The following is a 72,089-nucleotide window of genomic DNA, read 5'->3' as shown; positions in this document are numbered from 1 at the left end:
AAGTCTTCTTCAGTTCCTTTAACTGTTTCTCCTGTCTCATTGTTATCTGTGTCCCCCCTCCCCCTCCCTTTTCCTTGGCCGTACTTTCAGGGCCTCTGGTGGGGGGTGGGCCTGTGCTAGCGGGTGATGGTTGGGGTTCAATAGTGGGGGGGATGTCCCAAGCATGGGATCAGTGTTGCTTCAGCAGCTGTTGTCTGTTGCAGAGCTGCAGGGACATGAGGAGTGGGGGGGGGCAGTTTCCTCCAGTCCCTCATTACCACCGGCGGTGGCAGCCTGGCTAGGCGCTGCGCTTCCACAGGCCGATTTGCAGGTTTGGCTTCAGCAGCCTACGGTGCCCTCAACTGCGATGAGTGGGTCGAGTGCTGTAGCTCCGGGAGTGGCAGGTGATTCCCAGGTGAGTACAGGTGGCCCTGGCGTGTCTTCCCCTCCGTTGGCAGTGGCTACCCCAGTGAGTAAGGGTATGGCTGTTGTTCCCCGGTGGTGACAGGAGTGTCTCAGATGATTACGGGTGGGGGTTCCACGTCGGGGGTGACGGCTGACTATGTGCAATTGGCGGAGGCAGCTCGGTGCGAGGTCTACCTTTGCTATGAAGGACCCCTGGGTTCCCTCTTAAAGTCGAAAGTGAGGGAGAGGATTTGGAAGGGAGAGTACGTGGAGATATTCTTGTTCCCACTCGAGAAGTTTAATTTGGACAAGGTAAAACCAGAGGAGAGCAAAAAAAGGAGGAGGAGCAGCGGTACCGGCTTATTCCGTGAACGTTTACCAATTGGTCGCAGGCGTTTTAGCGAGTGTCATTGGGGAGAAGACGCCGGACATTTGTTGGGGGCTGTTTTGTTATATTGACACTATTAGTGAGGCGCAGAGAGTATACGGGGGGAGTGGCGTGGCTGCGCTATGATGAGCAGTTGCGATGGGATCAAAAAGACATTGGCTTGTGGATGAGGCTTATGACAGGGTGGGGCCACAGCCCTTTCGGGGGAGGCCGGGGTGCCCAAGCCTCTTCGCCAATGGCCAGAAAGCGGAAGGGGTTCTGTTGGCAGTTCAATGAGGGCACTTGCAATTTCGGTGGCTCCTGCTGTTTCCGCCACACGTGTTTTGGTTGCGGGAGGTCCCATTCCTTGTCCAAGTGTTTTAAAAAGGAAAGAAGCCGAGCAACGCTGGAAAAAGGGATGAAGCTGTGAGGGTGGAAAAAATGGCGCTGTATCCAAACAGGGGGGCGGGACGTACACTGTAGTTGGGCTTTAAGGAGGGATTCCTGATTCCCAGTGAATTGGCTACGATCCCCCCTGTCGTGGCTAACCTACGATCAGCATATGAGCATCCAGATGTAGTTTCTGAAAAACTACAGAAGGAGGTAAAATTGGGTAGAATGGCGGTCCGTTTTGAGAGATGCCGGTGGGGGACTTGGTGGTTTCGCCGCTGGGCGTGGTGCCTAAGCGGGAGCCGAATCAGTTTTGGTTTATTCATCACTTTTCCCACCCGAAGGGAGGGTCGGTGAATGACACAATCGATCCTGCCCTGGGCAAAGTGTCATATGCGTCTTGTGATGAGGCTGTGTGTTGGGTTCAGCGTTTTGGAAAGGGGGCACTTATGGCTAAGACCGAAATTGAGTCAGCATTCCCTCTGCTGCCCGTATACCTGGACAGTGTCCGGTTGTTGGTATGGGGAGTTTATTGTGGACAGATGTTTGCCCATGGGTTGCGGAATTTTGTGTTCCTATTTTGAATTGTTCAGTTATTTTCTGGAGTGGGTGGTCAAGGACTTGTCGGGCCTGGGTTCGATTTTGCACTATTTGGATGACTTCCTGGTGATAGGTCCGCCGGACTTGCCTTATTTTGTTATCCACTGTGCAACATATTTTCAAAGTTTTTGACGCTCCCCTTGCGCAGGACAAGACTGAGGGTCCTGTTACGGACTTGAAATTTTTGGGTATCGTCATTGATACTGTGGCAATGGAATGCCGGCTTCTGAGTGACAAGCTGGAGGACCTTTGTGAGGTGGTGGCAGTAGCAGCATGCTGTTCGAAAGTGAAATTGCGGGACTTGCAGTCATTGTTGGGTAAACTCAATTTTGCCTGCCGCATCATGCCTATGGGGCGAGTATTCTGTAGGCGGCGGCCACGGTGGGGGTTAAGGCGCTGAATCATTTCATTCGGTTGGGTCGGGAGCATAAGGAGGATTTGCGAGTTTGGGACACATTTCTGGAGCAGTATAATGGTAGGTCATTCTGGTTGAAACCTGTGGTGCAGGCAAGCACGTTGGAGCTCTTTACAGGTGCGGCTGGATCGGTGGGTTTTGCGGCTTATTTTCAGGGGCGTTGGTGCGCCAAAAAATGGCCTGAATTCTTGGCGGAGTCTGCGTTAATCAGGAATTTGATGCTCTTGGAATTGTTCCCCATAGTGTTGGCAGTGGAACTTTGGGGGTCAGAATTTCGGAACCGGAGGGTTCGTTTTCACTGTGATAACATGGGGGTGGTGCAGGCGATTAACTCTTTGACAGCAGCTTTGTTGCCTGTGGTTCGTTTGCTACATTATTTAGTGCCAAGTAAGGATGAGTCGAACATACCCGCGTTCGGTTCGCACCAGAACATTTAGAACCCCATTGAAGTCTAAGGGACTTGAACGTTCGAATTCAAAAGTGCTCATTTTAAAGCCCAATATTCAAGTTATTGTTGGAAAACATCTTTGAGAACCCGGGTCTTGCCCCAGGGAACATGTATCAATGGAAAAAAAAGTTTTAAAAACTGTAGTTTTTTCTGGAGCAGCGATTTTTTTTAAAATGTTTTTTCCTTTTTTTTTTTTAAAGTGTATTTTGTGCGTGTACTCGAGAGAGGAGCCGGACTGCAGGAGTTGGGAATAGACAGGCCTCCCCCAGAGGCAATCTGCCACCTTTCTCCATGCCCCGGGTGGCAATGGCAGGTGTGTGAGGGGGTCCTCCCACACAGCCCGCCCTACCTGCTCCGCTTTGAAGCCCAAGGGGGGAAAAGGGACTCCCTATAAGGGAATGAGAGGATTAGCCCGCTCAACCAGCCCCGTTAGTCCTTCGCCTCTCTTTTTAGAGACCGCGTGGTCAAAGTGCGTGATGTTAACCCAATTTCGAGTGCGTGTAAGTGTGGTGGTTTTTGTGGGAGGGGGGTGGGCGTACTAAGCGCAGGCTTACCTCGCATAGCACACCCACCGGGAGCCGGGCTGAGACCACCAAACTCAATTCACATGTAGCCGAGAGCGTGGAGCAGCGATTTTAATGATGCTTAAAGAGAAATGTCCCTGCACAACATGAGATTACTCTCAGAAAAAAGTAATTTAATACTGCTTGCGGCTAATGTAATGTTTGGTCCCTGCAATCTGGATAAAAAGCATTGAAAAAAATAGCATGAGTTTCCCCGCCACCACTCCCCCCAGGTCATTACAAGACCCAGTGCCGATCCTGACCTCCCTGGGGCCCTAAGCAAAATTACATGGCACATTAAAAATGAGAAACGGGGGGGGGGCGCTGACGACAGTGACATGTCACATTAAAGAAAGTTGAGAAGCAGGGGGAGGGGGTGTTCTGCTGTCGTAAATGACTCAGGCCAGCCAGCGAGTTTAGAAGCGGGGTGAGGGTGCGAAAATGACTTCTCACCAGGCGGGGCCTCTAGTAATTTGGGGGGCCCTTTGCAGCTTTGCGTGGCCCTAAGCGGCTTGCATATTGCGCCCATAGGGAGGATCGGCCCTGACAAGACCCTTTGGCCCTATATACTTTGAACAGGAGTATACAGGCGGTGCAAACAAGACAAGCACTGTAGGTTTGTTACGTAGAATCTGAACCATGTCATACTTTGCTGCTGCATATTGCACAATTTTCTAAAGAGACCCTCAACAAACTACATGACACTTGTGCCTGGTGATGAGGCCATTGATGTTCCAGTGGTGGCCCAGGAGCCGGTGGCCATACAGGCTTGGCCCCCCAAAGCGCACGTGCTGTGTGGCAACAATATGTCGATTATTTTAGGGGTGCTGGGGGGCCATTACAATGTCAGATCTTGGCTCAATAAATTATTTTTTTGGGAAAGAAAAATTCTAGAAAAAAGGGGGATTGCCATCCGGGGCCCCCTTTGAACAAATTCTGTGAAGAACTCCTGTTCTCTGAAGGCCTCCATTATTTCTGCAAATCAAAATTTAGCAAAACAAAACTAATGTCAGTCAAGCCTTAGCTTTCTCCCCATATCTAACCCACAAACTCATCCACTGATCATAAAGTCCAAAAATCAAGTTTCGTATTGCACGATCGTTTTTCAGACGTTTTCTACCGACTGTGAATGACGTTCTCATTCATGCAATATCCCTTTATACACTGCGTATGTGAGAAGCTCCGCACATTTCCCTGCCCATGACGATCGTTCTAGTGATTGCCACGCCCCTTTTTAGTCGGTCAATGCAAGACGGTGAAGAGTCTGAAGACATGATGGAGGAGAGACAGCAAGCTGCAACCAGGCAGGAGAGAGGCCAGGCACACACCAGGAGGAGCAGGAGGTACAAAGCCACCAACATGAGCTTCGACGAGATGGTTGAGATGGTGGCTATTCTAAAAAAGGAGGACTACGACGGCAAAAAAGGGCCTTAAAAGAACCCCAATAAACTCAAGGCCCAGATCATGGATAAGGTACGGAGGACGATCCATGCAAAATTCGGGGTACAGAGGTCCAGGGAGCAGTTGCGCAAGAGATGGTCTGATTTGAAAATCCGAGAGCCAGAGCAGCTGGAGAGAATTTGAAGAGTCCTCAGAAGATGTAAGTAATTTTCATGTGTACTCTGAATATTTGTTTTTATTATTTTGCGACATGTGCTTTTTATTGTAGGTTGTGTATATATACAGTTCAAGAATAGATGTCTCAAGGTTCATGTTTGTGGGCATAATAATTGGTTGGTCATTCTATTTAAGATCTTTTTATGTGAGACCAATTTTTTATTTAATGTAGATGTGTTATTAACTAGATTTAAATAATCCAACTTAAGTCAATATACAGTAAAAGGAGAGTATGCTCAGCACAGCAGTTGATTACACATATGGACTCAGTAGCACAATGGTTGGCAAGGCCGATCCGCCCTATAGGCTCACTATGCAAGCCGCAAAGGGCCCCCCAAATAACTAGAGGCCCCACCTGGTAAGAAGTCATTTCACCCCCTCACCCCGCTCTCAACTCGCTGGCTACATAGGAGAAGAGGCAAGAAGTCAGCACCCCTTGCTTCTCAATTTAATGTAAGATGTAATTTCCGACAGCAGAACACCCCCTCCCCCCACTTCTCAACTTTCATGAATGTGACATGTCACTGTCGTCAGCGCCCCCCGCTTCTCATTTTTAATGTGCCATGTCATTTTGCTTCGGGCCCCAGGGAGGTCAGGATCGGCACCGAGTGTTGGTCACAAGAACAACCTAGTTAGGGTGTCACACAGAGGTAATCCAGTGTATACTTGTTGTTTTTCCATGTAGAATGTGGAAACTTGGCCAAAGATAGAGAGATGCAGCAGCTTTGGTAATGCATAACATCCTGTGTTAAGCTTAGAAGGATTGTAAAAGCAGACAATTGTACCACACTTTTTAAAAAGAATGATTGATATTCCTCTTTAAGGCCTCTAATCTTTTTGATTCATCTATCCCTTTTTTTACAATCTCATAGGCCGCAATCAAGCTGCAGAAGTGGAGCCGACCAACCCCACACAGAGCCAAGCCCCACCCTCGCTGGATGTACAGGAAGTGCAAAATGCCACCACATCAGGTCAGTGTCATACAGCACAGCTTCATGTAATACATGTAGGCCTGCATAATTTTAATACATGTTTTTTTCCAAATTTCAGGAGGTGTTCGAGCTGTTGGGGGAGGATTAGACACCTACAGTGCCCATGTCCTAATTGGGGAGATCATGTCCTGCAGGGCAGAAATAGAGGACACAAACCTCGCCCTTGAGAAGATCATAAAGAACAACCGAAAGGTGGACCAAAACCTCAAGAATCTGATTGATGTGCTGGGGAGGGTTTAAAAAAAATAATAGATGAAGAAAGAAAGTATTTAAAAGCAAAAATATATTTCTTGACAAAAAAAAATTAAACAAATTCTATTAAGATATTTTTTGAAAAAATGAAAATGACACATTTTAAGTGTGATACAATAAATATTTTTGGATACTCAACAATGTGTGGCTTCTCATTATATCAATGCTGCCTAAAAGAACAAATCTAAATTTGTAGTGTTTACATTGACAATGATGAGTATTTAGTACAGGAAAATAAACATGACACTATGATAACTTAGAAGAAAGCTAGAATGAACTCAAATTAGAAAAGAATCAAGCCAAGAAAATTACTAGAACAGGGGCAGAAAACTTGGGCCTTAGGCACAACACAACACTGTAACCCTTCACAGATACTGTAATTTGAGCGCAGCAAAGAGCCACATGCAAAGTATTGCATTCAAAATTGTTATTAGACGCCCCTGTTAAACAGGGGGCAGAAAAATTGTGCCTTAGGCACTGGTGGCGGAGCCCAGAAACAAAAATGTTCTTACTAACAATCAGCAAGATCAGTGAGGAGGAAAAGGATATTCAGTCAGCAGCATACCAGGTTAGTCACTCAGCATCAGCATAGGCAGTCTCCAAGGGATCTGTCATTTAAAAAAAAATATTCAGTTACATCAGCATCAGGTGCTTGGTAGCTGCAGTTGATCCAAGCCTGATTCATTTTTATGAAGGTCAGTCGATCGACGGAGAGTCGGTGGAGAGGCGCACCCTGTGATCGGTCACAAAGCCTCCAGCAGCACTGAATGTGCGTTCTGAAAGAACGCTGGATGCAGGGCAAGCCAGTATCTCAAATTGCATACTGTGCAAGCTCTGGCCAGTGATCCATCCTCAAGACCCAGTAAGCCAGAGGATTTTCTGTGGGGAAGGTGTCCAAGTCTGATCTTGCCCCTAGGTATTCACGCACCATGTAAACCAAACGCTGGCTATGGTTGCTGGAACCGGTCATACCTTGGGGCTGCGGACTAAAAAATTGTCTGAACGCATTGGTCAGACGGCCACCTTCTCCACCGCTCCTTCTGTGATTCACCGAAGCCTCAGCAACACGTTGTCCAGGAACAGGATTTGGTAATCCCCCAGGTTCTGGGAACACGTTGCACAGACCCTTCTGCAAGGCCTCCCAAAGATGTTTCATCTTCTGCTCCCTCTGCGATGGCAAGATAAGCACCGCAACCTTACTCTTGTTACGTGGATCAAGGAGAGTTGCCAGCCAGTAATGATCCCTCTCTTTGATACCACGAACACGAGGATCCTTACGCAGGCTTTGCAGGATCAGGGAGGCCATGCAGCGTAGGTTTGCTGAGGCATTCGGGGCACAGTCCTCTGGGTCACTGAGGACATCAGGATCCGCAGCCATCTCATCCCAGCCACGTAAAAGTCCACGGGTTCCTTGGGACTGTAAGTGATCCCTTGAAGGCTGCTGATGCTGAGTGCTAGGCTCCACCTCCATGCTGCTGATACAATCATCCTCCTCAACCTCGTCGTCCTCTTCCTGTGTGCTATGCGGGCATGCAGGACCACTGTCTGGATAAAGGGGGCCTTGAGAGGTAAGGAAGTCCTCCTCTTCCTCCCTCTGTTCTGCCTCAAGGGCCCTGTCCATTATTCCACGTAGAGTGTGCTCCAACAGGTGAATAAGAGGGACAGTCTCACTGATGCATGCACTGTCACTGCTCACCATCCTCGTGGCCTCCTCAAATGGTGACAGGACAGTGCATGCATCCCTGATCAAGGCCCACTGGCGTGGGGCAAGAAACCCAAGCTCCCCTGACCCAGTTCTGCTGCCATATTGGCACAGGTACTAATTGATGGCCCTCTGCTGCATGTGCAGCCGCTGCAGCATGGCCAATGTAGAGTTTCATCTGGTGGGCATGTCACAGATTAGGCGGTTCTTGGGCAGGTTGTATTCCCTTTGGAGGTCTGTCAGCCGAGCAGTGGCATTGTATGACCTTCGGAAATGCACACAGACATTCCTGGCCTGCTTCAGGACATCCTGTAAGCCCGGGTACCTGCCCAAGAACCGCTGCACCACCAAATTGAGAACATGAGCAAAACAGGGCACATGGGTCAGTTTTCCCTGTCGCAGGGCAGAGAGGAGGTTGGTGCCATTGTCGCTAACCACCATTACTGGCTTAAGCTGGCGTGGCGTCAACCACCTCTGAGCCTGCCCCTGTAGAGCTGACAGAACCTCTGCCCCAGTGTGACTCCTGTCTCCCAAGCACACCAGCTCTAGCACCGCATGGCATCTCTTGGCCTGCATTCCTGCGTAGCCCCTCGTACGCCTACGGAGTGGGCTGGTTCAGAGGAAACATCAGCACAGGAAGAGGCTACAGAGGAAGAAGAGGAGGGGGTGGAGGAGAGAGGTGTGTCACAACCAGTAGTAGTGTTTTGGAGGCGTGGTGGCGGAACAACCTCCAACACTACTGTACCTTGCCCTGCATCCTTCCCAGCTGCCAGCAGAGTCACCCAATGCGCCGTGAAAGAGAGGTAACGTCCATGTCCATGCCTGCTGGACCATGAGTCAGCGGTAAGATGCACCTTACCACTGACCGCCCTGTCCAGCGAGGCATGGACATTGCCTTCCACATGCCGGTAGAGAGCGGGAATCTCCTTCCGTGAGAAAAAGTGGCGTTTGGGTACTTGCCACTGAGGTACCGCACATTCCACAAACTCACGAAAGGGGGCAGAATCTACCAACTGAAAAGGTAGCAGTTGAAGTGCTAGCAATTTCGCTAAGCTAGCATTCAACCGATGGGCATGTGGATGGCTGGGAGAGTACTTCTTTTGGCGCTGCAGCAGCTGGGGCAGGGAAATTTGTCTGCTACCATCAGTAGATTTCCTGCATGTACTACTAGGTTGTGACACACCTATTTCTACACCTTCAGTCCTATCAGTGCAGGCTTCAGAGAGGACTGAGGGTCTTGTGGGGTTGGAGCTCCCAGCTGATGAGGGGCAAGGGGAGGTCCGCTTTGTTCTTTGGTGTGGGTCTTTCAGGTATGCTTGCCAACGAACTGCATGGCAGGTCGACATATGTCTGGTCAAGCATGTGGTGCCCAAGCGGGTGATGTTTTGGCCACGAGAGATACGCCTGAGACATATGTTGCAAATAGCAATGGTGCGATCTGATGCACATGTCTCAAAAAAGGCCCACACCAAAGAACTTTTGCAGTATCGTTGAGACACAGCAGCGCCCTGCACAGGCGTAGCTCTGCAATGTAATGCAGTTGGTGTGCTGCCCTTAAGCTGTCCCCTGGAGGGCATCCTGCCTCTTTGGAGATGTGCCTGTGCCTCTTCCTCCTACTTTTCCTCCTCCTCTCTCCTATCAGGCACCCAGGTAGAGTCAGGATGAGGACGGCTTGGTCATCCACTCTACTAATTTCTCTGCATGTTGAGGCTCAACACGGCCAGCTCACGAAAAGAAGGACGAGCGTGTCAGACGGCCACGTCCTGAAGAGAATGCAGCGTCTCCACCACCAGCGTTGCCTCTAGATGCAGAGCCTGCTTGCCCTCGTGACTCTCTGCCTTTCTTTGTTGTCCTTCCAGACATTTTAATAGCCTGCACAGGACAAAATCAGAAATAAAAAGCACCTGTCCAGTAAGATCGACTACGTTTATGGGCAAAAACACAGCAAACGTGCACTAACAGCAACTGCGTTTATGGGCAAAACACAGCAAACGTGCAGTAAGAGCGACTGCGTTTATGTGCAATTATATAGCACACGTCCACTAACACTGAGTACTATGTTTAGGTGTAAACTAAACACTATGGCCCAGATTCAGGTAGAATCGCGCAATATTTGCGTGGGCAAAGAGCAAAAATGTTTCTCTGCGCCCACGCAAATATTGCGCTTTGCCCGCGATTCACGGAGCAATTGCTCCGTAAATTGCGCGGGCGATATGTTAATCAGCCGTGCGTAAGGCTGCCTAATGTAAATGATCCCGCCGGGGGCGGGAATCATTTAAATTAGGCGCGCTCCCGCGCCGAGCGAACAGCGCATGCTCCGTCGGGAAACTTTCCCGACGTGCATTGCGGCAAATGACGTCGCAAGGACGTCATTTGCTTCTAAGTGAACGTGAATGGCGTCCAGCGCCATTCACGGTTCACTTACGTAAACGACGTAAAATTTGAACGTCGCGAGCGGGAAGCGCAGCTATACTTTAGCATTGGTTGCGCCTGCTATTAGCAGGAGCAGCCTTATGCTAAAGTGGCCGTACGGAAACTCCGTACCTTGCGTGCGCAGGGCCCGCGCAACTTTTGTGAATCGGTGGTAGTATGCAATTTGCATACTATACGCCGATCACAAAGGCCGCGCCCCCTAGCGGCCAACGCAAGAATGCAGCCTGGGATGTGAAGGCATAAGGAGGCTTATGTCTGTCACATCCTAGGCTGCAGTCAGTGTAACGAGGTTCCTGAATCAGGAGCACTCGTTACACCGGAGCAAGTAAGCCCTTGCGCCGCGCAACCGCTTCTTGAATCTGGGCCAATGCAGGCAATACAACACGTTAGGCAGTAGATTGTGCTAGATGCAGTGCTCTAACAATAGGAATAGCTGATCTAGCTAAGCTATACAGTGTATAAATATATGTACAACGCTAGGATGTATATATATCCTCTACACACTGCAAATTTAACTAAACTGACTAGCCTTCCTGCTCTATCTATCTATCTGGTAGAAAAGACACTGTGGGGTAGATTCAGAGACAAGATACAACGGCGTATCTCCAGATACGCCGTCGTATCTCTGAGTCCGGCCGGTCGTATCTATGCGCCTGATTCATAGAATCAGTTACGCATAGATTTCCCTAAGATCCGACCGGCGTAAGTGTTTTACACCGTCGTATCTTAGGCTGCATATTTCGCTGGCCGCTAGGTGGCGCTTCCGTATAGTTAAGCGAGGAATATGCAAATGAACTAGATACGCCGATTCAGAAACGTACGTCCGGCGCATTTTTTTACGTCATTTACGTTAGGCTTTTTTCGGCGTATAGTTACCCCTGCTATATGAGGCGTATACTATGTTAAGTATGGCCGTCGTTCCCGTGTCGAGTTTTAAAAATTTTACGTTGTTTGCGTAAGTGGTTCGCGAATAGGGCTGGACGTAATTTACGTTCACGTCGAAAGCAATGATGATTTGCGGCGGAATTTCGAGCATGCACACTGGGATATTTTTTTCACGAACGGCGCATGTTCGTAAAAAACGTCAAATACGCAGGGTCACAGTTAATATACATAAAACACGCCCACATCATCCACATTTGAATTAGGCGCGGGGGTTACGCCGACACAGATACGTTACGCCGCCGTAACTAAGGGCGCAAGTTGTTTCTGAATACAGAACTTGCGCCCTAAATTACGGCGGCGTAATGTATCTGAGATACGTTACGCCGGGCAGACAGATAGAGACACAGGGGTAGATTCAGATAGAGAGAGAGAGATAGATAGATAGACAATTCTAACTGTCTGACTGACTTCTTTTCTTTAACAAAGCCGGAACACACTACACGCGGCCGCGTTGCAGGCGGCCTTATATAGTGTGGGGCGTGTACTAAACCCCCTGAGCCATAATTGGCCAAAGCCACCCTGGCTTTGGCCAATTATGGTTCTTCGTTTTTTGAACTCTGTGATTGGCCAAGCATGCAGGGTCATGGTGCATGCTTGACCAATCATCAGCGCGCAATGCCGCAGTGAATTAATGGCCGACGCGCGTCACTCGAATTTGGCGTGAACGACCCGTTTTGTTCGAAATTCGTCGAACATACGTTCGAGTCGAACACAAAGCTCATCCCTAGTGCCAAGATGTTTAACGTTGAACATTGTGGTGTGTGCTGTGCATATCCCTGGGGTGGAGAATGAGGTGGCTGATGCGCTCTCTCGTTTACAGTGGGACAGATTCCGTCGATTGGCTCTGGAGGCAGAGCGGTTCGGGGTTCCGTGCCCCAGTAGTTTATGGGATCTAGTGTTGGAACGGTGATGTTGCTGGTTCGGTGATCGGTGGCGGAATCTACGTGGCGGTCCTATGAGCGGGTGTGGTGGGAGTGGCACAAGCTTGTGAGTTCTCTTGGGGTTGGTTCCTCGGGTGAGGATAGGCTCCATGCTTTGTTATATTTCCTAGGTCAAAATTGCGAGCAAGGGGTGTCTGTGGCATCATTGAATGTAAAGTTGGTTGGTTTACATTCATGTTTCGCTTGGGAGAAGTCGTAGATGTCACTAAGGCATTCGTCGTGCACAAGGCTTTGCGGGGGTACCATAAGGGGCGCGTTAGGCCTGATTCCAGGTGACCAGTGTCGTTGAGTATGTTGGAAGCGTTAGTGGGGATGTTGCCCCGAGTGTGTTGTTCTGCTTTTGAAGTTCAGTTATTCCGGATGGCGTTTGTGGTAGCCTTTTTCGGAGCGTTGAGAGTGGAGGAATTAGTTAGCCCCTTAAAGTCAATGGCTGGCGGCTTGGATGTTTCAGATGTAGTGGGGCAAGGTGACTCGGAAGTCAAAAAAGGACCAATTGAGAAAAGGAACTAAGGTTGTGTTGGGGAGGGTGCCGGGGTTGTGGTTGTGCCCGGTCAAGGTACTCCGGGAGTGGTCAGTGCTATGACCTCCCAGGGCGGGACCTCTTTTGGTTCATGAAAACGGGTTGCTATTGTCCAGGTATCAGTTTGGGACAGTGTTTAAAAGGTGCCTGGGGGAGGGGAGTTCAATGTTGTGGAATATTCCTTCAGAATTGGAGCAGCGACTGAAGCTGCGCGGTGGGGGCTCAGTGACGGGATTCTGCAGCGAATAGGTCGCTGGGAATCCCACCGGTTCAGGTTGTATGTCCGTCCCCATTTGCTGTAGGGGGGGGTGTTTCTTCCCCTTTTGTTCTATGGGTGTGTTTTTTCTAGGGTGTGCATTGTGGGAAGTATGTCTGGTGCCTGGTCTTTTGTTATACAGTACAGACCAAAAGCTTGGACACACTTTCTCATTCAAAGAGTTTTCTTTATTTTCATGACTATGAAAATTGTAGATTCACACTGAAGGCATCAAAACTATGAATTAACATATGTGGAATTATACATAACAAAAAAGTGTTTAACAACTGAAAATATATTTCATATTCTAGGTTCTTCAAAGTAGCCACCTTTTGCAGCAGACACATCTCTAGAACTGTTAAGAGGAGACTGTGAATCAGGCCTTCATGGTAGAATATCTGCTAGGAAACCACTGCTAAAGAAAGGCAACAAGCAGAAGAGACTTGTTTGGGCTAAAGAACACAAGGAATGGACATTAGACCAGTGGAAATCTGTGCTTTGGTCTGATGAGTCCAAACTTGAGATCTTTGGTTCCAACCCCCGTGTCTTTGTGCGACGCAGAAAAGGTGAACGGATGGACTCTACATGCCTGGTTCCCACCGTGAAGCATGGAGGAGGAAGTGTGATGGTGTGGGGGTGCTTTGCTGGTGACACTGTTGGGGATTTAGTCAAAATTGAAGGCATACTGAACCAGCATGGCTACCACAGCATCTTGCAGCGGCATGCTATTCCATCCGGTTTGCGTTTAGTTGGACCATCATTTATTTTTCAACAGGACAATGACCCCAAACACACCTCCAGGCTGTGTAAGGGCTATTAGACCAAGAAGGAGAGTGATGGGGTGCTGCGCCAGGTGACTACCTCTTGAAACTCATCAAGAGTGTGCAAAGCAGTAATCAAAGCAAAAGGTGGCTACTTTGAAGAACCTAGAATATGAAATATATTTTCAGTTGTTTCACACTTTTTTGTTATGTATAATTTCCACATGTGTTAATTCATAGTTTTGATGCCTTCAGTGTGAATCTACAATTTTCATTGTCATGAAAATAAAGAAAACTCTTTAAATGAGAAGGTGTGTCCAAACTTTTGGTCTGTACTGTATGGGCCAGATCCACAACCAGCGGGCGCAACTTTTGTGATTTAAGTTACACCGCCGCAAATTGCCCAAGTTAGTGCCCGATCCACAAAGCACTTACCTGGAAATTTGCGGCGGTGTATCCTAAATCAGTCCGGCGCAAGGCGGGCCAATTCAAATGGGGCAAGTCCCATTTAAATTAGGCGCGCTCCCGCTGTGCTTTGCGTTACGTTGCGCCGAGTTTTGTGAATCGCGACGTGTAAAAAAGAGATGCGGCGAGAAAAAAAAATTAAAAAAGAAAATTTGACAGCGACGCGGGAAAGACAGGTATACTTTTACATGGTGTACTAACTTTACACTTTGTAAAAGTAGCCCTATCTTTGCGACGGCAAACTAACACTTACGGCGACTTAACGAAGGGAAAAAGCTTTGTGGATCTCTGCAAGTGCTAATTTGCATACCCGACGCTGGATTACGATGAGAAATGCCCCCAGCGGCGGCCGCGGTACTGCATCCTAAGATCCGACAGTGTAAGTCCATTACACCTGTCGGATCTTAGGACTAGCTATGCGTAACTGATTCTATGAATCAGCCGCATAGTTAGAAACAGGGATACGACGGCATATCAGCAGATACGCCATCGTATCCCTTTTGTGGATCTGGCCCTATGTCTTTTTCTTTCAGGCCCGGTGTTTTTGATGTGGATCCTGGGCCATTCATACGTACACTGGGGGGCTCAGAGGGCTTTGGTTAGGCCAGATGGCAGGCAGATGGGGTTTTCCAGGGCGGACGCCACTGTTAGATGGATTGGTATCCCGGGCATGCTATGGTCCCGTGTCCTTCCAGAAATTCAGCGTTATGCTCGCCTAGATAGGCCCCCGGATGTTCTGCTGTTGCATGTCGGGGGCAATGACCTCTGTCTCAGGGCATCCTGGGATCTCATCCGTGATGTAAAATGGGATTTTCTATGGCTTGGGTCGGCTTTCCCTGAAACCGTTTTGGTGTGGTTGGAAATCGTGGGCAGGGAAGCTCGATCCGTGAGCAAGATCAATAAAAGGCAAGAGTTAAAAGTGAATAAGGCGGTAGCAAAATTTGTGGTCCGTAATTAGTTCATCACCCTGAACTGGAAGGGGAGTTTGGCCTTTATCTAAGGGGGGACGGAGTTCATTGTCCGCAGCGGGAATAGATATGTGGGTCCTGGTTCTCCAGGATAATCTTCCATATGCCTTATGGCTGTGGCGGGCCACCCACGCGTAAGGGGTCCCTGGTGGGCATCTGTGGCAGGGGTCTCTGGTTCCCAAGGGTCGGATGGTGTGTGTGTATATATATATATATATATATATATATATATATATATATATCTCTTTTTATATGTACATATCATATATGGTTGGTACAGGTTGGGGCCTGTATTGGTACGAGCACCTTCCCTATAGGGTATATGGGCTATTGGTCATCGGGCTGAAAGGTTAAAGAAGGAACAAGTCTCTAAAAATCGGTGGGATCACGGCTAGAGGCCAGGATACTGTGGTGATGGTGGACAGCCGATGAGCATAGCAATTTTTTGTACCTTCATTCAGGAACCTCAGACGCAGCAGTTAAAGAAAAATGTTATGTTAAATATATATATTTATTAAAATGGTTATTTTTGTAAATGATACATTATGTTTTGGATTTAATGAAGAGGCCTTTGTTGGCCATTTAATCCAGAATGTGTCATGTGGTTAATCTAGTAAGTTGGGTTATAAGGGATGTGGTTTGGTTTTGTTCAGCAAGCACATATTTTGTGGTGTCATTTTTGCTATGTACATGCTGGCGTTCGAAATATCTTATAAAATGGACAACTTTGTGAAAAAAAAAAAAAAGTGTTTTCATCTTTTTTCCCCACATTTTCCAAAAACTTTGGGGAAAAAATGAACCGTTAAAAAGACTCATTATGTTGTGGGAGAGATGGAGGAGGTTTAGGGAAGTGAGGGGGACGGAGGGGGAGCGGGAGGAGGAGGTGGAGCTGTGAGGTCTCGCCGGATCACCCCCCCCTGCCCCCTTTTTCCTCTTTTTCCTTTTTTTTTGTTTTCTTTTTTTTTGTTTTTTGACTTTTTTTGTTTTTTGACTTTTTTTGTTTTTCTCCTTTTTTCTCTCACGCTCCCCCACCTTGAGAGGCGGGGATGGCAGAAATACCTTAAAATCCTTCAGTCTTTGAATATGAAGGCTAGAGTGTAATCTTTTCACACACGAGGAATTATTTTTTTTTTATTATTTTTTTTTCCTCACATTATTTTGAATCCTTCATCTAGAAATGAAGAAAGTTAGGTTAGAATAGAAATCCTAAACTTAATAAGTATATCACATGGGTGTCCCTCAAAACGGGAATGATTTAGTTAGACTGATAATACTTGAGGTAGAAATATTAATATTTGGTATTTTTTTCCCCTCCCCTCCTTTTATTTTTATTTTTTATTTTTTTTTCCACTTCAAGAGGACGGGGATGGTAGAATCCCCTTTAAACCTTCAAATACTTTAGAATCCTTCAATTTTGAAATATGAAGGTCATAATTATAATTTTTTTAATTAAATTTTTAGCTATCACGGGGGTTCCTTTTTTTTTTTTCTTCTCTCTCTCATCTCAAAAGGATGGGGATGGTAGAATTGAAAGTTTTAAATACTTTAGAATCCTTCAACTTTGAAATATGAAGGTCATAAGATAATTCTTAAATTAAATTTTTCAGCTCACACGGGTGTCCCTCTTTTTTCTTTATTTTTTTTTATTTTTATTTTTTTTCCCTCTCCCCCCCTGTTCTCTTACATTAAGAGGACGGAGAGGGTGGTAGAATGCCCTTTTACTCACAATATTTCAGAACCTTTCAGTTTTAAAAATAGGAAGGTTATAATATAATAATTTTTTCACCCCCTTTTTTTTTTTTTTTCCTTCTCTTTCTTCTCTTTCTCTCCACACCTTCCTCCATACTCTTATCTCTATTAGTTTCTGTACCCGGAGCCTTTCTGTATCTACAGGCACTTATCCCAGAGAGTCATTAAAGTGAATATGGGGGAATACCCCAAAGAAGGGCAGAAGAGGTTAGGAGGAAGCACCATGCACTTTTGGAAAAGAGCAACCATAGATTAGCATAGATCAGTATATATAAGGGATTATAAGGAGACCATGTGTATGATGTTGTATGAGGGTTAATGTAATAATGTGTTTGAGTGAAGTAATAAACGTGTGAAAAAGGGGAAACTAAAGCGCTAGCCAATACTCTCAAAGTGAGGAATAAATAATATAAACAATCACGTGAGTGGATGAATAAATGCAGCTCAAATCTATGGTGTACTAACGACAAAAAATGTGAAATAAATAAGTTTAAATGATGAGCGCAAAAATAAGTGAATGGTGAATATCCACAAAATAATAAAATCTGAATAGGATCCCCAATAGGGAAAAAACAATAAGTGAATGAATTAAGATCTACAATAGATCAATCACACAGAACACTGTGACTGTGATGATAAACAATAAAGTAAAAAGTCCTGTGTTATAAAGAAATTAGAATGACCTGTGTTATAAAGGATAAAATGAATCTATATAAAGTCAATATAAATAAATAGAAGTCCCAAGGTGATCAATAATAATCTTGTGCATCCAAAACATAAAAGTTTACACGATCCCACCGGCAGCTGAGCTCACGGAGCGCTTACCTTCCTGGTGTATATAAACAGCATGTGGATGCTCAGATAGAGACTTCAAAACCTTCCTTCTGCTGGGACGAGCTGATCCAATCCTCGATCCTGTTGCCTGGAAAGCGTCACCCTCACTGTGTGTGGTCCGGGGCTACGACAAAATGGAGGCTTCCGTGCTCAGATCATATACAGGCCATTGATCGAGTAACAAGGAAGGAAAGAGGAAAGGAGCTCCAAATGGTGAAATATTTCACAGCAATCGATTTATTAAAGTCCAAATAGTAAAAATGCTCAACATGAGCTTGAATTAAAACGTTGAATACAGCAAGTAACTTAATGTGCGGACGGAACGTCACGTCACTTCCGGTCAGTCACAGTGTTCTGTGTGATTGATCTATTGTAGATCTTAATTCATTCACTTATTGTTTTTTCCCTATTGGGGATCCTATTCAGATTTTATTATTTTGTGGATATTCACCATTCACTTATTTTTGCGCTCATCATTTAAACTTATTTAATAATGTGTTTGTTTTTCTTTTTTTTGTTTACAAAAGTTTTATTGTATAGTTTAAGATAAATATAAACATAGACAATATGTATGAAATCGTCTCAAGAGGTACAAAGAATAAACATAACAAGTAACATGGTATGCAAATCTTACACGAGGTACAGCAATTTGGTGAGTCCGTTGATGAGGAAATAATGAATAAAAAAAAAGAGAGAAATTAATATTTTGGTCATAGAGTAACTTGTGGGTGAGATTGAGATTATTGTGTGATAGACCAGTACGACCATTTATCATCAAATATATACAGGGTATCATTTAGTGTGTGGTAGATCTTATCAGAGAGTTTTAGCAATTCCATCCTATCTAGAACCTGTGACCATTGTAGGGTATCTGTCCTCCAGTTGAGAGCCATCATCCATTGGATGGAGCTACAGAGAGAGTGAAACAATCTGCTACATGGGGGAGGAACATCAGGGATACTAAAATACAATAGGCATATTTGGGGGGTGAGATTAAGTTTATGTTTTGAGGATCTTTCAAATCTATGTAGTGCAGCTTTCCAGATTGGAGTTAGGTGGGGACAGCTCCAGAAAATATGCAATAATGTGCCCTCTACCGGGCAACCCCTAAAACAGTTAGGGGAGACTGAGGGATAATACTTATGAATTTTGGAGGGGGTTAGATACCATCTGCAAAATAGTTTTAACGGGGTCTCTCTAAAGGAGGCCGCCCTGTTACTTTTCCGGAGGTTTTCAGACATAGATTTCCAGGTATCAGGAGTGAAGTTCGACCCTATATCAGCTTCCCAATGCAACATTGGTTGTGATTTATCAGGAGTGGAAATGTCATTGAGGTATTGATAGATTCTTGAGATCATCCCTTTGTCTCTAGAAGTGGAGAGGCAAATTCTCTCAAATAGTGTGTTCGTAGGTTGGGTGGAGAGGGAGAAGTGGGAGGAAAAGAATTCTTTTATCCTAAGATACCTTTCATGTTCGGCAAGGGGGAATCCATCTACTCTTTGGAGAGCCTCGAAGGACTTGAATTGCCATTTGTGTTGAAGTGATCCTAGTGTGGTCTTATTGGTGTTCATCCAGCATGAAAATGAGGGTCTATCGTCAAATGCTGAGACTAATCTGGGGTCTCCAAGGAAGGATATGAGTGGCGAGATGGGGGAGGATAACCCGAATGTGTCCTTAATTTTAAGCCATAATTGAAGCATGTGTGCTACTATCAAATTAAATTTGCGGAGTTTACTGTATAGGACTAAGTTAGACCACAATATCCCCTGGAGATGAAAAGGGAGGATGGAGGATGTTTCAAATTTAATCCAGGGGATATCCTGAGAGGGGGAGAACCACTGTGATATTTGTGAAAGTCTGGCAGCTAAAAAATACTTCCATAGATTAGGGAGGCCTAGCCCACCATTGGAGAGGGTTCTATGTAAGAGAGCGTAGCTATATCTGGGTTTTTTGTTGAAGAATATGAATTTATTAATAAGCCTTTGGATGGATTCTAATTTGGATTTGGGGATATTGATAGGAAGGGTATGGAAATAGTATAACATTTTGGGTATAATGCTCATTTTAATAGCACAAATTCTACCGAGGAAAGAAATGTTGTAAGTGGACCAGGTGTCGAGGAGGGAACTAATATGGTTAAAGAGGGGAATGTAATTAAGTTTGAATAAATCATTATGATTAGGGGTAATATTGACCCCTAAGTATTTCACAGAGCGTGAGTTCCAAGAAAAAGGGAAGTTGGCTTGAAGTAGGGTAAGGGTGTTTTGTGGGATGTTAATGGGCAAGGCTGAACATTTATTTAAATTTATTTTGAGTCCTGAAATGTCATGAAACATGTCTAGTTCCCTCAGGAGGACCGGGATAGAGATATGGGGGTCTGTAATATATAGTAATGCATCGTCAGCATAGAGGCTAATTTTGTATTCCAAGTAGACATGTGCACAGCAAAAATTTTCGTTTATTTCTGTTTCGTTTCTGTTCGTTTATCGTGATTCGTAATGAGTCGTAATTTCGTAAGACGTTAGTTATCGTATTCGTACTCTTTAGTATTTTCGTAACACTCTTTTTTCCGTTTTCCGTTTTTTTCTGTTCGTTTATTTTTCGTTGAATCGAGATTCGTATTTTCGTTATATTTTGTATTCTGCCGCGTTCGTATTTTTAAAATGATTTTATTCGTTCCTTCGTTTTTACGTTAGTTTAATCTTCGTTGTTTTGTTATTCGTATTTATATTATATTTTCCATCATGCCGCATTCGTATTTTCGTAAAGAAATATATTTTCGTTGCTTTATGATCATTCGTATTTTCATGTCTAATTTCCTTTGATTGTAAAAACGTACTTTTGTAGATTTTATTGCATTCGTAATTCTGTTAGAATACATTTTACGTTTATTCGACACACTACTCGTCGTAATTTTGTAATTCGGATTTTACTGTGATTGACTTGACTGTCTTAGTTAGCACACACACCCTGTCTAGAATGAAGTCTGACGTAGAAGAAAACGAAAATATGTCAGATATTACAAATACAAATCTAGAAATTAGATGCACTGCAGTCTAACACAGAAAAAGACACAAGGAGCCAGGAGGTAATGAGAAAGAAGCTCATTGGGGGAAGGAACAAACCTCTTCAGAGGAAAGGGACAGCGCTCAGTGGCTATTGGTCAGAAATATTTCAGTACTAACGAAAGCTAATTTACATTATTTTGTATTTTCGTTGTTTTCATTTCAGTTTTCCGAAGATCCGTAATTTATTTTTCGTTAGTTTTGATTTTCGTTTTTTAGTCTTTGTTCGGCATTTCGTTTTCTTTTCGGTCTTCGAATATTAGTAAGTTTGCATTTTCGTTCATTTTGTTTTTCGTAATTTTTTTTTTTTTTGGGTTCGGTATTTTCGTTGTTTCTATGTTTTCGTTTCTTTCTTCTTTCGTATCTTCGTTGTTTTCCATATTCGTTATTTTGAAAATATCGTTATTCGTTATTAATTGCGCTAAACCATTCGTTCATTCGTATGTTAACGAATCAACTAAAATAACGAAAAATGACGGAAAACGTATTCGTAGCTTAAAAAATTGCACATGCCTAATTCCAAGTGATTTTTAGAGTATCCCCTAATATCGGGATTGGCTCTTATGGCTTGTGCTAGGGGTTCCATGGCCAGAGCAAAAAGGAGTGGGGATAGGGGGCAGCCCTGCCTGGTGCCTCTACCAAGAGGGAAGAAATCCGAATTATAACCCGGGATCCTAATGCGGGTTTGTGGAGCATGGTATAGAGCGTTAAAGCCTTGTAGGAATTGGCCTGAGATTCCAAATCTAGGCAGGAGACTGTTCAAGTATGTCCAACTGACACTATCAAAGGCCTTATGTATGTCTAGGCTGAGTAGGCACGTTTGGCGCGAGTGTAAGTTGGCATCCTGTATAATGTTGGTCACTAATCTAATGTTGTCGGTTATCTGTCTATGGGGGATGAAGCCTGATTGATCAATATGTATGAGTGGGGAAATCACCTTAGCGAGTCTATCCGCAAGAATCCGTCCAAATAATTTAAGGTCATTGTTTAATACTGATATTGGTCTGAAATTTTGTGGGAGAGTATGGTCTTTGTCTGGTTTGGGAATGAGAGATAAATTTGCCAAAAGCATCTCGTTATGAAAGTTGTTTCCTTCGAGAATGTAGTTAAACAACCTCACAAGATTGGGGGCTAGAAGTGGGGCAAACTTTTTGTAATATGAGGATGTAAATCCATCAGGGCCAGGGGCCGTAGAGGTCTTAAGGGTTTTGATGATATGTGTTATTTCTTCGACTGTGCAAGGGGAGTTGAGGGAGTTAGTTTGTTGTTGTGTTAAGGAGGGGATAGAGAGAGACTCCAACCACAATTTGGACGCATCTCCCGGGGCCCCACCAGGGCCTGCCATGAGCTCTCTGTAGAAGGAACTAAAAATTTCAAGAACCTTTTGTGGGTGGGTGACCAAGTCTCCCTTATTGTTCCTTAATTTATAGATATGTGTGGGTTTACAGTCCTGATTTAGTTTCCTGGCAAACATCGCCGAGGTAGTGTTGCTGTAAAGCATGAACTTGGCCCTGGAGAATCTAAGGGATTTCTCTGCATTAGTTGATAATATCAGGTCAAGGGCCTGCCTTTTTTCCTGTATCTGTTGGGTAATAAGGGGTGTGGCAGAGTGTTGTAGTTTGTTGTATAGATGGTGTAGGTCTCTAGTGAGTCTCTTAATGTCCGCTTGTCTTTCTTTGTTTTTGATGGAAGCTATATTAATTATATGGCCTCTTAGGACCGCTTTATGGGCAACCCATATTGAGGTAGGCGCAGTTTCGTCGTTTATGTTTTCAGTGAAATAATTGTCAATATGGTTGGAGATAGTCGCAATGAATGTAGGGTCAGTGAGTAAAGAGTCATTAAGACGCCAGTTAAAGGTGGAGGGGGCAAGGCCGATATAAGAGGTGTCAAAAGAGGTGATACTGTGGTCTGACCACGAGCAGGGGTGAATTTGTGCTTGTGTGGAGTTTGCCATGAGGGTTGGGGTGCAGTATATATAGTCAAGCCTAGCGTAGCAATCGTGTGGATGCGAGTAATGTGTATATGCTTTCACTCCTGTGTTGTGGGCCCTCCAAGAGTCAATTAGCTGCATCCTATTAATAAGTCGACTGATTGTCTTACTGAATGATTTGGTGTGGGGGGAGATCTTGCTCCTATCTAGAACTGGGTGAGCAGCCAGATTGAAATCCCCTCCAATCACCAGATGTGGGGAGTGATATTTGTCTATGGAGTCGAAGAATTTTGTGAAAAAGGATGTATGGGTGTCATTTGGGGCATATACAGATGCAATTGTGATATCTCTGTTATTTATTTTCCCTTTAAGGATGATGTATCTACTATCGGGATCTTTAAAAGTGTGGTGGATGTCAAAGATTATTGAGTTGCGAATAAATATCGCCACTCCTCTGGTTTTATTTGTGAAGGTGGTGAAGTAGGCCTGGTTGTAAGATCTGTGAAAATATTTAGGATGGGCTGAGGTGGCGAAATGTGTTTCTTGGAGCAGTATTATATCTGCCCCTAGTTTTTTATATTGTTGGAATGCTTTTTTGCGTTTATTAGGGGAATTAAAGCCATTTGTGTTGTGAGATATTATTTTAAGGCCCATATTGTGTCTTTCCTAGAACTATCGACTGAGTATCGTACAAAACTATTCCTATTGTGTGGTTATAATGATAGAATGGCGCCCTTCTGTGTCCAGAGACAAAACCGCATATAAGTATAATGAGGGGTGTAAGAATGATTCCCTCCATGTGTGAGGGAGGTCTGGTGATTCTACCACAAATCAAGCAATATGGACACAAAGCTGTAGGAGCATACATACCATTAGGAACCAATGAGATTGCATATTTATAATCAAAAATTGCTATGTAACTAAAGGCCCAAAAAGCCTTGGAAAGGTAAACTCTGCTGGTGCCTACTAGCATCAGTGGGACAGGGGAAAGTCTGTCAAAATTAACCTGTAAAGAACACAATAAAGTGTGGAGGACCAAAAAGGGGTCCATTTCCTGCAGTAGACTCGGGTGCTGTAGCGTCTGACGCGCAGCAGTCGAGTCTCTGAGCAGGAGTGGGGTCAATCCAGCAACGGCGGATGCCCCCGGTCATTGGAACAAAAAAATGCAGGAAAAATAAACATATATTACAATACATTTAGTTAGCTTGGTGCATGGAGTTAGTATGCATAATCATAAATATATGACCTGTTAAGAAGGAAGTATAGATATGCCTCTAAGTTATAGATTATTACATGTTCTCCTCTGAATCAGCTATATCTTGTGTGAGCAATAGGAGATTTGTCTAATCGTGTCAAGTTATAGATTGAAACAATCCAACAGGTAGGTGGTGGTTGGTGGGGTTGTCACATCTCACTCGGTGGGTGAGCATGTATGGCTATTGGATTATCAGATACTCTGCCCAATTGAGGGTATCAAGACAGGGTGGGATAGATACGTGACCCAGGGTAGGTCGTTAAAACCTAGAGAGCTGGAGAGGGGTGGGGGGGAGGTCTGTGATATAAACCTTGGACAAAAACCTTTATCACATTACTCAAAGAAAAAAATCTTTCCTTCACAGCTACTCATCATAACCATATGACCTGTGGAAGGAAGGTATATAATTAGAGCTGTCCAAGGGCTGTAAGTCACCATACATATTCTCCAAGATAGTTACAAGTCTTGTATATACCAGAAGAACAACTGGGCATATTAGACAACATTGTGGTATGTTCTGGAGGATAGTGGTTAAGATAAAAAAGACTTCAAGAGCAGGGGGGGGAGGGGGGGGGATCTGTGAGGCAAGGCAAGGACAGAGATGTCTGTCCCATTTCCCAGGGTGGATTCGCTCCTCAAGGGCTTCCAAAAAAGAAAAAAAAAGGGAAAAGAAAAAAAAAAAACATATCATATTCTTCCAAAAGAAAGATATTATATAGGATAAGGAGGGGGAGGGGAAGAAGAAAAAAAAAAACAAAAAAAAAAACAAAAAGTAAAAATTTAGGGGACACAGGAGGGAGATGAAACAGTCACATCGCAGTCAGTGCAATTCTGTACAGTTCTTATGTAGCTGGAATTATCAGTTATGTTGATTTTGAAAGGAATTGATCAGTCTCCTTTGGTCCCTCTGGTTGCGCCTGTTAGAGGGGGTGGACCAGATAGGTGAGGGTCTTGGTGTGGATGGAGGGCGGGCGTGAGGGTCTTGTGTCAGCAGGCCCAATTTTATCAGAAGCTCCTTGCCTTCAATCACATTAAAAACAGTGTATGTGGATCCATTGTGGGGTACTGTGAGCTTAAATGGGAATCCCCAGCGATACCTTATTCTGGCTGATTGTAGAACAGAGGTGACCTCCTTCATCCGACGTCTTCTATCTAGTGTGGCAGGAGAGATATCTGGGTATATCTGGATTCTTTTCCCCTCATGTGAAATATTGGGAGTGTTTCTAGATGCTCTCATGATGTCCTCTTTAACCAAGAAGTCCTTCATGCACATGATAATGTCCCTGGGGGGGTTATCAGCTGTGGGTTTTGGACGAAGGGCTCTGTGAATCCTGTCACATGCAAAAGCAGTTAAAGGCTTGTCTGGGAGGAGACCATGAAAGATCTTAGATACAGCAGGCATTAGCTCTGTGACAGTCTCAGGGACCCCACGCAGCCGGATATTTTGGCGACGATTTCTGTTGTCCAAATCTTCAACCTGTGCCTGCATAAAGGCAAAATTATCTGCCAAATTCTCATAATCTTTTCTCAGGTCGTTATGAGCCAGTGAGAGCTCGTCATGTTTAGTCTCCAAGAGATCTGTGCGTGTGCCTATGCTGGCTATCTCATGTGAGAGGGCTGTTGTAGATTTGTGCACCTCTCTCTCTATTTTCTCCACCAGTTTAATATATATGGAGGTGAGACTCTCATCCAGGTCTGCCTTTGACAGAGGGGAGTTGTACTCACGATTGTCCTGAGTGCTGGGCTGTAGTGAGGCCTGCTCTCCCCCTCCCCACGTGAGGCCGCCGGCGCCATCTTGGGATGCCTTGCTGCTCCTCTGCTCCATGTCCAGGAGAAAGTTAGTGAGGCAGTGCTGGGGTCTTTTAAACCGGTTCTTCCTCGCTGATGGCATGCACCCTTTGTTCCCACGGGGGTGCTTGGTATTTTCGCCGCGATCTGTGCTGTATAGCCCCGGGGAAATGAGCCAAGAGGACCGGGTGTGACGGAGCTGAGCTCAGGCGGGTCCTGTCAGCATCGCGCCACGCATGCGCCCCCAATGTGTTTGTTTTTCTATGTTGTAAAGTCTTTGCCTTTGTTTAAAAAATGATTAATACAAATTTTATTATAAAAAGACTCATTATGCCTCATAGATTATATGTTGGGGTGTTAGCTTTCCAAAATGGGGTAATTTTGTGGGCGTTTCCATTGTCCTGGTGCTCCAGGGTCTTCAAAAGTGTTATAGGTTGTCACCTAATGAGATGTGTAATTTCTGCTCCTAGAACGCCTGGAGGTGCTACTTACATGTTGGGCCTCTGTATGTGGCCAGACTGTGTAAAAGTCTCACATGTGGTATTGCCATACTCAGGAGTAGCAAAATGTATTTTGGGGGTGTCATTGTAAGTATGCATGTGCTGTGTGGGAGAACAAACTTGACAATTTTGTGTAAGAAAAAAATAATAATAATTTTCACAAGAATTGTGGGAAAAAATTACAACTTCAAAACCATGCCTCGTACTAAATACATTGGAGTGGTCATTTAGGGGGTATTTGTATTTTCCTGGCTTGTTAGGATCTCAAGAAATGAAATAATAGGCCTTTAGTACATCAGGTGGGATCAGATGTGATCAATTTTCAATGATTTGCACCAGCTTGTAACTCTATAATGTTCACAGAGACCAAATAATATACACTAATTTGGGTTATTTGCAGTAAAGATATTTAGCAGTATACATTTTGGCCCAAATTTATAAAGAAAAATTATTTCTTTGCAAAATGTTAAGATAGAAACTAAAAAAAACAAAAAAAAAACAAAAGGGTTTTCAAAATTCTCAATTTTTTTTTCTTATATTAAAAAAAAAAAACACAGCGGTGATTAAAGTGGAGGTTCATCCTTTAAAACATTCTTTGACATCACACGTAGTCGCGCCATCCTACCGACAGAATGCCGGTGTTTTTTTTTTTTTTCTCAGCACATACCTCCCAAGCACTGCCTGTGATTGACAGGCTTCCGAACGGCGCATACTGCGCGTCACAGGTTGCCGAATAAACCCGAACGTCGGTGCGGCTCTATAAGGCGCCTGCGCACTGATGTTCGGGTTCTGTCGGCAACCTGTGACGCGCAGTATGCGCCATTCGGAAGCCTGTCAATCACAGGCAGTGCTTGGGAACGCCCACTCCCGCGGGATTGCCGTGAGCTGAAAATCGGGATTAAGAGGTATGTGCTGAGAAAAAAAAAAACACCGGCATTCTGTCGGTAGGATGGCGCGACTACGTGTGATGTCAAAAAATGTTTTAAAGGGTGAACCTCCACTTTAAATACCCCCAACAGAAAGCTCCGTTTGCAAAAACAAAATGATAAAACTGTTGTTTGGATACAATTTAACATGACTGAGTAATTGTCATTCAAAGTGTGAGAGCGCTGAAAGCTTAAAATTGGTCTGGGCAGGAAGGGTGTATAAATGCCCTGTATTGAAGTGGTTAAACACGCATTTTGGCACAGGTTATTTTAAGATGCATTTTGGTGTGGGTTGTAACGCACACTTTGGCGCTTCTTTTAGCATTTAGTTTGGACACTTTAACGTGCATTTTGATTTGCTTTTTATGCATATTTTGGCAAACGGCACATTTGCTAGCCACTTTTGGGGTGTCATTACCAATTAATGGCACTGCAAGCATATCGTGCATTTTGCATGCGTTTCCAGAATGCACACAAAAACGCAGGTAAAACATTTGCCAAACTACATGTTAAAAAAATCACCAAAACGCACATAAAAATGTGCTAAAATGCATTTAAAAAAAAACAAGTCAAAATGCTTGTTGAAAAAAAAGAAAAAAGTGCATCAGAAGCCGTAACAAAATGCACACAAAAAAAAGGCCCAAAAAGCCAAATTGAACATTTTTGGGCATGTAACATTGTGAATTTTTTCAATGCACATTTTGGCACATTGGTAGTGTATTTGTCAAATGACAAAATGCGTGTCTGTTAACTGCATTTAGGGTGCCATTAACAATGAATGGCACTCAAAAACGCATTGCGTATTTTGACAGAATTTTACAGCAATTTGGAATTGGGGCAAAAACTGCACAATTCTGCATTGCTCAGATGTGAATAGGTCCTAAAAGAAAATGCATTATAACTATATTGTGTATGCGTGTGTATATTTTTGTTGTAATATTACTGTTATATTGGTCAGAAAACGCACTGACACCTTTGCAGCCACTGTGCGATTTGCTGGGTGTTCAGCTGGCCCCTGTACCTCAGTCCACCTGACCTCCACCTATTCATCAGAATGCATGTGCTTCCATTGTGGAGTCTCTCATAAGCTAGTGATAGGATCACAGATACCAGGGTGCCGTGGTGAGGCTCTGGGGCTTACGCATGTATTTGCAAATGTGTGCAGACTAAATAAACCCCGTTTTAACGCATACTGTTAGGCTGCATTCACATCTAGGCGGACAAAATCGCGGCGTTTTGTCCCGCGAATTGCGGCGACAAATAGCGGCGTTTTGTACCGCGATTTGCGGCGACAAAACGCCGCGATTGTCCACCTAGATGTGCCCCTAGATTGTCCCCCTATGGAGATGGTTCCCATCTCCTATGCCGAAAGCCGCCTGAAAAAAAGGTCCTGGACTTTTTTTCAGGCGGCAGGTGGCAGGCGTGGAGATGTGAACCATCTCCATAGAGGGCAATGTTAAATCATCCCTCTGGCATGTCGGGGCGGCAGCGGGCGTCACACTACAGGCGACAAAACGCCTAGGTGTGAATGGGCTCTTAGATAGGTTGATTCTGTTGTCAGCGGGCTGGCCGGTGAGTAAAACTTGGATTTATCCTTGGTCTTGTTTATAAATACATATACTCACTAAAACATATATAGTTATTAATTATATCAATCTTTAAGCTTGCTGATTCTGGCACTCCTCTCATACATGTAAAAATATTTTTTTTTGCTAGAAAATTACTCAGAACGCCCAAACATACATACACACATATATAAAATAATTTACATGTATTGGATAGTCAACCACCATTCAGTAATAAAAGTAGCTGGAATGAATGGCCATAATGATAGAAACCTTGAGACACCCACTCAGGTTCAACCACCTAAAAAGGGACAATAGACCAGCCCAAATTCCAAAAAATCAGCGAGGCAGAGGGAACAAACATTTGGTAAGAGGTACAGTAGGGGAGGTGGGGAATACATAACATGTACAACCTCCATGCCCACCTCCTTTTTTAGGGAGAGGAATGAGATGCCACTCCAGAGGGCGCAGTCGCATACTATCCTCCCAACCCACATGAGTGATGGAACCCCCCAGAATGAAATGGGAGGAACAATACAGCCCAGCCAGATTCGGAAGGCTTACACACAAAGAGGCTGTAGAGCAGGGCGTCAAATCCAGCAAAAAAAGATGCAGGGAAGTAGATTAAGTGGAATATAATCTTTCAAAAGCCACACTTTACACAAAAGGGAACAAATATCTTGAATGTTGGATTGAAATGTACATCCACTAAAACGATGAATAAATTCAATGTATACATAAATATGTTAGGAAACTAAACAAATAGTTCCTGTCCAAAAATTTCAATGTGAGGAATAATATCAAAAAAGCTAATGAACTGGTGGGAATTGATAGTGGGCTGAGGAACAGATCACTTTTTAACCCACCACAGACAGCTAGCCATCAGGTGGAGGTTTTCAAACAACTACAGTAGTATTGAAGGACTTCAAAGCGGTAACAATAAACAAAAGCCTTAATCCTAAACATATTAAGAAAGGCATTAAAGCTTTGGAGAAGAGAAAATATATATTGTTATCCGTCCGGCCGACAAAGGAGGGGGGGTGGGGATTATGTGGGGATAAATCCTATTACCACTCCCAGCTCATGACGATTTTGGAGAATGAGGCCACCTATTCTCAACTAGAAAGGAATCCTACTAAGAAATATAGAGTTGACCTATTGAATTTAGTTGATTATGGCTATTATATGAGGGCAATTACCAAAAAAAATATAATTTTTTTTTACCTTGCCCTAGTTTTAACTGAATACCTATGATTTATACAGTCCCTAAGATCCATAAGGATCCGGTCAAGCCGCCGGCAATACCTAAAATAAATGGGATAGATTTGGTTACATCGTGTATAGGCCAGTGTTTGGATTATTTTTTACAGATCAGTGTCAAAACCACGAAGGCATACCTTAAAGCTACTACCATAAATATTCCAAAGGATACTAATATCTTCCTAGTGACAGCGGATGTGTCATCGCTGTATACGATTATACAACATGATGATGCGTTACTGGCCCTCAACTGGGCATTTAGAAAAAGGGATGATATACCCAAAATCCCCAAATAGTTCCGGAGAATGGCCTTAGACTATTGCTTAATGCACAATTATTTCTGGTATGCTGGAAATTTTTATAGCCAAAAAACTTGAGTGGATATGTCTCGCAAATTTATTCATGAGCGAATGGGAGGACAAGTGGGTGTATCTAAATAGAAGAAAATAACTGGTCTTTTACCAATGCTATATTGATGACCTGTTCATTATCTGGCAGGGATCTGAAGCTTCTCTAGTGGAATATTCAAAATGGCTAAACAGCAATACCAATAATATCAAGTTGGAATTTAATTGGAGCAAGGAGCAGATCCATTATCTAGATGTTTTGATCATGAAAGGAACAAGTCAACTCATGACTAAAAGTACAGACCGTAATTGTTATATTCCAGTGCAAAGTGGGCATCACCCTCAATGGATTCGCAATATACCGAAAGGTCAATTTATGCGAATACACCACAACTGTTCTCAGGACACAGATTATGTGTTTCAAACACAGCAGATTAAACAGCGTTTTGTGGATATAATGAATTAGTTTTGGATAAATTTATTGATGAGGTAGGTTCGCAGTCACAATTAAGTCTAGTCCCAAAAGCAAGACAGCAGAACTCTAAACATACATGGGGCTTTATAAGTGGTTTCAATGAACAATATCTTGAGATTGAAACCATATTCAGGAAAAAACATGGAAAAATACTGCGCATACCATAACAAAAATGTAAGCTGCGACTCAAACATGTTATACAACATAAACAGCAAAATAAAAAGAAAAAAGGAGTCGCGCTAAAATTACAGTGCAATGTGCCTGAGGTGAACAAAACAAACAAAGCATCAGTGATAAATGCAATGACACAATGGTGAGTGTCTCAAGCACATAACAATTAGGATGAAAAGAAAAAAGTGTCCAAAACATGTGTGATGACAGTATTGACCCCAGTGTGATGTTGATCCACAAAACGGTCCAGCAACAGTGATGACAAAGCACCTCCACCACGATCAAACACTGACCCTTACCAGAAAGATAGATCTCAAAGAGATCAAAAACAGCATAGACACATGGGCCCAGATTCAAGTAGCAATTGCGCCTGTGTAACCATAGGTTACACAGCGCAATTGCTTACTTGCCCCGGCGTTACGAATGCTCCTGATTCAGGAACATCGTAACGCCGACTGCAGCCTAAAATCTGCGTGGCATAAGGATCTAGGCTGCATTCTTGCGATGACCGCTAGGGGGCGTTCCCATTGTGGTCAGCGTATAGTATGCAAATTGCATACTAACACCGATTCACAATGTTGGGCGAGCCCTGCGTACGCAATTTACGTCGTTTCCGTATGGCGTGTTTAGCGTAAGGCTGCCCCTTCTAATAGCAGGGGCAGCCAATGCTAAAGTATACCCGTCGTTCCCGCGTCGCGACGTTCGAATTTTGCGTAAGTGATTTGTGAATGGCGCTGGATGTCATTCACGTTCACTTTCAAGCAAATGACGTCCTTGCTGCAATGCACGTCAGGAAAGTTTCCCGACGGAGCATGTGCTCTACGCTCGGCGCGGGAGGGCGCCTAATTTAAATGATTCCCGCCCCCTACGGGATCATTTACATTAGGCGCCCTTACGCAGGGCAAGTTTACACAGCGCACACGCAATTTACGGAGCTACTGCTCTGTGAATCGCGGGTAGCGCAGTAAATTTGTGGGGGCGCAGGGCAAAAACGCTGCCCTGCGCCTCCGTAAATAAGGGGCAAATCTACCTGAATCCGGGCCATGGAATCCTCGGATTAGTCAGCAAACTCGAGAAGATATTCACCAGTAGGTAATTCCTCAAGCAATGCCAAATTAGGAATATGCAGAGAGAAGAGGAGGACTTGCATAGCATAAAAACCTTAAGGATGTTTATTTAGGTAAAAGAATGTACACTTACATCAATGTAGATAAAAGGGAGCGTTAAAATATCAAGCCAGACAGCTTCCAGAACGTGCAGCCCGTATCTTCCGGGTCCGATCACGTGATGCGGTGACGTCAGAACGTCACCTCCTAACGTTTCATCTCGATGGGAACGTGGTCACGGGATAGGGGCGGCGTTCTGCGTCACCGCATATATACACATTGTGGGTTGGCACAGCCTCGATGTGAGTCCCAAAAGGCCGTCCAAGCACCATCTTAGGTGTTGGAAAAAATACAAACTGGGATGTTATCCAGATGACCTAAGCACACTAAGGGCAAAAAGAAGAAGCTTTTATTCTGGGATTCTAGAGTACGAAGTTCAAGAATTGTGTTTAGTTGATGAGCCTGTTTCCTTTTTTCCCTAGCCCCAATTTGGATTAGTATACCTCTCATAAAGGCTTTGTGCGCATTCCATATAACATAAGGATCTGAAACAGATTTAGCATTCTCTGTGAAGTAGTTTGTCACGTGCTGGGTAAGAGAATTTTGGAGGTGTGGTTCCTGAAGAATTTTGGTGTTACATCGCCAGATGGGGGTAGAAGAGGAGACACCCTTTTCTGCCACATACATAGATATAACCGCATGGTCTGACCATGCGATGTCATATATACTAGATTTTAGTACATTTTGTAGTAACCATTTGTCCGTTAAGAACATGTCTATGCGAGAGTATGAGCCGTGTCTGTTCGAGAAAAAGGTATAGGCCCAGATTCACAGAGAGCGGGCGCACATTACGCCGCCGTAGCGTAAATCAATGTACGCTACGCCGATGCAGCGCAGAGAGGCAAGCATGGAATTCAGGAAGCCAGTGCTCCCAACGCTGCGTCGGCGTGGCGTAGATTTAGAAGGCGCAGGTGGAAGTGGGCTAATGAAGGGGTGAGCGCCGGACAGGTACGCCGGCGTGGCGCAGTGATTTACACCCGGCGTAACGCAAATGGCGCATGCGCCGTGAACGCATTTCCAGCACCCCTCTGCGCATGCTCACAACTACGCCGACGTAACCCCCTAAGATACCCCCGAGAACATAAGTACGCCCAGCCATACGCCCGTCCAGCACAAAAGTACACCAGCTTGTCTTCCCTAGTGCAGAGGTACTTTTGTTGTCTGAGCCATGTCAGATAGTGAGGTGGACAAGGAGAGGAGAAAAACATTTCTCGGCAGATGAGAGGGCAATCCTGACCTCAGCCATCTCAAAGTATGATGCCTACCTCCATGGCGCACAGAGCGCCAGGACCAGCAAGGCCAGGAAGCAGGAGATCCTACAGAAGGTCACCCTGGAGATCAATGCCCTTGGGCATGAAACCAGGACCTGCAGGGATATACAAAAAAAGATAAACGACATGCGTCGGCGGATCAGGGAGAAGCTGGCCAAGATCAAAAGGCACCTCGGGGGCACGGGAGGTGGACCAGCTACTTCTGTCTAGTTGACAGCTGAGGACAAGGTGATTGCCAGCTGTCTGGAGCAGGAGCAGGTGGAGGGCCTGGAGGGCTTTGACTCCAGTGAACAGGACTTGAGGAGAGGTAAGTGTGTTTTATCCCCCATCCGGTGTGGAGCATGTGAGGGGGTGGAAGGGAACATGTGACAAGTGTGTGGGTCCACCAACATGTGAATGCTTTGTGTCATCCACAGATGTGCTGGAGGGAGCTGGGCCATCCACCATCCCCGGAACACCATCCTCAGCCTGACCCCCTGGGAAGCCATGAAACATCGGTGGAGGGGAGTGCCCACACCTCTGCTCTAGAGGTAGTTGTGGAGGAGCACGTGGATATCCATCTAGAGGAATGCCTCTACCTTGAGGAGGCTTCCATCTTCCCCGGACCCTCTGAGACCTCAACGCCCATCAGGGGAACCCTTTCAAGGGCTACCCCATCCAGGGGAACCCCCTCAAGGGCTACCCCATCCAGGGGAACCCCCTCAAGGGCTACCCCGTCCAGGGGAACCCCCTCAAGGGCTACCCCGTCCAGGGGAACCCCCTCAAGGGCTACCCTGTCCAGACGGACACAAGCCTCTCCATCTCTAAGGAAGGCTCTGAGGAAGACCAGGGGTGTAGCTGGATCCCTCCAAGAAGGGCTGGAGAGGGAGCAGGCACGCCAGACACGGCACATGGCCGATATTGCTTGTGACCTCCACCGTGTTGCTGACAGCCTGGCCTCATTTGTTGGGTTCTTGGCGGAGACCCAGGCTGCGTGTACAGTGGCTGTGCAGGGCACCGCAGCCGTGCCTCAGCCAACAGGCTGAGCATACCAGCTCCATCACCGACTGCCTGCAGGAGGTGAATGCAAACTGCAGCCATGACCACATGCCTATGTGACCAATCCGAGACCCTTGATGCCATGCATCACCACATGGTAGCAGGGGGTCCCTCAATATCTGGGGACCAGGCATCTGATGTGCAGGCGAGCCTGGATCGGAACACCATGGCTATGGGGGAGCTGCAGGCCACAGCAGCAGGCATCGTGGCGGAGGTTCAGAGCCTGGGCGTGGTCGTGCAGGCCAACACTGACGTGTTGACGTCATATGACGTCCTGTCATTAGAAGCTGCTAGGGGGCGCGCGCACGCCCCCGTCGCATTACTGGGAACACAGTGCGCGTGCCCGGCGGATGCTGGGCACCCGCGATTGCCCGGTAACTGAGCAGGGACGTGGAGCTCCACATCCTGTCAGGGAGAGAGGAGACCGATCTGTGTCTCTTTGTAAATAGGGACACAGATCGGTCACCTCCCCCAGTCACCCCCCTCCCCCCCACAGTTAGAACACTGACTAGGCTACACATTTAACCCCTTCCCCGCCCCCTAGTGGTTAACCCCTTCCCTGCCAGTCACATTTATACAGTAATCAATGCATATTTATAGCACTGTTCACTTTATAAATGTGAATGGTCCCAAAAATGTGTCAAAGGGGTTCCGATGTGTCCGCAGTCCCCAAAAAAAATCGCAGACCGCCGCCATTCCTAGTAAAAAATAAAAAAAATTATAATTATGTCCCCCTATTTTGTAGGCAATATAACAAACCAGTCACTATACGGTTATTACGATTTTTTTTTTTTACCAAAAATATGTAGAAGAATACACATCGGCCTAAATGGAGATAAATAAATATTTTTTTTTAAAAATGGGATATTTATTATAGCAAAAAGTAAGAAAGTGTTTTTTTTCAAAATTGTCACTTTTTTTGTTTATAGCGCAAAAACTAAAAACCGCACAGGCGATCAAATACCACCAAAAGAAAGCTCTATTTGTTGGAAAAAAAGGACGTCAATTTTTTTTGGGAGCCACGTCGCACGATCGCGCAATTGTCAGTTAAAGTGACGCAGTGCCGGAAGCTAAAATTTAGTCTGGGCAGGAAGGGGGTGTATGTGCACTGTAGGCAAGTGGTTAAATTTTGTACCTGGGGGGGGTCAATAAGAATGTCTCATTCAATGTGTAACATAGACTGTTGAGATGCTAATTAAGTCTGCTACTGTGGTGATGTGAATTGGAGCTTGGTAGACAGTCTGGCTGCCTGTTATGGGATGTTTAAGTGTCTTGCTGTGATTACTGTCTGTTGTCCATTGTGTTAATTAGGTCTGCTTCTACAGACCTTTTTCATTGTGTGATGCTAATGACACTGTATTGTGTGAAAGTCTATTTATAATAGATGTGGAATGTGACTTGTCAGCTGTAGTAATTAACTCCTTTAGATTCGGTGCCCGAATGTCTGTCTGGGATGTGGATTGAGGGGGGAACTCGTTAAGGGCCCCATTGTGTGATGTTTTGGGTGGAGAGTTTCATTGTCCCTGTAGCATGCTTGTAACTGTATATAACAAGCTGAGTGTACCATTAAATCATTCATTCGTTTTTGAACCAGAGACAGAGCTGTGTGTGTGTCTCTCGTCCTTCTGGGGAATGGAATGGGTCCTGTCTGCTGGATTGTGGATTGTCGGATAAGCTGTTGTGGTTGGTGGAATGGAACGGTGTTAACCCCTGACCGTTACAGCAGCTATCTGCAACAGGTTTTCTACAATTTTATCTATACAAAAAGGAAGACCGTTTAAAGATTCTTGCCTTTATTTTATTATCTGTGTGCTGGTTTTATTGTATAGGTTGTAGTTATTTGTGGTTTGTCTGTTTTGTTGCAGAAACCTCAGATACAAGGGTTAATTGGCATAATCAATCACTGTTTGATTTTAGCCGAGTATATGCTACATAAGGGCTGAACTTACCAGTGTTTGTCAGATTATGACTAAGCAAATTCTAATTTGTGAAACGTTTTAATCTCTGCCAGGTCTACATTGATGTCTACGATGTTGTTTGATTTTTATCTTTAATAAAGTCTTCACACCTGTGAGTGCGGTCAAACTTTTTCCTGTTCCAGTGGCTCCTATCCAGATTGCGGACTGGACCTGCACCTTGAGGTTGAAGCATGGGTATTGCTCTCACATGGAGCAGCTTGGCTTTGCTTTCTACTGGCCATGGTTGTGGCATACCTGGTGGCCATCCTCATAAGCACAGACCCCCCCCCCCCGTCAGGAGAGCAGATGATCGGCTCTTCTCTACATGCGTCTGTCAGATGCAAGTTAGGAAAAGCAAATACACGGCTCTTCCCATTTAAACCATGATCAGCTGTAATTAGACATGGCTGATCACATGGTAAAGAGTCTCCATCAGAGAAACGAAGACTCTTTACCAAGGTCAGTGTGGCAGTGTGTCAGACTGACACACCGCAACACCAATCGCCGTGCTGCTTGCCCTCAAGGCAGCGTGCCGGCTTTTTTCCTGAAAGAAGTCATATGACTTCATCAGGATAATGGAACCACCGCCCAGCTGTCATTTTGCTATAGGCGGGGTGGGAAGTGGTTAAGCATAGGTGCAGAGGGCTTCCTTCAATAATCAGACCCATGGTCATGCATGTTCTAAATGCAGCTAGTTTACAACTGGAAAGTTAGTGAGGTGCCCAACATAGCCAAGGTTAAAAAGGCACATAGATAGGAAACATATCTATGAAAGGATTATGGCTTATTCTGAAAGCCAGAGAGGTTTCATAAGCATTTGAGACTATTGGACAGTCTGTTAATAGTCCTACGTGATAGCTTCCATCATAGAGTTTTATAACTGGGTACATAAAATGAGTCTCAAAATTCATTGATACCTCTCCACCCTACCATGTCTTTGTTAAATGTTTTCCAACCATGCTACAGCTGTGCATTTTTTCAAAACCATAAAGGTGTAATCCTTACAGGTACTACTGAGTAATTGCTATTTTTCTGAAGCTGTACAATACTGTGCTAAAGTTTTAGGCAGGTGTGAAAAATACTGTAAATTAAGAATGCTTTCAGAGATAGAAGTTTTAATTGATTATTTTCATCAGTTAACAAAATAGAAAGTAAATGAACAAACCAGAAATCCAAATCAACATTTGGTGTGACCACCTTTGCCTTCAAAACAAAACGGTTCTTCTAGGTACACTTGAACAGTTTTTTGAAGGAGCTCGGCAGGCAAGTTGTTCCAAACATCTTGGGGAACTAACCAAGATGGGGGGGGGGGGGAATGAGTCTAGGGGGATTATTTACGAAAGGCAAATCTACTTTGCACTACAAGTGCAAAGTGCACTTGAAAATAAGGTGACCAGATTTTTTAAATGAAATCTGGGGACATATTTTTTTTCTTTACTAGTACTGACGGCAATCAGTGACTCCACCACTGCCGCCGCCCGCCTCACAGCCTGTCAAGTTTTACTCTCTAGGCCCCAGCTACTACTGGGTGGGGAGTGGAGGAAGATCACTCCGCCAGGGAAGGCAAGAAGATAACCAGGCAGGCGGCTGCCCAAGGCAGAAGAACATGAGCGGAGCTGAATGGGCATGCACCCAAAACTGAAGAAATAAATAGCCACTTTGCTCCGACCAGTACATGATCATCAGAAAGGGGCACAGATAATGGAAAAAAGTACACTCCTAAGCTAGTAAGAGCGGCAAAGCTGGGGGGTGCAAAATCCCGATTTTTTTTTTTCTGCACTGACTGTCTTTGAAATTGCCCCAGCCCCTGTTCAAATCCAATCTGGGGACAAAACCAGGGGCAGTGTCCTCAATCTGGGGACTGTCCCCGCAAACCAGGGATGTCTGGTCACCCTACTTGAAAATTGCACTGGAAGTGCAGTTGCTGTAAATCTGAGGGGTAGATCTGAAATGAGGGGAAGCTCTGCTGATATTATCCAATCATGTGCAAGCTAAAATGCTATTTTACTTGCATGTCCCCCTCGGATTTACAGCAACTGCACTTGCACTTGTAGTGCAAAGTGGATTTGCCTTTTGTAAATAACCACCATGGTGTGTGATTGCTGCAGTGAACTGAAGTGTACCAACTAAAAATACTGCTACCAAGAGTTGTGCATGTGCCCACCAAAATTTAAATCAGTATAGCATGTCTTTTACCAAAGATTGATACTTTTGAACTTTTTGGAATAAACAATTTAATGATCAATATATAATCACTTCCTAGACTCCTTTTTCTTTTTGCACTTCAGAGAATTCTCACTGACTGTATGTTTGGGGCCAATCACATACCTTCCTGATGGTATGGAATGATGGATAAAGTATCTGCCCATATTTCTCAGCATTGAGGACACCATTGATCCTGACTCACTGATCTCCAACTCCATTTGAAGAAATTCAGCCCCAAACTTGCCAGGAAAGTCAACCATGCTTCACTTTTGCCTGCAGACACTTGTACCACTCTACAGCCCTTTGGTGAACAAATCCATCCCATTTTGAGCGAAAATCTGTACCATCTACAGTACTTGCAAGTGCTAGGTTGAAAACTCTTGCTAGATGCGTTTCCAATGTTGCCCCCGATTCTCTTAATAAAAAGTCCCTCCATATAAAAATAGAATTTTAGTAGAACACGTTTCTCTGGTCTGTGCATTTTCAAAAATACCTAATCCCTGGTTCACACTGAGCTGCAGGAATGAAGCCGTTCAGCTGAACTGGCACCATTTCACTACCGCTTGTCAGTCCCAATGTTTCCTGTGATTTCAGAGACACCTGTGCAGAATGTTTCTGCACAGATGTCAATGTAATCGCAGCCTGAAATCGCAAAAAGTAGTACAGAAACTACTTTTTGAAATCCGTGCGGTGCCACAAATGCAGCATCTCACCGATTGGGACGTACCATTGCCGCTGATTTGACATGTCAAATCATACCAATGTGAACCAGGGCTAAATAGCGCTGGTTAGAATGACCATCTAATGGCAATCCTACACATAATGCTGGTGTTTCAGTGATTGCAGGTGAAGTTAAGACCAATCGTAGGTTTATGTAATATGTTGAGAATCTTACCTCGTAGCATAGAGATTGGTTTTTTTATCATTAAAGTGGTTGTAAACAACTTTACATTTTTACCTACAGGTAATCCTACAATAAAGCTTACCTGTAGGTAAAATTACTGTAACCGGAGGACCGTGGGACCCAGAAGCTCTTACACAGATTGAGCCAGGAAATAAGGGACATATGTTGGATTGTTTTAACATGGGTCTGTAATCCACAATATAATCAAGAATGTCTGCAAGGACTACCGGTAATTACAGGTTGTTGATTCTGAACCCAACAGGTCAATAGAAGAGTGACTCATTCATGTGGGAACACAGAGTGTTAAGGGGGTAATTAAGTCTGCTACTGTCATGTAAACTAACCTTAGTCTGGCTTCTAAAGACCTTTTCATTGTGTGATGCTAATTGACACTGTATTGTGTGAATTTCTATTGATGATAAATGTGTATTGTATAGCAGGTGAGAAGAGACCGAGTCATGATGTCTGACTTGTCAGCTTTAGCTAATTAGCTCATGTGGATTGTGTCAGACCTGGTGCCAGAAAGTCTACCCAAGATGTGTATTGGAGGATCGTTAGGAAGCATTGTATAATGTTGTGGGTGGAGCTGAGTCATTGTTCATATTTGGTTGCTGACTGTATATAAAGAATCTATTCATTTTGAACCAGAGAACAGAGCTGTGTGTGTCTCGTTTCTGGGGAATCCTATGGGTCATGTTCGTATGCTGGATTGTCGATAAGCTGTCGTGGAATGGAATACCATAATCGGCGTTAACCCCTGACCGTTACAATGACCATCTCTTAAACCTGTATGGTTTAGGACATCTTTACCTTGCATGCAGCCACTGACATCAGCGGCACATACGCTCTGAAGGTCCGGCGGATGTTGCCCAAAAGAAGACTACTGCGCAGGAATGATGTCATCACAGCTTCGGCCATTTACAGCGCCGGAGCCGTGAACCTGGAAGACACGCCAAGGGGAAATGGTCAGCTCCCCCAGTGGTGACTGGTATCCAATGCTGACACCTCAATCAAAGTCAAGTATTTCATAATCAGCTAGCATGTGGTGCATACTAGATCATTATGCCTTTTCCTTCGGTTTTTTGGGTTTTGTGCAGGTATACACGCGCTTTAAAGTGATTTAAAATAAAATATTGTCACTGTTTAAGTTCTTGTTACAGTTTACTGATTCTTTTGCTTTTCACTTCTATGCCAAATATGCTTTATTACAGCTTTATAGAATCTTTTATGCCAGATTCACGTATATGCACTTTAATAACAATCATTTAACAATGCATGTACATAGCAAATGGAATCCCAGCACACAGCAACACACAAAGCATTATTGTGCATTGTGGTTTAATAGGTTATACAGGAATGGTGCAGATCAATTTTAGGTCTGCTTTGGTGTGTTGGCAACCCATTCAAATGGATGTGTTGTCTTAACATAAATGCACTCCCATTAGACCACACAAGTGTGAATGGAGCCATAGGCACTATCTGTATCTCCACTGTAGGACACCATGATAATGGGATCACAGGCATCATGCAAACATTCATATAGAATAAACACACCACAAGCAAAAATTTAACAATAATTTTATTTAAATTCCACTTATTTCATTTCAACATTTTTTTGGGGGGGGATAATATTGGTTTATCAATTCGTGAATATAACACCAAAACTTTTAGATCATAAATTCAAACTCTTAATTAAATATTTCACAAATGACCATATCCAGCCCAGCCACTGAGACTCGAGCTGCTTCAGCATTTATTATTCAATATTTTCTTAAATCTCCCCTCCAGTTAACTAGAGGGAGCCACCACATGATCGGCCGCGATGAGGGGGGTAGGGTGGGCAGCTCTCCTTTCTGTATTCCCTCTGGTACTGGCCCTTAAAAATAGGCCAGCACAGGTTTCTTGAAAATTCTTCTGAGGTCATCTGACCCTAATTACCAATCCCTGATTGACCTTTCCATCCTTCCAGAACCCTCCAAAACACCTGACCAATCCCTGACTAGCTGGCTGACCTTCCAGAATCTTCACCTTTATCTGACCTTGTGAACTCTATAGCCCTCCTAGTCACCTGGCTTCTATTAACCTAATCATGGCTAAACTATACTAACCTTTTTATTCTTTATTTAAATGCCATTCCTCATGATCCCATGAGGAAAGGGGGCCCTAAAAAGGGCTCTCCCTGTCTATCCCCATTCTCAGCCTGTTGCATAAATTTATATACAAATGATATTTTTGGTTTTCCTTAAAAACAATAGCAGCTTACATGATTCAAACCCACATTACAATAGTGAAAACTGGAACATAGCAGGTTTCTATGGGCAATAATATTGTTTCTTTAGCACATTTTCACCCTTACTTTTCAAATTTTAAGCATAGGTTTTTAGGAAAATTTAGATTTGATCAGCTATCACCTAAATCAGTCAAAAATTTAGCAAACTTATTTTTTTATTAAAGATAATAGGAGATGCATGGACTGCATTATTGCACAGACGTGTGAATGGGTTCTTGGTCTAACAGATTTTTTTCTCTTATTGTATTAATTTCATTATAAGAAGTTTATTATGTAGATTTAAACAGATAGGAGCACGTTATTGTCCTGTAAAACATTGATCTGTTCGCACAGAAAGCAATTCTAAAAAGGAGCAGCAAGAGATTCACTATAAGATTTCAGATTGAGGCTGGGTTCACACTACTACACTACTTTCATCCTACTTTGCTCTGCTACATTGGTCCTACATTTATCCTACATTGGTCCTACATCCATCCTACTTTCATGAACAGGATACTACTTTGGTCCGACTTCAATGATATTCAATGGGCCTGAAGTAGGATCAATGTAGGACCAAAAGTAGTACAGGGAGCATTTTCAAAGTCGGACCGACTTGTGTAGGATGCTACAAGACTCTCTCATAGGGAAACATTGAACACAGAGCAAAGTAGGATGAAAGTAGTGTAGTAGGGTGAACCCAGCCTTAATCAAGTTTCTCCCTCAGCTGCTTGAAATTAGCTTTGTGAAAATACAAAACCTGTCCCTTACATCTTGTTTGTGTCTGGGGTAAAAAAAAACAAAAAAAACACATCTAATTGTGTGTGAAAATCTGCATCTGCAGGATTTGAGCTTGTAGTAGTACAAGGTAGCAAATAAAACCGAGTGTTTACGTTTTGCAAGATGTGCATCACCCTTTACCCACTTACTAAACAAAATGTCCCTACAACATGGAATCAAGTAAAACATTTAGAGGAGCATTAATCCTTTCACGGAAAGAAAAGGAATACAGAACAATGAAACCGATTTTAGATTGAATAAGATTCCTCCACTCATTGCTCTAAAGTAGCTTTGTGAAAATACAAAAGCAAGAGTTTTTCTATACCTACAGAGCCACTTCTAATGCCCCTTTCACACCTGAGCGATTTTCTGCTTGCAGCTCTAAAATGCCCAACAAGCCAAATACAATTCATTTCAATGGCCCCTGTTCACATCTGAGTGTTCTGGCCAGGGCAGGACTTAGGGTGGTGGGGGCCCCTGGGCTTGAGTGTTGAAGGGGCCCCCTGGAGCCGAGAATTGGGGGGGGATCGAAGTTGTTGAGCGGGGGGGGGGGCGAATTGAAGTTGTTGAGCGGGGGGGAGCGCATTAAAGTTGTTGAGCAGGGGGGGATTTTGCAGTTGTTGAGGGGGGGGAGTGCCTCTTACCTGTGCCAACAGCCGGGGCCACAGACTGTCATTAGCCCGGCTGTCGGCTTTCTTCCCTTCAGCAGCCACAGTCCTCCACACACCGCTCCGGTTCCTCCTGCTTCGTGCTGCCTCCTCTTGCAGTGCGGGAAAATTAACCCTTTTGCGGGACTGCGGGAAGAAGCTGTCTGTGCGGGAAAGTCCCACAGAATCCGTGCGTGTTGGGAGGTATGCGCAGGGCCGCCATCAGGAATTTTGGGGCCCCTTGCACAGCTTAAGGCATGGGCCCCCTGAAGCAGAGAACCTAGGGGGGGTGGTGCCGCCTGAAATTGAGAAGCGTGGGGGCTGCCTCAAATTGAGAAGCGGGGGGAGCCTTTACAAAAAAAAGAAGAAAAAAAGAAGAAAACAAATATATATATACATATATATATATATATACAGTATATATATAAAAAGGGGGGTAGCCATCCAGGGCTCTGGGGACCTCTGGGCCTTTTAATAAAAAGAAAAAAGAAACCTCTGGGCCCTTTAATAATAAAAAAAAAAATATTTATAAAAAATACATAAAAAAAGGGAGGTTGCCATCCGGGGCCCTGGGGACCTCTGGGCCCCTGGGAACCTCTGGGCCTTTTAATAAAAAATAAAAAAAATAAACAAAAATAAAAAAATAAACATTTATAAAAAATAAAAAAAGGGGGGGGGGTTGCCACATGGGGCCCTGGGGACCTCTGAGCCCTTTAATAAAAAAAAAAAAAAAAAAAAAAAATTATATATATATATATATATATATATATATATATATATATATATATATATAATTTTTTTTTTTTTTTTTATATATATAATGTAATTTTTTTTATAAAAAAATAAAAAAGGTGGGTTGCCATCCGGGGGCCCTGGAGACCCCTGGGCCCTTTAATAATAATAACAATATATATATATATATATATATATATATATATATATATATATATATATCCGGACCCCTAAAAAAAAAATTTTTTTTTTCTTTTTCAAAGGGGGCCCCCTATTGGGTGGGGCCCCTGGGCTTGAGCCCAGTCAAGCCCAATGGTAAGTCCGGCCCTGGTTCTGGCACCTAAAGCAAAACTTCTAAGGCTCAAAATACAGAAGCTTCTTTTTGGCAGATTACAAGCAGTTTTGTCCCCATAGACTTCAATAGAAATGCCTGACTTGAGCAGTAAAAGGCTCAAATAGCAGCGCTCCACCCATAATTACTCTCTCCCTGGTTAAACAAAAACACCTGAAGCTGTAAAACGCTTGTAATACAAATCTAAAACATTTTGTAAAAAGCTGCACAAAAAGCGTAAAAAATAAATAAAATAAATGCCAGTAATTTAATAGGCTCAGGTGTCAATGGAGCCTTACTCTGACAGCTGGCTATCTACAAATGTGCTCCATATTAACATCTATTTTACACAGCCTTTTCTCTTGGACTCATCACTATGTACACATAAGATATATAAAGGTTTACAGCTGTGTGTGATTTTTTCAGTTAACTAGCTTTTGTGCCAATTATCAGCAGTTCATCCTATATAACGCTCATCACACCCATATATTGTGACAATACAAAGCCTATCCCTGACAACTTCTGTGTCCGAGATTAAAAGTCATTGCATCAAATCTGCCCCATTTATAGCATTTAAACTACTGGCAGCTACAAAGTAACAAATAATAAAACTGGTGAATAGAATCACTAGAGACGTAGCTTAATTTTCCACTAAAAAACCCTCTTCATAAGACACTAAATCTAGAGCACACATTTCATCACAAGTAATAACAACTTTCTGAAGGGTGAGCTTGTTCAGGAAGACCTTAAATAACATTGGTCAGACTGACTAGCCAATGGCAATAATCCTACACATAATGCAGGTGTGTCAGTAATTGCAGGTGTGATAACGAGACCAATCATTGTAGGTTCATGTGAAATTGCAAGGAGTCTTACCTAACAGAAAAGAGGTCCTGTCATTTTAGCATTTTTCCAGCATTAAAGGGATTAAAAAGGAAAATATGTTATTTTCACTCTATAAGTTTTAAGTTCTGAATCAGTTGATTGTTTTATTTTATGTTTACTTTTTATGCTAGGTATAATATGTTTTCATTACTGTATAATATACTGTTTTGTAGATTCTACTTTTAGCCTGGGCTCACACTGCTGTGCTGCAAGGTGGTGCACATTTGCAGGTTTTTGTCCAGGGTGAGGAGATGCAAATTTACATTACGATTTGCAGTGCGAACAAATTTGCATTGCATATATAAAGGTGTGTGTATGGAAGTTTATCAAAAACCACCCCAATCCTGTGCAAATGGAAAAAATAATAATAGTGACAATGAGAGCAGCTCATTGTAGATAAGAATGAATGAAAGAAAAATCTATTACAAATCATTTTATTTGAACAGCGCTCTCTCTCCAGAAAAAAATGTTCAAGTGCAAATGCTCAAAGTGCATCAGCACTTTAATTTTTTTTCTTGAGAGAGAGCACGGTTCAAATGGATTAATTTTTAATTGATTTTTCTTTTAAATTTGCATTGCAGCATAGGAGTTTGCATGGCACCCGCACCAAAAAGGCACAGGAGTCTTTTTTTTCCCCGCATCAAATTCACAACACTGATATGAACCAAACACAGAGATATCCATTTTATTCAAGTCACATTTAAACCTCTAAAAATTTGCAGCAGTGTGAACCCAGGCTAAGGCCAGCTTCACATGTATGCACTACAATAACATGCGTTTAGGATGCATTACCACAATGCATGGCACATTTGGGCTATAGCAATCAGCAACACACTAGAATGCATTACTGTGTATTGTGGTGCACTACAGTAACAGAAATGGTGCCATTTTATTTCTGTTTTAGTCCCGGTTAACACTAGTGTGATGCGAGAACCCTGCAATTCCACTGCGGGTTCCCGCATTGCACCCGACTCACACGACAGTTCACACTGCCATATGTGAATTGCTGGGGAGAGTCATTATATGTTAACAACATCCCCATTTTAGCTTGCATATCGCACTGTGAACTGACAGTTCGGACATGAATCGGATTGCATACGTGTGACCACCCATGTGATCCGATTCTGGTCCGAACAGAAAAAAAGGTCCTGTGCGTGTTTGGACCGAATGCAGTGCAATCACAGCCATAATATCTGTATGGCTGATATCGCATCGCACAGACATCTCATGTAAAGTGAACAGCAGTGCGCTGCGAATCACATACGATGTCTGACATCGCACAACCGGCCTTTAGTGTGCATTCACACTTACAAATATTACAGCACTGTCATTAGATGTGAAAACCCCCAGTGGGGTTCTCAAAGGGGAACTTCCTGATCTTGCAGCTAATCACAGCCACTCGAATGTAATCAATCATGCAGCTATCACATGCAAGTTATCCTCCCTGGATGATCATTGTGAACTCTTATCAATCAGTGCTGATATACAGGGGTTATGAAAATACCTTGATAAATTCTTCTATTAACCACTTAACGCCCGCCGCATGCCTATTTACGTCCACAGAATGGCACGTACAGGCAGATGGGCGTATATATACGTCCCTGCCTTCTAGCGGGTGGGGGGTCCGATCGGGACCCCCTCCGCTGCGGGCGGCTTACCTCGGGAAGCGATCCGGGATGACTGCGCGGCTATTCGTTTATAGCCGCTCCGTCGCGATCGCTCCCCGGAGCTGAAGAACGGGGAGAGCCATATGTAAACACGGCTTCCCCGTGCTTCACTGTGGCGGCGTATCGATCGAGTGATCCCTTTTATAGGGAGACTCGATCGATGACGTCAGTCCTACAGCCACACCCCCCTACAGTTGTAAACACACACTAGGTGAACCCTAACTCCTACAGCGCCCCCTGTGGTTAACTCCCAAACTGCAACTGTCATTTTCACAATAAACAATGCAATTTAAATGCATTTTTTGCTGTGAAAATGACAATGATCCCAAAAATGTGTCAAAATTGTCCGAAGTGTCCGCCATAATGTCGCAGTCACGAAAAAAATCGCTGATCGCCGCCAATAGTAGTAAAAAAAAAAAAAATTAATAAAAATGCAATAAAACTATCCCCTATTTTGTAAACGCTATAAATTTTGCGCAAACCAATCGATAAACACTTATTGCGATTTTTTTTACTAAAAATAGGTAGAAGAATACGTATCGGCCTAAACTGAGGAAAACATTTTTTTTATATATATATGTTTTTGGGGGATATTTATTATAGCAAAAAGTAAAAAATATTGCATTTTTTTCAAAATTGTCGCTCTATTTTTGTTTATAGCGCAAAAAATAAAAACCACAGAGGATCAAATACCACCAAAAGAAAGCTCTATTTGTGGGGAAAAAAGGACGCCAATTTTGTTTGGGAGCGACGCAGTGCCGAATCGCAAAACCTGGCCTGGGCATTTAGCTGCCTAAAGGTCCGGGGCTTAAGTGGTTAATACAACAATCTGTGAAACTTTAAAAGACTGCAAAAACTGGGCCATAAAAGGAAATGAAATAAAGCCTCATACACACTTGGAGCTAGATTCACGTACCTGGGCGCATCTTTTGGCCGGCGTAGCGCATCTCATATGCGCTACGCCGACGTAAAACAGGGAGCCCAGAACAGTATTCTCAAAGGAGTCGCGCCGTACGTTGCGCCGGCGTAGTGTAAACAGGCCGGCGTAAGCCCGCCTAATTCAAAGTAGGCAGGTAGTGGGCGTGCTTCATTTAAATTAACCGTGACCCCCATGTAAATGAGCGGCCGATCAAACGGCGCATGTGCACGCATGCTCAGAATCACGTCGCATATACTCCCTAACAGGGCCGTCTTTACCATAGGACAACAGAGACAGCTGCCCAGGGCCCTGTCACTGTTGGGGGCCCAAAGCAACCCCCTTTGAAAAAAAAATGTTTTCATTTTTTTTTTTAGAGGTCCCCAGGGGCCCGGAGGCCCCCAAGGCCCCAGATGGCAACCCCCCTTTTTTATTTATGTTTAAATAAAAAAAATATATTTTTTTAATATATTTTTATTTTATTTTTTATTAAAGGGTCAATTTTTTTTTTTTAGAGGTCTGGAGGTCCCCAGGGGCCCGTAAGTTCCCCAGGGCCCCGGATGACAACCCCCCTTTTTTTTTTTTTTTTATATACTTCTTTTATTCTTTTTTATATATATATATATATGTTATTATTATTATTATTATTATTAATAAAGGACCCAGAGGGCCCCGGATGGCAACCCCCCTTTTTTTTATAAAAAAAAAAAAAAATTATAACATTTTATTTCTTTTTTTTCTTTTTATTTCTTTTTTTTTATAAATATTTTTTTTTATTTTTTTTATATATTTTCTGTATTTATTTTTTTTATTAAAGGGCCCAGAGGTCCCCAGGGCCCTGGATGGCAACCCCCCCTTTTTTTTAAATAAATGTTTCTTTTTTATATATATTTTTTTATTTTATTTTTTATTAAAGGGCCCAGAGGTCCCGGATGGCAACCCCCCTTTTTTTTGTAATTTTATTTTTATACAAAAAAATTATTAAAGGGCCCAGAGGTCCCCAGGGCCCCAGATGGCAACCCCCTTTTTAAAAAAAAAATATATATATATATTTTTTATATATATTTTTTATTTATTTTTTTCATTTTATTAAAGGGCCCAGAGGTCCCCAGGGCACCGGATGGCTACACCCCTTTTTTTTCTATACATTTTTCTTTATATCTTCTTTTTTTTGTAAAGGGCCCCCTGCTTCTAAATTCGCGGCAACCCCCCCGCTTCTCAATTTCAGGCAGCAGCACCCCCCCCCCGGTTCTCTGCTCCAGGGGGCCCATGCCTGAAGCTGTGTAAGGGGCCCCATAATTCCTGATGGCGGCCCTGCCGCCCGTTAAGCCCCTGTGCTGCCCACAAATCAGGCTGAAAATCATCAGCGGCACGCAGCCAGTGACAGTACTGCTTCCCTTCCCAGTGTTTTAAAATGTACAGCGCCCCTGGCTTCCTTTTAGACGTGCACTTCTCCCTTCCTGCCACTGGGTGCTGCTTGTATATAAAAGTGAATTAGAATGTGATTTTATAACATCCCCAGTTTGCTCTTCCCGAGGCTGACTTCTTCATGTCTTGCTCCTCAAGGTATGTCACTGTTTGCTAATCTATATTGTAAATAGAAGTTTTCTGTAGAGTGTGCCCAAAGTCTTTATAATATTTGATGATTCACTGCAGGTCTGGTCAGTGTTTTAAAAAGTTCCTTTATTTTACACATGGCATGGCATGGGGTCACAGCACCATCTGTCCATTCTGCTTTAGCACCATGGGACCCCATGCCATGCCATGTGTAAAATAGAGGAACTCTTTAAATCACAGACCAGACCTGCAGTCCAGGCTGAGTAAGGCCTCAGAGCACATGGCATTACTGTCTGTATTTAACTGCTTGATGGGCTTATTTTGGGCCTGGCTGGTTCACATGTATGTGTTTTGGTGGCCCACATTTGCGCAGGCATAGCAGCCCATTTATTTGAATGGGCCGCCATGCCTGCATTTCCTGCAAAGAAAAGCGCATGCCTCATGTAATAGGCTGCACACACGGCACACCTATGCCCATCAAGCATTGAAATACAGCACTGTCTGTCCATTCTGCTGTGTGCTGTGACTTATCTGCAGTTCCCGCACTGTCAAACTTGCTGCATTTTTAGACGTTTAGGTCACGCTTTTAAAAACACAGTGCGTTTGTGTGTGCAAGAACTGCAGGTAAGTAGCATGGTGCAAAAGCAGAATGGATTTCAAGGCAACTATATTTTTAAAATGCTGAATGCACCTTTTTTCTGCAGGAAACAAAGGCATGGCAGCCCATTCAAATCAATGGGCTGCTATGCCTGCACAAATGAGGGCCGCCAAAACACATACGTGTGAACCAGCCAGGCCCAAAATAAGCTGGAGGGGGGCCCAAAAAAAATGTTTGCCCAGGGCCCAAACCATATTAAAGACGGCCCTGCTCCCTAAGATACGTCGGCTCAATGCTTTCGACGTGAACATAGCCTACGCACAGCCCCATTCCCGTACAACTTACGTAAACGACGTAAAATTTGATGGCTGTTCCGACGTCCATACCTTTGCATGGGTAGCGCCACCTATAGCAGGGATAACTTTACGATGGACGTACGCCTTACATAAACGGCGTAGATTACAGCAACGGGCGCAAGTACGTTCGTGAATAGGCGTATCTAGGTAATTTACATATTCGGCGCGTAAATCAATGGAAGCGCCACTTGCGGCCAGCGTAAATATGCGCCCAAGATCCGACGGCGTAGGAGACTTGCGTCGGTCGGATGGAGGCCAAATTCAGGCGTACCTAGTTAAGGGAATAACTAGGGCATAGCGCATAGATACGACGGCGCATTTGTTCACTTACGCTGCGTATCTGTAGATATGCCAGCGTAAGTGTTCTGTGAATCTAGCCCATAGTGTTTATGTATGTATGAAATTAGGACATTTTGGTGTGGGCAGAAAGCACAGGTGCAATGCCAAGCCTCACAGCTTGCAGCCTGTCAGTTTAATGACAGATTAACCACTTAAGGACCCCTCAATGAATATATGCATCATTTTTTTTTAAATGGATATCTCGGGAACGGCAGCAGCCACTGCCACAACTGAGATATCTATCTTTTCAGTCTTCTAAACGATAACGGTGGTCTCCACTGCAGATTCGCCGCAAGATCCCCTTCATCGGCGGCAGGAGAGGGGCCCCCCCTCCCGCCGCTCTCCCACGCCTTCCGCCGTTTACCGTAGCCATCGGCACCGGCGATCGGGTCCTGTCTCCTGCTTGCTGTGGATGCGAGTGAGGGCAAGATGGCCCCCACCCGTCTCCATAGCAGGGCGGAAGCGACGTCAAAATTTTACTTCCGCCCATGCTTCTTAAAGGGACATTTTTTTTTTGCATTTTAGTGTAAATATGAGATCTGAGGTCTTTTTGACCCCAGATCTCATATTTAAGAGGACCTGTCATGCTTTTTTATATTACAAGGGATGTTTACATTCCTTGTAATAGGAATAAAAGTGACCCTTTTTTTGTGTGTGTGTGTAAAAATGAATAAAATAAATACGAAAACAAAAAAAAAATGTTAAAGCGCCCCGTCCCGACGAGCTCGCGCGCAGAAGTGAACGCATACGTGAGTAGCACCCACATATGAAAACGGTGTTTAACTAGTAGCCGACCAGCCGCCGGTCGGCTCTCCTGGGCGAGAGCCCATAGTATAACGTCGGCTCTTAGAGCAGCCACTAGGGGCGTGTGCGCGCCCCCCGCTCGCCCCCGACTCCCGTGCGTGTGCCCGGCGGGCGCGATCGCCGCCGGGCACCCGCGATTGCTCGTTACAGAGCGGGGAACGGGAGCTGTGTGTGTAAACACACAGCTCTCGGTCCTGTCAGGGGGGGAAATGCTGATCTTCTGTTCATACAATGTATGAACAGAGGATCAGTGTTTCCCCTAGTGAGGCCACCCCCCCCCCACAGTAAGAACACACCCAGGGACATACTTAACCCCTTCCCCGCCCCCTAGTGTTAACCCCTTCACTGCCAGTGGCATTTTTATAGTAATCCAATGCATTTTTATAGCACTGATCGCTATAAAAATGCCAATGGTCCCAAAAATGTGTCAAAAGTGTCCGAAGTGTCCGCCATAATGTCGCAGTACCAAAAAAAATCACTGATCGCCGCCATTACTAGTAAAAAAAATATATTAATAAAAATGCCATAAAAATACCTCATATTTTGTAAACGCTATAACTTTTGCGCAAACCAATCAATAAACGTGTATTGCGATTTTTTTAATGAAAAATATGTAGAAGAATACGTATCGGCCTAAACTGAGGAAATCTTTTTTTTTTTATATATATATATATTTGGGGGATATTTATTACAGCAAAAAGTAAAAAATATAATTTTTTTTCAAAATTGTTGCTCTATTTTTGTTTATAGCGCAAAAAATAAAAACCGCAGAGGTGATCAAATACCACCAAAAGAAAGCTCTATTTGTGGGAAAAAAAGGACGCCAATTTTGTTTGGGAGCCACGTCGCACGACCGCGCAATTGTCAGTTAAAGCGACGCAGTCCCGAATCGCAAAAAGCGCTCTGGTCTTTGGGCAGCAGTATGGTCCGGGGGTTAAGTGGTTAAACCACACAAGTGAGGTATCACTGCGATCGTTAGAGCGAGAGCAATAATTCTAGTCCTAGACCTCCTCTGTAACTGAAAAGATGCAACCTATAGAATTTTTTAAACGTCCTATGGAGATTTTTAAGGGTAAAATTTTGGACGCCATTCCACGAGCGGGCGCAATTTTGAAACATGACATGTTAGGTATCATTTTACTCGGCGTAACATTATCATTCACAATATAAAAAAATTGGGCTAACTTTACTGTTGTGTTTTTTTTTTTTTTTTTTAAGTGAATTTTTTCCCAAAAAAATGCACTTGTAAGACCGCTGCACAAATACAGTGTGACAAAAAGTATTGCAATGACCGCCATTTTATTCTATAGGGTGTTAGAAAAAATATATATATATAATGTTTGGGGGTTTTAAGTAATTTTCGAGCAAAAAAAATGTTTTAATCTAGTAAACACCAAATCTGAAAAACAGGAAAGGTCCTTAAAGCGGAGGTTCACCGGTAAAATGCTGTTTTTACCCTTAGATCAGACCTGGGCAAACTACGGCCCGCGGGCCGTATACGGCCCGGTGGACCTTTTAATCCGGCCCGTGGATCGCTATTGACTGAGAGGGAGTCGGCCAGGGGCATGGCCGCGGAGTCCGGCTGCATACAGTGGCTTCTGGGAATTGTAGTCTACACAAGCGCACTGTGATTGGCCGACCAGGGTCATGTGGTCCCACTGTGGCATTCTGGGACTCGAATTTACACGAGCGCCGTGCGATTGGCTCGGCGGAGCTGGCGTGTGGATGTGGACAGGCGGGGCTGGCTGGTCTGAGACTGTGATCGTATCATCTTGCTGCCGGAGTCACGCTTCTCTTGCTAGTGCACTGTGGGGTTTCTCTCAGCCCACTCCTCTCTGAATGTGTTTAGCTGTCTCATTGATTCTGGCGACAGTGCAATTTCATCAGCCAGTTCATCTGCACATACAAAACATTTAGCTGAGATTTTGTTTTGTATCCGTCCGCCTGTCCCTCTTTCAGCCCATGTCCCTCTGTCAGCCCATCCCCCCTCCATCCGCATGTCAGCCCACCCCCCTTTGTCCCCCTGTCCCTCTGTTAGCCCACCCCCTCTGTCCACCTGTCCCTCTGTCCACCTGTCCCTCTGTCCACCTGTCCCTCTGTCCACCTGTCCCTCTGTTAGCCCACCCCCTCTGTCCACCTGTCCCTCTGTCCACCTGTCCCTCTGTCCACCTGTCCCTCTGTCCACCTGTCCCTCTGTTAGCCCACCCCCTCTGTCCACCTGTCCCTCTGTTAGCCCACCCCCTCTGTCCACCTGTCCCTCTGTCCACCTGTCCCTCTGTCCACCTGTCCCTCTGTCCACCTGCCCCTCTGTCCACCTGCCCCTCTGTCCACCTGTCCCTCTGTCCACCTGTCCCTCTGTTAGCCCACCCCCTCTGTCCACCTGTCCCTCTGTCCACCTGTCCCTCTGTCAGCCCACCCCCTCTGTCCACCATTCCCTCTGTCCACCTGCCCCTCTGTCCACCTGCCCCTCTGTCCACCTGTCCCTCTGTCCACCTGTCCCTCTGTCAGCCCACCCCCTCTGTCCACCTGTCCCTCTGTCAGCCCATCCCCTCTGTCCGCCCGTCCCACTGTCAGCCCACCCCACTCTGTCCGCCTGTTTCTCTGTCAGCCCACCCCCCCTCTGTCCACCATACCCCTCTGTCCACCACAGCAGGGGGCACCGTGCCAGCCACCCACCCACTAAGCCACAGCAGGGAGCCAGGCCACCCACCTGTAGCAGGGAGCCAGGCCATCCACCTGCAGCAGGGAGCCAGGCGCCAGCCACCCACCACCCTATAGCAGGGGTGCACCATGCCAGCCACCCACTGACCCACAGCAGGGAGCAAGCCACCCACAGCAGGAAACCAGCCAGCCACGGTGACCTACCCACAGCAGGGATTCAGTCAGCCACTTACAGGAGCCACTCAGCCACAGTGACCATCCGCAGCAGGATGCCAGCCAGCCACCCACACCAGGGAGCCAGCCAGCCACAGCAGGGTGTCAGCCAGCCACCCACAGGAGCCAGCCACAGAGGATGCGGGAGCCAACTACAGTACCCATAGTTAAGGTAAGAGGAGCATTACACAGTAACAATTTTATTTCTACTTTGTGAGAGGTTGGGGTAGGCCTAGGCCTCAACACTGTGGCTCCTGCTGGGAGATGGCCATGGCCTGTAGATCCTGCTGGGAGCTGGTGATGGCCAGCAGGACCCACAGGTCCACGGCGAGCTCCCCTCAGAACTACAAGCCCCAGCATGGATTCAGTAAGGGCGGTCTAGCTGCGCAGCAACAAGATAAAGGAGATTGGAGTTGAAATTGATTGATATTATTTACTAGCTAACAAAAGTTATTAGGCAAAATCAAATGTTAGGTTTCTTCAAAGAGAGGGTTTGTGTATGTATATATATATATATATTTTTCAATACTGTATTAAACACTGTACTTATATATACATATTTTTGTTTATACTGTATCGCTGTACCCTATTGCTATATATATATATATATATATATATATATATATATATATATATATATATATATATATATAGTACAGTATTTAATACAGTACAGTATTAAAACATTTTGTTTAATAAATTAATTTTTTTTTCTTGTAAGGCAACCTCACTTTTTCATTGTTTAACTATAACAAGTACTCGTACCAGTTGTCCAACAATGATATTTACTGCTTTTTATAAAGAAATACAATTGATTTTATGCAGTATTGAGTTTAGCCTTTTGGCCCGGCCCTCCAAAATATTTTTAGTTTCTCATGTGGCCCCATCGAAAAAATAATTGCCCACCCCTGCCTTAGATGGATGCTCATTTAGTCTAGGGGAATCGGCTAGTTGTTTTAAAATCCGAGCATTACTTACCATTGTAGAGGGCGATCTTCTCCGCCACTTCCGGGTATGGGCTGCGGGACTGGCCGTTCCTTCTTGATTGACAATCTTCCGACAGGCTTCCGACGGTCGCATCCATCGGATCACGATTTTCCGAAAGTAGCCGAACGTCGGTGCGCAGGCTCAGTATAGAGCCGCACCGACGTTCGGCTTCTTTCGGCTACTCGTGACGCGATGGATGCGACCGTCGGAAGCCTGTCGGAAGACTGTCAATCAAGAAGGAACGCCCAGTCCCGAAGACCCATACCCGGAAGTGGCGGAGAAGATCGCCCTCTACAACGGTAAGTAATGCTCGGATTTTAAAACAACTAGCCAATTCCCCTAGACTAAATGAGCATCCATCTAAGGGTAAAAACAGCATTTATGGGTGAACTCCCACTTTAAGTGGTTAAAAGCTGCTGCAGCTGGACAGTAAACCAAACAATACAATACTCATGTTTAGTGCCGCTACACACTGCTATGACTTGTCATGCAACTTAAGAGTTCAAAGTTGCAGACCATTAATAGCAATGAAACCATTCTAACCGGGGCGACTTCATCACTTGGGTGACTTTATCATGACTTGCATTGACTTTTGGTAATGAAGTCACAAGCAAGCTGTAATTAAGTTGCGCAGAATGTCAGCTGTCAAAGTCACTTAAATGTGAACCGACACTTGGGGCAGCAGGGATGAATGCCCAGAACACAGATTCTTTGCATTCTGAGCGCTCATCCCTGGTCACATACTGTCCTAAATGTTACTTGGTCACTATCCAGCTGAAGTAGCTTCAGCTTGTACAGACTGCTGGATGTTACACTTATGACATCCACAGGCAACCCAACCCTATCATTTCATGTAGTGTGGCTAAATGTGTATTAAGTATAAAACAATCAGTCCACACTTCCAGATGTGTCGAATATTGAAAAAAATATATATAGATTTAGTGGTGTTCATTAGGGATGAGCCAAAACACCCTTCCTTGGTTCGCACCAGAACCTGCGAACAGACCAAAAGTTTGTGTGAACTTTAGAACCCTGTTAAAGTCTATGGGACTCAAATGTTTGAAATCTAAAGTGCTAATTTTAAAGGCTAAAATGCAAGTTATTGTCCTAAAAAGTGTTTGGGGACCAGGGTCTTGCCCCAGGGGACATGTATCAATTCAAAAAACGTTTTAAAAACTGCAGTTTTTTGGGAGCAGTGATTTTAATAATGCTTAAAGTGAAACAATAAAAGTGAAATATTCCTTAAAATTTCATACCTGGGGGGTGTATAGTGTGCCTGTGAAGTAGTGCTTGTTTCCCGTGTTAATACTACGGCAAACCTGCATTACATCAGAGGGGGCGGGGTCACCCGCATGTCACTGGGAAAGCCTGGGTTTTCCTTTGCGTCAGAGGGGGACGGGGTCATGTGACGGGTAGCTCCGCCCTCACTTACATAAGAGCTGTCACTGGCTGAAGCCACGTCATTCCCGGGGTGTCTCTGGTGGAGACAGGTGATGTGCTGCGGAGTGCAGACATCTCATCGCTGGATCATGGACCTGGATGAAGAGGAGATCTTCTGATCGCTGGACCCCTGGAGAGGAGATCACACGTCGCAGGACCCCTGGAGAGGAGATCACACGTCGCAGGATACCGACAGCGTTGGAGCGGAGACCGAGAATGGATTACCACTGCTGGAATCTTTTTTTTATTTTTTTTTATTTTTTTTAATAAAGGACTTTCCCAACGGTGTCTGTGTTTTTTTTTTACAATTGTTACACTTTCTTTGTGAAATGGTAGGGGTACAATGTACTCCATTACCAATTCACATGGGGGGGCAGCGGGATCTGGGGGTCCCCTTTGTTAAACGGGTCTTCCAGATTCCGATAAGCCCCCTGCCCGCAGACCCCCACAACCACCAAGGGTTGTGGAGATGAGGCCCTTGTCCCCATCAACATGGGGACATGGTGCTTTGAGGGGTCACAGACCCCCAAAGCATCCTCCCAATGTTGAGGGCATGTGGCCTGGTACGGTTCAGGAGGGGGGGCGCTCTCTCGTCCCACCCTATTTTTCTGCGGCCTGCCAGGTTGCATGCTCAGATAAAGGGTCTGGTATAGATTTTTGGGGGGAACTCCACGCCATTTTTTTTATTTGGGGTGGAGTTCCCCTTAAAATCCATACCAGACCTGAAGGGTCTGGAATGGATATTTGGGGGGAACCCCACGTCATTTTTTAAAAAATTTGACGTGGGGTTCTCCTTAGAATACGTACCAGACCTGAAGGGCCTGGTAATTGAATTTGGGGGGACCCCCCACGCATTTGTTTTTTATGAATTACTTTTCTCTGTATTGCCGGGAGCCGACAATTCATTATAGCCACGAGTGGTTTTAAATCACTTTTTCTCCTTAGAAATGACACTTTGTGCAGGGACAGTTCTAAGCATTGGAAATAAGTGCTGCTTTACAGGAAGACTATACCCCCCCCCCCCCCCCGTACGAAATTTAAAGAAATATTTCACTTTAAGCATTTTTTTAAATCACTGCTCCCGAAAAAAATGAAGTTTTTAAAACTTTATTTGCATTGATACATGTCCCCTGAGGCAGGACCCAGGTCCCCAAACCCTTTTTATGACAATAACTTGCATATAAGCCTTTAAAATTAGCACTTTAGATTTCTCCCATAGACTTTTACAGAGTGTTCCGCGGCTTTTCGAATTTGCAGCGAACACCCCAAATTGTTCGCTGTTCGTCGAACGGGGGGAACGGGCAATGTTCGAGTTGAACATGAGTTTGACTCGAACTCGAAGATCATTCCTAGATCCCTAGATATTTGCAACCAATTCCATTCACTTCTATTGAAATACAATCCAAGCATGCTGTAAAAGCCCTAGAGAAGAAATTGGTGGGTTTCGCGATTGTTCAAATAACACCATTCATAAAAAGGGGGGGGGGGGGGTTGGGACTTTAAATGAGATGCGTTTTTAGCAGTATGCAATTAAATATATAAATGGAAGGTAAAAAATGTTTTCCTGCGGTACACAGAGTGCCTTGTCGTTGGCCTGCAGCTTATACAGGTATTTGCAAATACATGCAACTAAACCTCTGTTTTTAATTACATTCAGTTAGACAGATTAATTTGGTCTAGTGCTTTTTTGGTTGGTAACTTTGAGCCTGGCTATTATGGAAACATTTTTTACCTTCCATTTATATATTTAATCGCATACAGCTAAAAACGCATCTCATTTAAAGTCCCAACCCTCCCCCCCTTGTTATCCATTTACAGGGATGGAGGCCTGTGGTAGTTTGTGTAGCGGGGTCACCCTGTCAGAGTCTAATGACAGGCCATCCCCGCCGGAACTTTGCTCACATTTGTAAATATGTAAGTTACCTTTAAGGAGTTATGCATTGTGGGATTGCAAGTAGCTGGAGATCTGGACTCCATTGACTCTTAGGAGAAACAGACTACACATCCCACAATGCCCTGCGGCACTGGAACATGTGACACCTCCGCACAGACTTATGGGGAAGGTTACTTAAGGAAAAGGCGGGCCTGATCTCGCTCTCTCTGGACCTGCCTTCTTCTCCTCTGCGGAGCTGCCAACACAGCACAGCCGTGCTGCTAGGGCCTAAACCCACCGAGAGACCAGCCATCCAGAAGGAAGCAAGACTCCAGTATCCAGCCTGTGTTCCTGGAGATCGAAGAGACAGCCCAGCTGACAACTGAAACAGCGGAGCATCCTTGTCCGGGATCCTTGTGCTGTGGAGCAGTGATTTACCAACGCGCCTTCTGAGGAGAACACAGGCAGACCAGGCCTGTCGGGTGAGAGAGCACACGCTCAGCTAAAACTTCTCATTCTAGACAGACACTCTAGTGCCACCTCACAGACCGGAGACACATGTTGGGCCTCCAGTTAAAACTTAGAGGCCCCTTCACTGTTTTCTAGTGTTATACAGAAGTAATTGACGCTGACAAGCGATCAGTTCACCAACGGTTACCATCTAAAATACTCTGTTTTGAGGGGCGTGGCTTGGACATGGCCGAGTGAGGCAGCTTTTCTCAGGAGCTCCCGGTCCGAGCCCACCTTTTACCGGTCAAACATGCTGATCAACCGGCATGTGCTCTGCCAAGAAACACAGAACCAGGGCAGCTACGAGAGGCACACCCGCGGGTGAAAACCCGGGCGAAAAACAGCAGTATTACGGGCTGTTTCAGGGGAAATCTCAGGGAGCCAGAGCGACGGCACCAAGAGGCCCTCCACGTGGGACACCTGTGCAGATCCAGTCCCCTGCTAGGGGAGAACAGCTACCTGAAGTGGCCACTATACATCCAGGGCCATCCGACCCTGACCAAAACCCCTGCCGACTGAGGATGGATGGTGATCCCTGCCCTGAGGCCCCCATGCTGGAACGTGATATTAGGGGCCTCCTGCAGGCGCTCCCGACCCGCATGGACATTGAGGCCCTCATCCTCCACCTGGAGGAGACCCACCGCCGGGACATCCAGGAGGTCAGGGGAGAGGTGTCCAATCTCGCAGAGAGGATCTCGACTGGGGAGTCCTCAGTGACCGCTTTGGAGGCACGGGTGGCGGCGTTGGAGAACTCCAGAGACCAGCATAGGGATGCCGTGGTCTCCCTCCAGCTCCACTAAGAGGACATTGAGGACCGGAGCCGCCGCAACAACTTGTGGCTCCGGGGGATACCTGAAAACCTGGCGATGGAGGACATTGGGGAGGCGGTGAAGACCATCTGCCGCGAAGTTCTGGAAGAACCGGAGGCGGAGATAGAACTGGACAGGGCGCACAGGGCCCTGGGCCCTGTACCAACAGACCTGGCGAGACCGTGGGATGTCGTCTGCAGATTCCACTGCTACACCCAGAAAGTGCCTGGGATCACGGCCCAGTGATACTTGAGGGGGCAGAAATCAAGATACTCCCTGACCTGTCCAGGGCGACGCTGCGGCGGAGGGCACTACTACGACCCCTCCTGGAGCTGGCTAAATGAAAGGGATTTACATACCGTTGGGGGTATCCTCTTTCAGTCTCCTTCCGCAAAGATGCAGGCTCCTTTACTCTGCAGACCACGGCGGATCTTCTGGCGCTGTTCGAGTTCGAGTTCTTGGAGGAGGAACCGTTCCCGATGCCCGACTTGCTCCAACTTCTCCCACGTCTAGCTGGCAGATCAGGTCGCTCGGCGCCGCGAGGCCCGTGGCCACCGCGACACCAAAGAGGAAGGCGGAGGAATCGTTCCGCATCCCGCGAGGAGCCACGTGAGTAGGCCTCTGGCCTCCAGTCCCTGCTGCTGCCTGTGCGGGCTGCCCCTGCCCCCCCTGATCCGTCCCGCTCATATCCTGGAGTATCCCGGTGATGCGCCGATCGTACCCCTCTACTTGTCACCAAGCTGGAAGACGAGGCCCAGACTCTGTTCTGGCCATGGGGGTGGGTATTTGTCCTTTCGGTCCTGCTGCTGCCTGTATGGGTGGCCCCTTCCTTCCCCCTGTTCCCCATCCATGCCCTGGAGAACTGCAGCGGTGCTCCGCCATGGCCCCACGCACATCCATGGGAGAGTGACGCGATCCGGTGGATGCTCTGCCCTACCCGCTGACCCTGATCTTGAGACCCTGCTGGGTATCAGGGCACTGGTCCCCTCAGGCCTGTGACTTTAGTGGCCAAACAAATATGGATGTCGGGGCGAAGCTTTGTTCTTTGGGGAGGAGGGGGGTGTGCGGTGACCCCGGCTCAGAAGATGCCTTGCCCAGGCCCCTCCTGCTCCCCATTCCTTCCACTGATTTACTGGCGGGACAGGGGCCGCTTGGGATATAAACAATGGTGCCCCATTGGGGGATGGGGGGAGATCCCGGACACGGGGAGTGGGGGGAGGATGCTTGGCTTGGGGCCGGAACCTTTGCGGGTGGTTGTGCGGGTTGATGTACTTTGGAGCGGGCGGGACTTGGGATTTTGACCTGGCCGGGATCCCTGCTGGGGTTATGGGGGGTGGCGGGGGGGGTCCCGGGCGGGTGCCGCAGGGAATGGCTCTGTTATACATATTTGTCAGGTCACATGTTCTGTTTGTATGCTTGCACTTAACTTACCCTGATTGTACATGTTGACTGTACCACGGTTATATTGATTGCTCAGGTTCCTCATTTAAATGCTGCGGCTGTTCTTACGCCAAGTATTTTCTTGACATGCTATCGGTTCACATTTACTTTACAAACACACACCGGTGTGGGGTGGGGGAGGCCCGGGGGCTCACCTCTGGGCTCTGTTCTCCCATCACCCCACGTAGGACGGTGCTCAAAACCCCGGAAGCCCTTTTGGAGTTCCCGGTGAGTACCACCGCCATTTAGGCGCTATTCGTTCCTTAAACTAGCTGCACAAACTTGTGACAGCTCATTCTGGTTTCTCATTCTTTCTTCCTTTCTCTCCTTCCCTATCACACTTTCCTCTCCACTATCCCCTTGCTTCCTCTTTGGCCCTTGTCTCCCTCTCTCCCCCCCCGCCCTAGCTCCCCCCCTCAACCTAACTCCCCCCCCTCCTCTTCCCACCCCTAGACCCCCACGGTAGTGCGAGCATGGACCTCCTTAACATTGTCTCGTTGAAGGCAAAAGGCCTAAATACGCCTGAAAAGAGGAAAATATTACTCCAGGACTAGGGATGAGCTTTGTGTTCGACTCGAACGTATGTTCGACTCGAACATCGTCTGCTCGTACGTTCGACGAATTTCAAACAAAACGGGTCGTTCGTGCCAAATTCGAGTGATGCGCGTCGGCCCATAATTCACTGTGGCTCAGGGGGTTTAGTACACGCCCCAGACTATATAAGGCCGCCTGCAAGGCGGCCTCGTGTAGTGTGTTCCGGCTTTGTTAAAGACAAGTCAGACAGACAGTCAGTTAGAGAGAGAGAGAGAGATAGATAGAGACACAGTGGGCCAGATTCACAACGAGCGGGCGCAACGTAACTTTTCTGATTTAAGTTACACCGCCGCAAATTACACAAGTTAGTGCCCGATCCACAAAGCACTTACCTGTAAATTTGCGGCGGTATATCCTAAATCAGTCCGGTGCAAAGGGGGGCCAATTCAAATGGGGCGAGTCCCATTTAAATTAGGCGCGCTCCCGCGCCGGACGTACTGCGCATGCTCCCGACGCTATTTTCCCGACGTGCTTTGCGCGAAGTTACGTTGCGCCGAGTTTTGTGAATCACGACGGGTAAAAAAGAGATGCGGCGGGAAAAAAAAAATTTAAAAAAAATTTGACAGTGACGCGGGAATAACGGGCACACTTTTACATGGTGTACTAACTTTACACTTTGTAAAAGGTACCCTATCTTTGCGACGGCAAACTAACACTTAAGGCGACTTAACGAAGAGAAAAAGCTTTGTGGATCTCCGTAAGTGCTAATTTGCATACCCGACGCTGGATTACGACGAGAAATGCCCCCAGCGGCGGCCGCGGTACTGCATCCTAAGATCCGACAGTGTAAGTCCATTACACCTGTTGGATCTTAGGACTAGCTATGCGTAACTGATTCTATGAATCAGACGCATAGTTAGAAACAGAGATACGACCAAGGCCGATCCTAGGGTCACAGGCGCCTGGGTGCAGAAATATTTCTGGTGCCCACACAAAGGGGGCGTGGTCATCTTACCAACTCCTCCCCTTGACAAATGTTTCTATGGCAATTACTCAAACACAGAGATGCTCCCCTAAGAAGTCTTCGTTACCCTGGGATCCTCCCATGATCTTTTAACAATAAAGAAAATACAGGAAGAGCGTACACTAATGAGACCTGGAGGGGAACCTCTCTGAAACTGTTAGAAAGTGCCCCAGACATAGTACAGGAGATGGTCAGAGACTGTAGACATGATACAAGAGATGGTCAGAGACTGCAATCATAGTACAGAAGATGGTCAGAGAGTGTAGACATATTAAAGGAGACGGTCAGAGAGTGTAGACATATTACAGGAGACAGTCAGTGACTGCAGATATAATACAGGAGATGGTCAGAGACTGCAGTTCCTATTGACATAAGTAGATAATGGCCGATTGGCCCTCTCACCTGACCCAGCGATACAGCAACAACGGTTCCTCTGATCAGGAGTCAGCTCACTCTGAATTGCCCATGGATACTCCGCTGGGTAGAGCCCAGATCTGTATTCTGGCAATGACTCCATTCCTTTCTCCACCAGGGATGGCACTAGGCTGTGTGGCTTTCCCTCTGGTGGCGCACGGCAGCGGGGTTCTCTCTCTGATGGTGTTCTCTCAGCACTGTCCTCTCCCTCTGGAGTCCTGGGTGCACTTCCCTGAAAGCTTTCTCGGGGTCCTGGCTCTCTCTCTCTCCCATTCAGCTGAACATGCCGTGTGGGCTGCAGTTTCTTTGTTAAAGTGGGGCTGCCGCCAGTCCTCGAACTACAAGTCCCACAATCCTCTTCTCTGCTCCTTTTTCTATTCTATTTCTTCCCTGACCAATATGAAGGCGGGGAAAAAACATAAAGGGTGGCTGTGCTGGCAAGCGCCGCTCACTAGTACAGCATTGCGCGCGAAGAGAAGGAGGAGAGGGAGTGGGAGGAGGAATGAAGAGCCCGCAGCTGCAGTGGCATCACTAGGGTTGTTGTCACCCGGTGAGGTAAAACATGGTGTCACTCCCCTTCCACCACCTATAGTCGCCCCTCAGTACAGACCCCCTCCACTGTGTATAGACCCCCTCCGTCAGTGCAGACTCCTAACTAAGTATAAACCCCCTCCCTCAGTACAGACCCCCCAGGACAAACCATCCCCCCTCAATTAGTACAGACCCCCTCCATTAGTACATACCCTCCTCTATTAGTACAGACCCCCCCAGGACAAAACACCCCCCCATTAGTACAGACCCCCTTCCAGTAGTAAAGACCGCCCCAGAACAACCCCTGCATTAGTACAGACCCCCAGGACAAACCAATCCCCCTCCATTAGTACAAACTCCCCATGACAAACCCCCTATTAGTAACGACCCCCAGGACAAACCCCCCATTAGTACAGACTCCCCCAAGGACAAACCCCCTATTAGTACAGACTCCCCCAGGACAAACCTCCCATTAGTACAGACCCCCCCCAGGACAAACCCCCCCATTAGTAAAGACTCCCCCCAGGGCAAACCCCCCCCGTAGTACAGATTCCTCCCAGGACAAACCCCCCCATTAGAACAGACTCCCCAGGACAACCCCCCCCCCATTAGTACAAACTCCCCCAAGGACAAACCCCCCTATTAGTACAGACTCCCCCAGGACAAACCTCCCATTAGTACAGATCCCCCCAGGACAAACCCCCCCATTAGTAAAGACTCCCCCCGAGGACAAACCCCCCCCGTAGTACAGATTCCTCCCAGGACAAACCCCCCCCATGAGAACAAACTCCCCAGGACAAACCCCACCATTAATACAGGCACCCCCAGGACAACCCCCCTCCATTAGTACAGACACCCCCAGAGCAAACCCTTATCTCCATTAGTGCAGACTCCCCAGGACAAACCCCCCATTAGTACAGACTCCTCCCAGGACAAACCCCCCTCCATTAGTACAGACTCCCCCCAGGACAAACCCCCCTTTCCATTAATACAGACATCCCCAGGACAAACCCACCTCTCCATTAGTACAGACCCCCCAGGACAGTCCCCCATTAGTACAGACTCCTCCAGGACAAACCCCCCTCCATTAGTACAGACTCCCCCCAGGACAAACCCTGCTCCATTAGTACAGACTCCCCCCAGGACAAACCCCCCCATTAGTACAGACCTCCCTCAGGACAAACCACCCCCCCCCCCAGTAGTACAGAACCCCCCTCCCGGACACCCCCCCCCCATTAGTACAGACTCCCCCCATTAGTACAGACCCCCCAGGACAAACCACCCCATTAGTGCAGACCCCCCCAGGACAAACCCCCCTCCATTAGTACAGACTCCCCCCTGGACAAACCCCCCTCCATTAGTACAGACTCCCCCCAGGACAAACCCCCCCATTAGTACAGACCTCCCTCAGGACAAACCACCCCCCCAGTAGTACAGAATCCCCCTCCCGGACAACCCCCCTCCATTAGTACAGACCCCCAGGTAAAACCACACCCTCCATTAGTACAGACCCAACCAGGACAAACCCCCTATTAGAACAGACCCCAGAATAAACCCCCCCATTAGTGCAGACCCCATTAGTACAGACCCCCAGGACCAACCCCCCTATTAGTACCGACCCCCCAGGATAAACCCCCCAATTAGTGCATACCCCCAGGACAAGCCCCTCCCATTAGTACAGCCCTCCATTAGTACAGACTCCCCCCATTAGTACAGACCCCCCAGGACAAACCCCCCTCCATTAGTACAGACTCCCCCCAGAACAAACCCCCCCATTAGTGCAGACCCCCCCAAAACAAACCCCCCATTAGTACGGACCCCCAGGAAAAAAAAACATTAGTACCGACCCCTCAGGATAAACCCTCCCCTATTAGTGCATACCCCCAGGACAAGTCCCCCCCATTAGTACAGCCCCCCCCATTAGTACAGACTCCCCCAGGACAAACCACCCCATTAGTACAGACCCCCAGGAAAAAACCCCCATTAGTTCCGACCCCCCAGGATAAACCCCCCCATTAGTGCATACCCCCAGGACAAGTCCCCCCCATTAGTACAGCCCCCCCATTAGTACAGACAGACTCCCCCTATTAGTACAAACCCCCCCAGGACAAACCCCCCATTAGTACAGACCCCCATGGCAAACCCCTCCATTAGTACAAACTCCCCCCATTAGTACAGACCCCCGGGACAAACCCCCCCCATTAGTACAGACTCCCCCTAGGAAAAAACTCTGCCCCCCACTATACTACAGACCCCCCCAGTACAAACCCCCCTCCATTACAGTACATAAAAACACCCGGGCGGCAGCTGCAGAGGAGGGGACAGTGTGCAGCCGCGCCGCCCGGGTGGATCACAGATCGCCGCAGACAGGAGTTGTTTTATGACAGAGAGGAGCAGAATGTGTGTCAGGCATGGACCGCCCCCTCAGCGACGTCACTGAGCAGCTAGCCTCTCTCCACGCAGAGACAGCTGCTCCGATCTCCGGATTCTTCACTCCCCTCCTCTAACAGGAGGAGGAAGGGGGGACAGCCATAGGAAGGGGGGGACAGCCATATAGGACAAACACAGCGGCGGCGGCAGCGGCTGCGGGGAGAGCCGCCGCTCTACACGAACAAGGAGAGGAGAAGAATTGAGGGGAGTACTCTGGCGCTTCAGCGCCCCCACCTCTGTGGCGCCTGGGTGCACTGCACCCAGTGCACCCCGGGTAGGATCGGCCCTGGATACGACGGCGTATCAGTATATACGCCGTCGTATCTCTTTTGTGAATCTGGCCCTGTGTCTGTTCTACTAGATAGATAGATAGCTAGATAGATAGAAAGAGCGGGAAGGCTAGTCAGTATAGTTAAATTTGCAGTGTGTAGAGGATATATATACATCCTTCCTAGGGTTGTACATATATTTATACACTGTATAGCTTAGCTAGATCAGCTATTCCTATTGTTAGGCAATTTCTTTGTGCTAGCTGCAGTGCTCTAACGTGTTGAATTGCCTGCATGCAGTTTAGTTTTAACTGAAACATAGTACTCAGTGTACTATGGGGGGCAGCACAGTGGTGCAGTGAGTAGCACTTTCGCCTAGCAGCAAAAGGGTCGCTGGTTTGGCCCAGTATATATATGTTTGTATGACTGTGTGTCCCTAGCGTGTCAAGATCCTACGGGGTAAAAATGACCGCACCAGCCAAGCAGACAAAGCTGGAAAAAGCGCCCAGAGGTGATTTAGTTTGCATGCGTTGCGCTATACAAGTCATTCATTCATTTATTCATTCAGTGTTAGTGGACGTGTGCTATTTAATTGCACACATACACGCAGTTGCTGTTACTGCATGACATGTGTGCTATATAATTGCACATACACGCATTAGCTGTTACTGCACGTGTGTTATTTATTTGCACATAAACGCAGTCGCTGTTAAAGCACGTTTGCTGTGTTTTTGCCCACAAACTCAATCGCTCTTACTATAAGTTTGCTGTGTTTTTGCCCATAAACTCAGTCGATCATACTGCACGTTTGCTGTGTTTTTTGCCCATAAACTCAGTCGATCTTACTATAAGTTTGCTGTGTTTTTGCCCATAAACTCAGTCGATCTTACTATACGTTTGCTGTGTTTTTTGCCCATAAACTCAGTCGATCTTACTATAAGTTTGCTGTGTTTTTGCCCATAAACTCAGTCGATCTTACTATAAGTTTGCTGTGTTTTTGCCCATAAACTCAGTCGATCATACTGCACGTTTGCTGTGTTTTTTGCCCATAAACTCAGTCGATCTTACTATACGTTTGCTGTGTTTTTGCCCATAAACTCAGTCGATCATACTGCACGTTTGCTGTGTTTTTTGCCCATAAACTCAGTCGATCTTACTATACGTTTGCTGTGTTTTTGCCCATAAACTCAGTCGATCATACTGCACGTTTGCTGTGTTTTTTGCCCATAAACTCAGTCGATCTTACTATAAGTTTGCTGTGTTTTTTGCCCATAAACTCAGTCGATCTTACTATAAGTTTGCTGTGTTTTTGCCCATAAACTCAGTCGATCTTACTATAAGTTTTCTGTGTTTTTGCCCATAAACTCAGTCGATCATACTGCACGTTTGCTGTGTTTTTTGCCCATAAACTCAGTCGATCTTACTATAAGTTTGCTGTGTTTTTGCCCATAAACTCAGTCGATCTTACTATACGTTTGCTGTGTTTTTGCCCATAAACTCAGTCGATCATACTGCACGTTTGCTGTGTTTTTTGCCCATAAACTCAGTCGATCTTACTATAAGTTTGCTGTGTTTTTGCCCATAAACTCAGTCGATCATACTGCACGTTTGCTGTGTTTTTTGCCCATAAACTCAGTCGATCTTACTATACGTTTGCTGTGTTTTTGCCCATAAACTCAGTCGATCATACTGCACGTTTGCTGTGTTTTTTGCCCATAAACTCAGTCGATCTTACTATACGTTTGCTGTGTTTTTGCCCATAAACTCAGTCGATCATACTGCACGTTTGCTGTGTTTTTTGCCCATAAACTCAGTCGATCTTACTATAAGTTTGCTGTGTTTTTTGCCCATAAACTCAGTCGATCTTACTATAAGTTTGCTGTGTTTTTGCCCATAAACTCAGTCGATCTTACTATAAGTTTTCTGTGTTTTTGCCCATAAACTCAGTCGATCATACTGCACGTTTGCTGTGTTTTTTGCCCATAAACTCAGTCGATCTTACTATAAGTTTGCTGTGTTTTTGCCCATAAACTCAGTCGATCTTACTATACGTTTGCTGTGTTTTTGCCCATAAACTCAGTCGATCATACTGCACGTTTGCTGTGTTTTTTGCCCATAAACTCAGTCGATCTTACTATACGTTTGCTGTGTTTTTGCCCATAAACTCAGTCGATCATACTGCACGTTTGCTGTGTTTTTTGCCCATAAACTCAGTCGATCTTACTATAAGTTTGCTGTGTTTTTGCCCATAAACTCAGTCGATCTTACTATAAGTTTGCTGTGTTTTTGCCCATAAACTCAGTCGATCATACTGCACGTTTGCTGTGTTTTTTGCCCATAAACTCAGTCGATCTTACTATAAGTTTGCTGTGTTTTTGCCCATAAACTCAGTCGATCATACTGCACGTTTGCTGTGTTTTTTGCCCATAAACTCAGTCGATCTTACTATAAGTTTGCTGTGTTTTTGCCCATAAACTCAGTCGATCTTACTATACGTTTGCTGTGTTTTTGCCCATAAACGCAGTCGATCCTACTGCACGTTTGCTGTGTTTTTTGCCCATAAACTCAGTCGATCTTACTATAAGTTTGCTGTGTTTTTGCCCATAAACGCAGTTGCTCTTACTGGACAGGTGCTGTTTATTTCTGATTTTGTCCTGTGCAGGCTATTAAAATGTCTGGAAGGACAACAAAGAAAGGCAGAGAGTCACGAGGGCAAGCAGGCTCTGCATCTAGAGGCAACGCTGGTGGTGGACACGGTGCATCCTCTTCAGGACTTGGCCGTCTGACACGCTCGTCATTGTTTTCGGGAGCTGGCCGTGTTGAGCCTTAACATGCAGAGAAATTAGTAGAGTGGATGACCAAGCCGTCCTCATCCTCTCTCACCCAGGCTGAGCTTAGTTTATCTGGCAAAGCAGCTGCCAAGGCGTCCTCTTCCTTGTGCACAATGGCATCACACAATCCTTCCCTAGTCCCACGATGTCCTCCTGAGGAGTCCCCCGAACTGTTTCAACACAGTGTTGGGTACATGCTACATGAAGATGCGCAGCGTTTTGAAGGCTTAGATGATGGAACACAGATAGAGGAAGGCATTGATGTGAGCCCAGAGAGAGCGGGTGCCAGAGAGGGACAGCAATCTGGCAGTCATGTTCCCCCAGCTGCAGCATACTGCCAGGTTTTCGACAGTGATGAGGAGGGAGGGGATGATGAGGTCACTGACTCTACCTGGGTGCCTGATAGGAGGAGGAGGAAGAGGCACAGGCACATCTCCAAAGAGGCAGGATGCCCTCCAGGGGACAGCTTAAGGGCAGCACACCAACTGCATTGCCCCTCATCAGCTGGGAGCTCCAACCCCACAAGACCCTCAGTCCTCTCAGAAGCCTGCACTGATAGGACTGAAGGTGTAGAAATAGGTGTGTCACAACCTAGTAGTACATGCGGGAAATCTACTGATGGTAGCAGACAAATTTCCCTGCCCCAGCTGCTGCAGCGCCAAAAGAAGTACTCTCCCAGCCATCCACATGCCCAGCGGTTGAATGCTAGCTTAGCAAAATTGCTAGCACTTCAACTGCTACCTTTTCAGTTGGTAGATTCTGCCCCCTTCCGTGAGTTTGTGCAATGTGCGGTACCTCAGTGGCAAGTACCCAAACGCCACTTTTTCTCACGGAAGGCGATTCCCGCTCTCTACCGGCATGTGGAAGGCAATGTCCATGCCTCGCTGGACAGGGCGGTCAGTGGTAAGGTGCATCTTACCGCTGACTCATGGTCCAGCAGGCATGGACAGGGACGTTACCTCTCTTTCACGGTGCATTGGGTGACTCTGCTGGCAGCTGGGAAGGACACAGGGCAAGGTACAGTAGTGTTGGAGGTTGTTCCGCCACCATGCCTCCAAAACACTACTACTGGTTGTGACACACCTCTCTCCTCCACCCCCTCCTCTTCTTCCTCCTCTGTGGCCTCTTCCTGTGCTGATGTTTCCTCTGAACCAGCCGTGCTCCATAGGCGTACGAGGGGCTACGCAGGAATGCAGGCCAAGAGATGCCATGCAGTGCTAGAGCTGGTGTGCTTGGGAGACAGGAGCCACACTGGGGCAGAGGTTCTGTCAGCTCTACAGGGGCAGGCTCAGAGGTGGTTGACGCCACGCCAGCTTAAAGCGGGAGTTCACCCATAAAACAATTTTTCCCCTTAGATGGATGCTCATTTTGTCTAGGGGAATCGGCTAGTTGTTTTAAAATATGAGCTGAACTTACCGTTTTCAAGATGCATCTTCTCCGTCGCTTCCGGGTATGGGTCTTCTGGGGGCGGGCGTTCCTTCTTGATTGACAGTCTTCCGAGAGGCTTCCGACGGTCGCATCCATCGTGTCACTAGTAGCTGAAAGAAGCCGAACGTCGGTGCGGCTCTATACTGTGCATGCGCACCGACGTTCGGTTTCTTTCGGAAAATCGTGATGCGATGGATGCGACCGTCGGAAGCCTCTCGGAAGACTGTCAATCAAAATAGGAACGCCAAGTCCCGCAGCCCATACCCGGAAGAGGTGGAGACGATGCATCTCGTAAATGGTAAGTACAGCTCATATTTTAAAACAACTACCCGATTCCCCTAGACAAAATGAGAATGAAGCTAAGGGTAAAAAGTGTTATGTACGGGTGAACCCCCGCTTTAAGCCAGGAATGGTGGTTAGCGACAATGGCATCAACCTCCTCTCTGCCCTGCGACAGGGAAAACTGACCCATGTGCCCTGTTTTGCTTATGTTCTCAATTTGGTGGTGCAGCGGTTCTTGGGCAGGTACCTGGGCTTACAGGATGTCCTGAAGCAGGCCAGGAAAATCTGTGTGCATTTCCGAAGGTCATACAATGCCACTGCTCGGCTGACAGACCTCCAAAGGGAATACAACCTGCCCAAGAACCGCCTAATTTGTGACATGCCCACCAGATGGAACTCTACGTTGGCCATGCTGCAGCGGTTGCACACGCAGCAGAGGGTCATCAATGAGTACCTGTGCCAATATGGCAGCAGAACTGGGTCAGGGGAGCTTGTTTTTTTTTTCACCACGCCAGTGGGCCTTGATCAGGGATGCATGCACTGTCCTGTCACCATTTGAGGAGGCCACGAGGATGGTGAGCAGTGACAGTGCATGCATCAGTGAGACTGTCCCTCTAATTCACCTGTTGGAGCACACTCTACGTGGAATAATGGACAGGGCCCCTGAGGCAGAACAAAGGGAGGAAGAGGAGGACTTCCTTACCTCTCAAGGCCCCCTTTATCTAGACAGTGGTCCTGCATGCCCGCCTACCACACAGGAAGAGGATGAGGAGGATGAGGTGGAGGAGGATTGTATCAGCAGCATGGAGGTGGAGCCTAGCACTCAGCAGCAGCAGTCTTCAAGGGATCACTTACAGTCCCAAGGAACCCGTGGACTTTTACATGGCTGGGATGAGGTGGCTGCGGATCCTGTCGTCCTCGGTGACCCAGAGGAATTTTCCCCCGAATGCCTCAGCAAACCTACGCTACATGGCCTCCCTGATCCTGCAAAGCCTGCGTAAGGATCCTCGTGTTTGTGGTATCAAGGAGAGGGATCATTACTGGCTGGCAACTCTCCTTGATCCATGTAACAAGAGTAAGGTTGCGGAGCTTATCTTGCTGTCGCA

Source organism: Rana temporaria, chromosome 12, assembly GCF_905171775.1.
Source record: "Rana temporaria chromosome 12, aRanTem1.1, whole genome shotgun sequence".
NCBI lineage: Eukaryota > Metazoa > Chordata > Amphibia > Anura > Ranidae > Rana > Rana temporaria.
Note: the sequence above shows the minus strand (reverse complement) of the source record.